Genomic DNA, 72,089 nt, shown 5'->3' on the forward strand with positions numbered 1-72,089 from the left:
GTCAAATGTTTGTCTAGATGCTTCTTAAATGTTGTGAGAGTATCTGCCTCCACCACATTTCAGATTCCAACCTCTCTGTGTGAAAAAGTTCCCCCTCAGAATCCCTCTTAACCTCCTACCTCACACCTTAAACCTGTATCTACTTAGACACCCCCACCATAGGAAAACCTCCTACTATCTACATTATCTACTGCCCTCATAATTTTGGACACCCCTCAGCCTCCTCCACTCAAGGAAAAACAAATCCAGCGTTTCAAATCTTTCCTTATAACTGCCCCAATCCAGACAACATCTTGGTAAATCTCCTCTGCACCCTCTCCAGTGCAAGCACATGCTTCCTATAATGTGGCAACCAGAATTGCACACAGTACTCTGTGGCCTAATTGACGTTTTATGAAGTTGTATTGTGATGTCCCAGCTTATGAACTGTGCCACAGCTAATGAAGGCAAGCGTCACATGTACCTTCTTCACCACCCTCTCCATCTGTGCTGCCACTTTCAGGGACTAATGGACTTGCCAGTTTTTATTTTATTATTTGTCTGCTGTCTTGAACATCAGCCCCTTCTAAATCGTGACTATCTCCATGGCTCCTGCACCAATACATCAATGTGTTTTTATTTTAAGAACTGTGCTTGGTAAATTTTTTAAAAATTTTATTTACAGCATGGTAACAGGCCCTTTCGGCCCAACGAGTCCGCGCCGCCCATTTTTTAAACCCCCAAATTAACCTACCCATACGTCTTTCAAATGTGGGAGAAAACCGGAGCACCCGGAGGAAACCCACGCAGACACGGGAGAACGTACAAACTCCTTAAAGACAGCGACGGGAATTGAACCCCGATCGTTGGCGCTGTAATAGCGTCACGCTAACCACTACGCTACCGTGCCATCTCTGATTTATCCGGTCCAGGCACTGACCTTTCTAGTGGATCACTTTCCAGTTTTATGTATGTTCAGTCTCACACCCTTTTATACAATTATTGCTTCAGCATAATAATTTACATTATTGTGGATACGTAGCAATACAAGTTCTTGGCCATTGTCTTCTTGGTGTCACCTGTATACATCAAACTGTTCATTTAAAACCCAATACAGAGGCTGATGACTCTTATCATCTATTACAGTCCCATCCAATCAACTCACAAGATCACTGGTGACATTCATAGCCTTTGACTATAATTGGCAACTGGACTCCTCTGTCCCTACTGAAAACCCACCCCCATAACTGAGAAGCTTCTTCCTGTTCAACTGGAAATGCTTAAGGTATCTCAATACATGCTTCTGATACTTGAGCAAAACTGTTTGCCCTCAGGAACATCTTCACTGATTCCACATACAGTACCAAAGGCTGAGTCCCCTTGTATCTTTCAAGTTCACCATGCATATGACACTTTCACTGTTGACTATACTCACTGCTCAATCTACGTTCTCTATTTCACATTAAGTCACTGTCCTTCTACTTCCTCAAGTAACAACATCCCACTCCCAGTACCACTCTTATATCTATAGGCTCTTTTGAATTCGAGTTGTTGCTTGCACAAACAAATTACAGAGGTGGATCTGTCAACAGGACCTCCTTTATTGAAGGTAGTAACTCTCAACAGAAATAGCTGGTACAACAATGCATCGAAAGGCATAGGGTCATACAGCACAGAAGCAGGCCCTTTACCCCATTATGTCTATGCTGGCCATCACGTACCTACCTATACTAATCCCACTTTCTTGGTACTTGGTCTATAGCCTTCTATGCCATGACATTTCGAGATGAGAATAACTGCTTCCATCTGAGTATTCTGCTCAGTCAGTGAGGTTCCAAGTTTCAACGACTCTCCAGATGAAAAAATTCTTGTTCACGTCTCCTCTAAACTTCTTACCTCTTCCCTTAAGCTTATGCCCTCTGGTCATTGACTCCTTTTCTTAGGGGAAAAAATTCTTAGTAGATCCTCCACCTATGCTTCTCATAATTGTGTATATCTCTGTCAGATCACCCTCAGCCATCTCACTTCCAAAGAAAATAAATTCAGTCCATCTAACTTCTCCTTATAGCTGAAATGCTCCATTCCAGGGAACATCCTGGTGAATCATACCTGTACTCTCTCCAGTACAATCAAGTCCTTCCTATAGTGTATTGACAGAACTACACACATTACTCCAGTTGTGGCCTAACTAATGTTTTACATAGTGGTGTCATATCCTCCCTGCTCCCTCCCTGCTTCAGCTAATCAAGGCAAGTATCTCATAAGCCTTCTTATTTACATTATTTACCTGTGCTGCCACCTTCAGGAATCCTTAGACTGTAGGCCAAGGTCCTTCTATTCCTCAGTACTTCCTATCCTAATGTCTTCCCAAAATATATCTGCTCAGATTTTTTTAGGATTAATTTGCATCTGCCATTTCTTTGACTATCTTATCAATTGATGAAGATTATCCCGATCCCTATCCACAGCATCACCAATTGTCACATAATCTGCGAATTTACTATTCATACCTCCTGCAATTACATTCAGATCATTAATGTATTTAACAAACAATAAGAGTCCAGTAGCAATCCCTGCAGTACACCACTGGTCACAGGCTTCCAATTATAAAGACACCCTGAACATTATCCTCTGCCTCCTGCCACCAAATCAATTTTTCAGATCAAATTTGCTAAATTGTGCCATGGGATTTTAACTTTTGGACAAATTTCCCATGTGGGACCTTGTCAAAGGCCTTATTGAAGTTCATGTAGGCTACAACTGCACTGCCCTTGTCGACGCTCTGAGTTATCTTCTTGGAAAAGTCAATCAAATTAGTCAGTCATGACTTTGCCTCAACAAAGCCAAGCTGACAATGTGTGACCATTACCCTTTTCTCCAAGTGCAGATTAATCAGAACTTTTTCCCATTCATTTCCCTGCCACAACATAGAACAGTACAGGAACAGGCCCATCAGCCCACAATGTTGTGCTAGACTAATTAAACATGTAATTAATTGCCTAATTAAACTAATCCCTTCTGCCTACATAATGTCCATATCCCTCCATTCTCTGCACATTCATTTGCCTATCTAAGAGCCTCTTAAATGCCTCTATTGTTTTTGCCTCCACTACCACCCCTGTTGACTCATTCCAGTCACCCACCACCATCTGCGTAAAAAGGTTATGATGTTGGATTACCTACGTTATGTCCAGTAAAGATGGCAGACAGGACCTTGGTTTTTTAACATCATCCAACAGGCTGACAACACAGCATCCACTCAGTACTGCACAGAAGTGCCAGCCAGGAACAAGAATTTGGCAGCAGGTGGCACTGTGGGATTTAAACCTCAACATTTTGACTCTGAGTTGAGCGTGTTCCTGACTGATCCATCCATGACAACTTTAATGAATACATTTTTTGAAGAAGAGTGGAAGGATTTACATTCAGCCTCAGAATCTTTGAGAAATTGGTTGAGACATCTGCAAAATGGCAAAGAATTCTTCATCTGGATGCTAATTGTTTTCCAGCATTTCCTCCCTGAGTTAAAAGGCCTGGGACCCTGAATGTTCTCACACATTGGGATCGTTGGGTGGAGGTACACCAATCCCTGGAAGTGTCCAGGCTTGTGCTGTACCTTTCATCCTTAGAGGAACTCCATCAACATTCTTGCGAGAAAAAAATCAAGTTCAATCCATTAGTCAAAGCCTTGAGAAAAATGTACCTAAGGCTAAAGCCTGGAGATGGGCAGCTCCCAACTGCCTCCACCACCTTCCATGAACAATGAAGGTAAGAGTTTCAGGAGGGTAGCCATAGCCAAACACCTGAGATGAAGCTGAAGATGTTCAAGCCCACAACTGCCACACTCGTCAGTCTCCTCCCAGTGATCATGCAAACTTGAGCCACATGGATATCTATAATACTAAGAGAACCAGTAAAGTCACATCACAAGACAATACAATCCTATTATGTTAAAATAATCACTGTTTTATACTGAGGTGACAGGTGATAGGTTCTGATACTGGAAGTGTTAGTAGTCAATGTGCATTCTTTTGGCAATCTATATCTACAATGATTATTCACCAAAAATTGTACCTGCCTAAAATACAAATATCCTCATTCCATGATGTCAATAACAACATTTCTTACTGACTTCAAACATACAGATTTAGTTAGAATCCAGTCAGACAGGAAAAGTGCCAACATTTTATGCAAATATTGTAACATTTTTAAGCCAGATCTTCCAAAGCTTTGCAGCAGAAGGAGTTGGAGATCGTGAGGTGAGTGTCAATTGATTCCCTTGTATTCGCTCTTCTTGTGGAAGACATGTACCTCATGACTTTTTGGAATAGTTGGAGGAGTAATCAAAATATTTAATAATTTCTGCTCAAACTCACTTTCAGTCAACATATGTGTTTTATGTTTTTTCTTTTTCTTCTTCTCCCCTCTTATTGTAGTTATGAAATAACTGTTCTTTCTTCTATTTAGTTTCTGGAATTGTGCTTTTTTTCTGGAATTGTGCATTTTGCCCTTCCAGTCACCCTTATAATGTATTTCTGTGTACTCTTCTCTGGGTTTGTCAAAGTGAACTTTGCCTTTTTTAGATTTCTTTTTCAGTTACTTCATCCAATTAGGACCACCTTGTTCATAATGAGCTTATTTACTTGAAGGCATTGATTGAGTAGTTCCCTGAATGTGTGGCATGATCAGAGAAAACCACCATGAATTTCTTCAATGTATTACATTGTTATGGGGCTTGCGAAGTTATATGAAGAGTTGTTGTTTCTCTTGACTGTGTTGTCTGGGATTTCAGTTTCAGAATTAGGATTTGATGATTCATGAGAGGCATGAGAAGAAATTCCTTCACCCAGAGGAAATTTTTGGGAATTTTTTTTTCAGAATTCTTCTTGGGAATTTATTAGTCTTGGGAATTTTCTACACAAGAGGGATGTAAGAGGTTCAGTTGCTGAGTATGCTTCAGATGGAGATTGATAGGTTTTTTAAATATTAAGGAAGGGATATAGAATTAGTGCAGGGTAAAAGAAGTGAGGTAAATTGATAGAGATTTTGATTAAATAACAAAAATGATCAATGAGAGAAATATATGGATGTGATATATATGGACTTCCAAAAGGCATTTGATAAAGAGCCACATATTAGACTTCTTAGCAAGGTTGAAGGACATGGAATAAAAGGGAGTGTGGCAACCTCAGCACAAAACTGGCTAAATGACAGGAAACAAAGAGAGGTAACGAGTGGTTGTTTTTCCGACCAGAGGGGAAACAATGCAGTACAATTAATTCTTCAATCCAGTACAACACATTGCCCAATCTTCATGTAGGAAGATCATATGAGAGCATATGAAATTGGAAGAAGAGCAAGTGAATGGCTGCTTCACCTCAACAGTAGGAAGGGAAGAAATAAAAGTATGTCCTGGGGTTGTTTGCGCAAGTGTTATGAAAATGCGAGTGAGTGGTGGAAATTGAAGAGTAGAACAGGGAGTTACAGAGGGAATATCATTTTGATTGATTTTAATTGGCCACTGTAAATTGCCCGTGGAGTGTAGGTGAGTGGTTGGGTCTGGGGAGAGTTGATAAGAACGGAGGACAAGTATAAATGGTGGTTGATTGTCAGTGTGGCTGTTTCTGTACTTTCTTTCTATGAACTATGAATACTGAAAGGAGATGGGAGAGGAAGACGAGTCCAGTGGTGAAGGTGGTGTAAATTACAGATGCATATGGAGTCTCATGGGTTGGAAGATGAGGATGAGCAGAATCGCTATCCCTGTTCTGGCTGGGAGGAGAGGGAATGAAACCAGCAGTGTAGGAATTAGAAGAGAAGTGGTTGGGAACTTCATCAACTATAGTAGATAGGAAGGCACAGTTAAGGAAAAAAAGACTGGTGTGTAAAGTCTCATCATGGAGATAGGGAAACTGAGAGAATAGAATTGAATGCTTACAATAAGTAAGGTGTAACAGAGACAGATGTGGAAATCAGTGGGCTTATAATGGATATTAGTCACTAACATATCCTCTGAGATGGAAATAGAGATGTCCAGGAAGGGAAGAGTTAGAAATGGACCATATACAATTGAGAGCAGTCTGAAAACTGGAAGGCTAGATAATGAAAATTTCGAATGCTGTAGAGACCAGGAAGCAGCACCAAGGCAGTCATCAATGTAACAGAAGAAATGTTGAAAGAGGGGTCCTGAAGAGAACTGAAAGAATGATGTTATCACACCAGCTCTGCAACAGCAATAACAAGGAAGAATTCTAACCAACAAAAAAAACAGGAAATAGAAGGAATAATTTTTAATAGGACAGATTCTCCACAGCCTTGAGATAATTGGCTGCCTGCCCCTATTTCTCGGTGTGGTCACTGGCTTAGTATTCCACTGGGTGCAACACTCCCAGTACATCAGTGTGGCACAGACCAGCACAGTGCAGAGTCAGGCCCCAACTAGCAAAAGTGGCAACTGGGCTGATTGGATATCTTTGACAGCAGAGTGTTCCTGCCTCCAGGTACAGTATGTAAAACCTATCACTGACAATGAATGTCTATGATGTTAAAAATATTTTAAAATTAAATTCATTTTTAAAGATAATAGAGTAAAAATAACACACCTAAAATGATTAAAGATGTTTAAATTGACTTAATTAAATCAAATAAAAAGATCTCCTTGCCTTTCTCTCATTCTTTTTAATGAGATTGATGCCAGCTTCAGCACAAGTAAGAGAGCTGGTAACTCTGTGCAAGATGGCTCTGTTCCACTGATGTACTGGAACCTGTGCCCAAGATGGAGCACTAATTTGCAGATAGATCTGAATTTATCTTTGTGGAATAATTTTAAACATTTACTCAATAGGCAGTAAAAGATAAAAATATGCAGGAGATTTAGTTAAAAGTATCACAATGAAATATCATTAGAATACCAAAAAAACCCTAAAAATTACCCTTTCTTTTTTTAACCTGTTGTGGAATTTTAAGTATTTATTCAAGGATATTACAATCCACTCAAATAATAATGTTTATAAAGCCAGTGCTTTTTCAGCAATAATTATGGCACGGTATACCATTAAATTTTAATTACACCTGCTGCAATAAAGCATAATATTTTCAGGGGGGTCTACATGGAAATAGTTTTTTTTAATACATTCAGTTGTGGTTGATCACTGATTTCTGCTGATTTTGTTGGAGTAGCTGAAACCGCACATGCCAAGGAAGGGCAGAGAGTCACTGACGGCTGCTTCTGGATTTCTATATTTCGATACTTAATTCTGCTTGTTCAAACTCAAAAAGGTGCCAAATTTCCTCTTTTCACATGCCACTGGCTCTGACACAGCACAGCTCATAGGTAACTCATAGGTATCATCATAATATGCATATCAGCAATGTTACAGGTTTCATACTGACTTTCAGTTCAATTCTGTGGACACATCTCCAATTATTGCATGAGTTCTTTTCCATCTATTCTATGGTCTTTAATTCTGCTCCTTGTCTGACCTCCACTGTTACAAATCTGTTTAAGGTGTCATGATTTGATAAGATCACAATGTTCCAGTTTCTATTTCTGGAGACGAAAACCTAAAAATGAAAGTTAGTACTTTGTACATCCTATTAGTACATGTCTGGGCTTGTATCTATCAGTTCTTGTCACTGTACACGTGAGTTTAAGTCATTGTATTTCTCTGTAGGGTCTGCTTGTATCTGCATGTGTGCAGATGTGCTTGTCTGTGATGGTTACCTGTTTAATTCTCCTGATTCTAATATGTCACTGACCTCTCAGTCCTGTACCTCACTCATATATTGGATGTGTTTCTTTCAGAATGGCAGTCGTGTGGTCCCTTAGTGTGATCCTTGCTGGACTTCTCCTGTTTTACACTAATGGAGTTCATGCAGGTAAGATATTGGGTCTCAGTCTCTGGATCTGCATTATATCATTTCAGTGAAGAGAAGCCACAGAGCCCAATGATCCAAAGCACTTTCATTAATCCTGTACAGAGGGAAGCATTGAGCTGGACTTCCCAGCTTGCTCTTGCTTTATCTCAGAGTGGACAATCCACACCCTGGTTCTTCTGATCTATTTTATTAAGTTGCAGGACATACTTTCTGTGATATGACATCCACAAGTGTTGTAATAGCAGAGGAGTAGATTTGGTTAACTGGCGAGTAAAAGCAAATTTGATTGTTCATTCCACCTGAGCATTAGTCTCATGGTGCAGGACGATATAGTCGGGCAAACAGAAAGAGAAGACCTTGTGAATGACAATGAAAAGCTTCTTAAAATCAAACATTTGCAATATGTGCAGTTTTGTTCAATGTAGAACACAAAAGTAAATTGCTTGCGATCAGGTGCTCTTCAAGGATTTTTAAAGCTAAATCGACATGATTGATATTTATTGAAAGATTCACATGTAATCATACTGTAAAAAATTAAAGTTACAATAAACACTGAAATAAATCAGAAGCTATGTACGGAATATTTAAGTGAAGGTTGATATCAGAGGTAGACAAACACATAGTTTATGCTGGCCATGCTATGCAACGTGTCCAAAATGTGCTGGATATTTTGCCAGTTTTACTGAGGTGAAATTATGCAAGAGTTTTCACAAATTTATCAGCACAATTCCGACAGTAAAACTGTCCATAAATCAACACATTCAAGCAGACTGGAAAAGAATATCCTCCCCCATCACTTACAGAAATAGAATCACCAGGAAATGAGTTTTTTCTTCACAATTAATTGATATGCTACAGAGCAGTGGCAAGAAAGTTGATGAACATAATGCTTTTGGTGTGAGTTTTTAACTGGCTTCAGTAGCAATGGGGAGAGGGGACTGTGGACTCATTTACAATGTGGAGAGAGAGGAACTATATTGTACAATGGAGAAGGGAGGAGTGAGAATTTATATAAGGAAGGAAGCAGTTGTAATTTGCAGTGGGGAATGGGAGCTGTGATTTCCAATACAAAAGGGGAGAAGATGTAACTGAATTCAAGAAAACCGAGGTTTTGATTGGTGTAGATGGTACTGGTCGAGCTACTTCTCCATTGGCAATTTTTATATTCCTGCATGGAGAACTAGCTTGAGTATGATGGTAGAGGAAGACAATATAGAAGGCATTCCCTCTTTTTCTTGTACTTCTTTATGACATAAGAGGACACCAGTCAGCCCATCAGGTCTACGCCAGCTCTCAGAGCACTCTCATCAGTCCCATTCCCCCACTTCCTTCCCTCTGCCATATTCTCTCATACATTAACACTTCCTGTTAATACTTCCCTGATTTTCAAACCACCCACCTCTGTGCGTGTGCTTCTGAGTTTCACCTTGCAAGAGTCTAAAAGCGGCACGTTTGCAAACTGTTACTACTTGATTAGCTAATTAACAGCAGCAAATAAAAGAAAGGTAGGTATAAGCGAAGCTGCCATTGTTGGAGTGGACCAGTGTTGGAGTGAAGCATTTGAGTCTTTGGTAAGAGGAGGCAGATGCAGAGGCGGAGGCAGAGCCTAAGGTAAGTCTCTGGTAAGTTTCTTTATTTCTTTCTTTGATTTTTCCTTTAGTGCCAGGCTAGAGTAGTTAGAATGGCTCTAGGGTCAGTGGTGTGTTCATCTTATGAGATGTAGGAGATGTGGGAGACCTCTAGTCTCCCTGATAGTGACATCTGCATGAGGTGCATTCAGCTGTAGCTCCATACAGACCATGTTAGGGAACTGGAGCTGCAGCTGGATGACCTTCGGCTCCTACAGGATAACGAGGAGTTCATAGATAAGAGCTACAGGGAGGCAGTCACTCCTAAACTGCAGGAGGCAGGTAACTGGGTGACTGTCAGGAGAAGGAAGGAGAATAGGCAGATAGTGCAGAGTACCCCTGTGGCCATTCCCCTCATTAACAGGTATACCGCTTTGGATACTGTTGGGGGGTGGTGGGGGTGGTGGGGAACCTACCAGGGGAAATCTGGCACTGAGCCTGGTTGTGTGGCGCAGAAGGGAAGGGGGGGGGGTGAAGCCGAGAGTGGTAGTGATCGGGTATTTGATATTAAGGGGGCAGACAGGAGATTCTGTGGACGTGAAAGAGACTCCCGGATGGTATGTTGCCTCCCAGTTGCCAGGGTCAGGGATATCTCAGCATTCCACAACATTAAGAAGGGGGAAGGTGAAGAGCCAGAGGTCATGGTACATATTGGTACCTATGACATAGGGGGGAAAAAGATGAGGTCCTGAAGAGGAAGTATAGGGAGCCAGGTAGGAAGTTGATAGGCAGGTCCTCAAGGGTAGTAATCTCTGGATTGCTGCCTATGCCACGTACCAGTGAGGGTAAGAATAGGTTGATTTGGCAGATGAATACTTGGCTGAGGAGTTGGTGTAGGGGGCAGGGTTTCAGATTTGTTGATCATTGTGATCTCTTCTGAGGAACATACAACCTGTACAAAAGGGATGGGTTACACTTGAACTGGAGAGGGACCAATATTCTTGCAGGCAAGTTTGCTAGAACTGTTGGGGAGGGTGTAAACTAGATTGGCAGGGGGATGGGAACCAGAGTGATAGGTCAGAGCTTGGTGCGTTTAGTGTACAAGTAGATGCAGCATGTAGAAAGACTTGTAAGGAAGGATAGGCAGTTGAAAGGGCAAAATTGCAGTCAGTTGTATGGGCTGAAGTGTGTCTACTTTAATGTGGTAAGTATCAGGAACAAGGGTAATGGACTTAGAGTGTGGGTAAGTACATGGAACTATGACATTGTAGCCATTACAGAGATTTGGCTGTCACAAGGGCAGGAATGGCTTTAGATGTCTCAAAAGGGACAGGGATGGAAGTAAAAGAGGTGGGGGAGTGGCTTTGCTGATCAGGGACAGTGTCACAGCTGCAGAAAGGGAGGATGTCCTGGAGGGATCGTCAACTGAGTCAGTGTGGGTGGAAGTCAGAAACAAGAAGGGAGCGATCACTCTATTGGGAGTATGCTACAGACCTCCTAATAACAGCAGAGACATTGAGGAGCAGATCGGGAGGCAGATTTTGGAGAAGTGCAAAAATAGCAGTGTTGCTGTCATAGGTGATTTCAACTTCCCTAATATTGATTGGCACCTCCTTAGTGTAAAGGGGATAGATGGGGCAGAGTTTGTTAGGTGTGTCCAGGAAGGATTCCTGACATAGTATGTGTACAAGCCAACTAGAAGAGAGGCCATACTGGACCTGGTATTAGGCAATGAGCCTGATCGGGCTTCAGATCTCTTGGTGGGAGAGTATTTTGGAGAGAGTGACCATAACTCCTTGACATTTACCATAGCCTTGGAGAGGGATAGGAGCAGACAATATGGAAAATTATTTAATTGAGGGAGGGAAAACTATGCTCCTTTTAGGCAGGAACTTAGGAGCGTAAATTGGGAACAGATGTTCTTGGGGAAGTGCACATGGAAATGTGGAGGTTGTTTAGAGAGTACTTGCATGGGGTTCTGGGTAGGTTTGTCCCATTGAGGCAGGGTAAGGATGGTAGAGTGAAGGAACCGTGGTTGACAAGGGATGTCGAACATCTTGTCAAGAGGAAGAAAGAAGCTTACCTAAAGTTTAGAAAGCAAGGTAGCCTGGAGGGAGCTTAAGAATGGACTTAGGAGAGCTAGCAGGGGGCATAAGAAGGCCTTGGTGAGTAGGATTAAGGAAAACCCTAAGGCATTCTACTCGTATGTGCAGAACAGGAGGATGACTAGAGTGAAGGTAGGACCGATTAGGGATAAAGGAGGAAACATATGCCTGGAGTCGGAAGAGGTGGGGAAGTCCTTAATGAATACTTTGCTTCAGTATTCACCAGTGAGAGAGGCCTTGACAATTGTGAGGACACCGTATAACAGGCTGATACCCTAGGGCATGTCGACGTGAGGAAAGAGGATGTGCTGGAACTTTTGAAAAACATTAGGATAGATGAGTCACTGGGGCTGGACAGGATATATCCAAGGTTATTACAGGAAGTGAGGGAAAAGATTGCTGGGCTTTTGGCGATGATCTTTGTGTCCTCGCTGGCCACAGGAGTAGTGCCAGATGATTGGAGGGTGGCAAATGTTGTTCCTTTGTTCAAGAAAGGGAGCAGGGACAACCCTGGGAATTATAGACCAGTGAGTCTTACTTCAGCGGTGGGCAAACTACTGGAGAAGATTCTTAGAGACAGGATTTATGGGCTTTTGGAGAAGCATAGGCTGATTAAGAACAGTCAACATGGCTTTGTGAGGGGCAGGTTATGCCTCACGAGCCTAATTGAATTCTTTGAGGATGTGACAAAGTACATTGATGAAGGTAGAGCAGTGGATGTGGTGTACATGGATTTAAGTAAGGCGTTTGATAAGGTTCCACATGAAAGGCTCATTCAGAAAGCCAGGAGGCATGGGATCCAGGGTAATTTGGCTGTGTGGATTCAGAATTGGATCACCCATAGAAGACAGAGGGTGGTTGTAGATGGAGCATATTCTGACCGGAGGTCAGTGACCAGTGGTGTACTGCAGGGATCTGTTCTGGGACCCCTGCTCTTTGTGATTTTTATAAATGTCTTGGATGAGGATGTGGAAGGGTTGGTTAGTAAGTTTGCAAATGACACAAAATTTGGTGGTGTTGTGGATAGTGCAGAAGGTTGTTGTAGGTTACAACAGGACATTGATAGGATGCAGAGCTGAGTTGAGAAGTGGCAGATGGAGATCAACTTGGAAAAGTGTGAAGTGATACACTTTGGATGATCGAATTTGAAGGCAGAATACAAGGTTAATGGCAGGACTCTTTGCAGTATGGAGGAACAGTGAGATCTTGGGGTCCACGTCCATAGATCCCTCAAGGTTGCTGCACAGGTCGATAGGGTTGTTAAGAAGGCGTATGGTGCGTTGGCCTTCATGAGTTGGGGTATTGAGTTCAAGATCCACTAAGAAATGTTGCAGCTCTATAAAACTCTGGTTAGACCACATGTAGAGCATTGTGTTCAGTTCTGGGTCACCTCATTATAGGAAGGATGTGAAAGTTTTGGAGAGGGTGCAGAGGAGATTTACCAGGATGCTTCCTGGATTGGAGAGCATGTCTTATGAGGAAAGGTTGAGTGAGCTCGGGCTTTTCTCTTTGGAGAGAAGGAGTATGAGGGGTGACTTAATAGAGGTGTACGAGATGATAAGAGGCATAGACTGAGTGGACAGTCACAGACTTTTTCCTAGGGCAAAAATGGCTCACACGAGGGGGCATAACTTTAAGGTGAGTGGAAGAAGGTACAGGGGGGATGTCAGAGGTCAGTTTTTTACAGAGTTGTGGGTGTGTGGAATGCACTGCGTAAGTGACTCTTAGATAGCCACATCAATGATAGAAAAATGGAGAGCTATGTGGGGGGGTGGGGGGGTGGGGGGAAGGAAGGGTTAGATACATCTTAGATCAAGATAAAATGTCAGCACAACATCATGGGCCAAAGGGCCTGTACTGTGCTGTAGTGTTCGATGTACACCAAGAGTAATTTAGCATTGCCGGTTAACCAACTAGCATGTCTTTTGGGATGTGGGAGGAAACTGCAGCACCCAGAGAATGTGCAGACTCCACACAGACTGCACCAGGAGTCAGAATCGATCCAGGCTGCTGAAACAGTGAGACCGCTGCACTACCCATGCACTAGAAGGTGGAGTTCACCCTGGAAGCTGATAGGAAAACATGCCTTCTAGCAACTGGAGACCTGAAGTTCATTTTCACAAGGAAGCAGCACTGTCTGTACCAACAAAATGATTTGTTTGAATTACTAAGCAGTTGGATGTTTCCAGGCAGAATCTTATAATCTGTCTCAATAGTAATATAGCTGTTTGTTATTCCATATGGAAAGACAACAAGGAGAGCACTACATGTTTTTTTGTAGGCACCAGATAATAGAGAACCATCTATTCCTATAAACCATCTATTCCTATAGTCTGGCTCCCCGGTCTTCCCAGCTATCAGTCCACCTTCCATCAAGGAACAATACCCTTACTAATTGATATTCTCATTCTAACTATTGGTTAATTGTTTACGCTGTATCATCTCCCACTAATTACCTCTTCCCAAGTGAGTAACTCCAGGCTAATATTTGCATGGGCTGGATGTCTTTATGAAGTTAATAAAAATAGCGGCAAAGTTTGATGGGCCTGAATGTACCTGCATGCCAGCAAGGTGTCTGGACCCTTACTGCTATTACAGAAAATACAAGAGGGCATGTTTAACCCTGCAAACTATTACATTTCCATTGAAGAAGTGGTTGGTTTCAAGGAATTACAATACACTGAGAAAGTACAGGAAGCTGAGCCAATCATTTTAAACTCCATGTTCTTGTCTTAATTAACTACTGCTGTATCTTACATCCAGTCACCCAATCTATAATGTCCTTTACAAGTTTCTTGAGAAGTGGCACCTGACCCCAACGTGCCTTGTTGTATGTTTCAACTCATCAGGAGAACAGCAAAAGCCAGTTAGTTCCTCTTCAACAGAACAGCTCTGTGTGCTCCTCATGTTACTGAATCTTTCGATCCATTCTATCTCTCACTATGTGTCTCATCTGACTCAAAGTAATGTAAGTTCCGAATTGAAGTTTGCTTGGCCCTCCTGAATTGTTGAGAATTATTGTGTTTCTATTTGTAGATCTTGAGGAATGGCTCGGGAGTCCGTTTGTACAAACTGCAGTAAATGAAGCCATTAAATCGGTGGACAAAGCATATGCAGAGACCAGAGGCTTGTAGGTTCTTTATCTCTATAATGTTGTCAATCAGGGTTCTCCATGGAGTGCTCAGCATTGCATTAGTGCAACTGAATAGATATTAGACTCAGAATGAGAAGAACAGTTTAGCTTTGCATTTGTTCAGCTGAACACTTGCTCAGGTGTGGTATCATTGATGTGTTATAGTACTGATGTGGTTAAACAAAAAAGGTGCATTATCACATGGATTGAAGATTTGCACGGAATTGGCTCCTGAGATTATTGTTGCACTGTACAGTTCAAAATCATTCAAAAAAATGTTCTCTATTTAATATAGTGATAGCTGAACTCCCACATGAAATGAATTTTCTGCCCCATACCTATGTCCTTTGATTTCTTTTGCGTTTTCAGACCTATCAGTCCCTCTTGGAGCTAAACAATATAGAAGCAGAGTCTAGGGTCCATCAAGGACCACTTGCTAATTCTACACTAATCCCATTCTGTTCACCACAATTCCCATCAACTCTCCCTGGATTCTAACACACACACACACACACACACACACACACACACACACACACACACACACACACACACACACACACACACACGCACACACACTGACCAATCTGCATATTTTTGAGATGTGGGAGGAAACTGGAGCACCCAGAGGAAACCCACATTCTCACAGGTAGGGAATGTACAAACTCCACACACAGCACTGAAGGCCAGGATTGAACCTGGAACTGTGAAGCAGCAACTCTGTTAGCTACACCACTGTGCCACCCGCCACCCTCTATCTCTGATTAGAACACACATATACACAGTGGTAGATGATTCCAGACAGACACAACTCTGAGTAAGGAAATTGCCTCTCACTTCAGTGTTAAATGGCTAGTTTCTTATCTCTTAAATCTGAGTCAATGACTCCTGGTTCAAAACTGTCCACCATGGGAAACAACATCTCAGCATCAAAGAAAATGGGATCAACTCTACTTTCAAAGAGCAGTATGTTATATTTAATCTCTCCTCATGGTGCCGGAGGATTGGAGGGTGGCGAATGTTGTCCCCTTGTTCAAAAAAGGTAGTAAGGATAGTCCAGGGAATTACAGACCGGTGAGTCTCACATCTGTGGTGGGTAAACTGTTAGAAAGGATTCTAAGGGATAGGATCTATGAACACCTAGACAATCATGGACTGATTAGGGACAGCCAGCATGGCTTTGTGACGGGAAGATCTTGCCTCACAAGCCTGATAGAGTTCTTTGAGGTGGTGACGAGGAAGATTGATGAGGGTAGTGCAGTGGATGTGGTCTACATGGATTTTAGTAAGGCGTTTGATAAGGTTCCTCATGGTAGGCTTCCTCAGAAGGCCAGAGGCCAAGGGATCCAGGGAAGCTTGGCTGTGTGGATTAGGAATTGGCTTACCTGTAGAAAGCAGAGGGTTGTGGTGGAGGAAGTGCCCTCAGATTGAAGGGCAGTGACTAGTGGTGTTCTGCAGGGATCGGTTCTGGGACCTCTACTTTTTGTGATATTTATAGATGACTTAGATGAGGAGGTCAAAGGCTGGGTTAGTAAGTTTGTGGACAACACTAAGATCGGTGGTGTTGTGGATAGTGTGGAGGGCTGTCGGAGCTTACAAGAGGGATATTGATAGGATGCAGAGCTAGGCTGACAAGTGGCAGATGGAGTTCAATCTGGAGAAGTGTGAGGTGGTACACTTTTGAAGGACAAACTCCAACGCAGAATACAAGGTAAATGGCAAAGTACTTGGCAGTGTAGAGGAGCAGAGGGATCTGGGGGTTCATATTCACAGTTCACTGAAAGTTGCCTCACAAGTGGATAGAGCAGTTAAGAAGGCCTATGGGATGTTAGCTTTCATAAGTCATGGGATTCAGTTTAAGAGCCGCGAAGTGATGATGCAGCTTTACAAAACTCTAGTTAGACCACACTGAGAGTACTGTGTTCAGTTCTGGTCGCCGCATTATAGGAAGGATGTGGAGGCGTTGGAGAGGGTGCAGAGGAGATTTACCAGGATGCTGCCTGGATTAGAGCATATGGAATATGAGGAGAGGCTTAAGGTGCTAGGGCTTTATTCACTGGAAAGGAGGAGGATGAGAGGAGACATGATAGAGGTATATAAAATATTGAGAGGAATAGATAGAGTAGACAGTCAGCGCCTCCTTCCCAGGGCACCAATGCTCAAGACAAGAGGGCATGGCTTTAAGTTATGGGTGGGAGGTTTAGGGGAGATTTCAGGGGGAGGTTTTTCACCCAGAGAGTGGTTGGTGCATGGAATGCACTGCCTGGGGTGGTGCTGGAGGCAGATACATTGGACAGGTTCAAGAGTTTGTTGGATAGGCATATAGATGAATGTGAGATAGAGGGATATGCGGGAGGAAAGGGTTAGATAGTGTGAGGGTGGTTTGATGGACGGCACAACATGGTGGACTGAAGGGCCTGTTTTGTGCTGTATGGTTCTATGGTTCTATGGTATCCCTGAAATCATTCCAATGCTACCTCATAAAGCAAGTAAATCAATCCTTGGGTAAGGAGTACAAGAGGTTTATATGATTCCAGAAAGACTTTTTATATCTTATGTGCTAATTCCTTTAGAGACAAACTATTTCCCTTTCCAAATGCTTCCTGTAACTGCATTTTAAATTTATGTTACCTTTGCACAAGGACACCTTGCGTCCACAAAACACCAAGATTTACTGGACTCCCACCTTTTAAAAATGCTCTTCTTAGCCATTTTTTCTTCAAAAGGTTAATAATGTCACATATTCCCACATTTTACTTCACCTTTACATTCTTGCTCAGTCTATTGCAGTCTCTCTCCAACCTCCACAACTTACTCTCCCACTTGCATTATATTATAAAGAAACTTGCGTACATTAAGGTCAATCTCCCCACCAGTGACCCATTGATCAATGGGATCCATGTTCAATTACAACACAGTGTCAGTATACCTTGAGTTTATATTTGTACACAGAATACTTCCAAATAATTTTTATTTTATCTACCTCTAGCCATAAAGAGCAGCTGCACACAAGATCCTTGACTCCAGGTGACCTACTGCGTTTCTTCAAGCAGCCTTTGGCAGAGACCAAGGTCGCAGTGAGAGCAGCAGAATACACGGAAAATGTAATGCAACAGGTCCAACAGCATATCCATCGAATACACAAACGCTCATTCAATGCATCAGGTTAGTTTAGAAACAGGTGAGGAATATCTAGAGGAAACATTCTTTGCCCATGACTCATTCACCCAGTTGCAACATCAATGGGGTTTTAATTCAATGATTCCTGCACAGGAATCATAAATAACTACATTCACACCAGCAGGTACAGCAGCTCAATACCCTGTGAGAGCCATTTCCGTCATTTGTGGTCAGCTCTTGCTGTCATCCAACGTGAGAATTAATGTAGTCACCAGGTCAGCAACCTGTTTGTTAATTGGTGTGTGGTGCTTTGCATGAGTAGTTGAGTGGAACAGAGATTAAATCAGCTAATTTCACTCAACAGAGGCAGAAGTGCAAAACAAACCCACATTCTCAGAGTGTGATGGGTGATAAGAATCTGCAGTGCTGCACTGTTAAGACAGGATGACAATTATTATTGCCATTTATAGATAACTAGGAAGTCTACTGATCCTGATGTAACTGAAAGTGAGATTGCTGGTTAGCTTGTGTGACTCCTTCACTAATTAGGACTAGTAATGAGTGTATGTATCCTGCAGATTTGTTATCACCGAATGACCTGGACATCATTGCAAAAGTCACAGGGTGTCAAGCCGTACGTCAACCTCCAGTCTGTGCTGATGACTGTTGGTCAAACCGATACAGGACCTTCACCTCCATATGCAACAACCGGTGAGACATAATGGGTTGGTGATGGCTACCTGTCCCATTTCAGTTATCAACTGCCAAACAATTATTGTCATTCACTAAAAGGTTTTATCTTCGTACTGATAAATACTTATAAACTGGACTTGCCTATGGGAGAATTCAGTCAATTTTGTTTGAGGAATCATGTGAAAAGTGCCCAAATATATACTTCTAAATAAGTAATAATAATGTGCTCCAGTTACTGTCACTTTAATTCTCCATCCCATTCTCACTCTGACCTATCTGTCTGTGACCTCCTGGCCCAATGTAAGCTTGAGGAACAGCACCTCATCTTACATCTGGAAACACCATAGTCTTCCAGACTCAGTACTGAGTTCAACAATTTCAGGTAACTCTCTTCCTCTGTGTATATTAGAACCGGCCAGTTCCGCTCTCAGTCATTTACTTGTGATATTGACTCAGATTTTCTCTCTCCAATAGGATGGTCTAACTTGTGGGGCTTATCCTACAGCTACAAACCATCTGCTGGAGGAACTCAACGGGTCGAGCAGCATTCGTGGGGTGGGGGTAGGGGAAGGAATTGTCGACATTTCGGGTTGAAATGCATCAGGCATGAGTCCTTTTCCCTCTCCAGATGCTGCTCGACCTGTTGAGTTCCTCTAGCAGATTGTCTGCTTGTTGCTCCAGGTTCCAGCACCTGCAGTCTCTTGTGTGTCCATGAACTTCTCTGCGAACCCTCTATTGTAATCACCTGTGCCTGTCAAAACACCCATGTCAGGGAGTAGCGAGGTGGTGCAAAGCTGTCAGGCCATGATAGATTCCTTTAGTATGAATAATTAGGATGCATTATTCCCTGTACCTTTTTAAAATAAAAGTATTCTGCAGCCATCAAAGACTGGCAGAATAGTAACAGGGGCCAGTAGAAATTGATCAGATAAAATCTTTAACATGGTTGGTGATCTCTTTTAAAAATATTGGTATCAGTCCCGATGAACATTTAGCTACATGAGGTTAAAGACGGTGTCAGCTGGTTCCTTAAGATCCAGTTTGGCACCGCGGGTTCCACATCAGTGCTACCTGTTGATTAACATCAGGATCTACCCACACCATATGATTCCAGTGGGTGGTAAAGCACATGTGCCCATGACTTCAAAATGTACCTGCTTCAGGCAGCACACAGGGGCTTATTTAGCCCTCTATACTCAAAATCCACACAAGAGAGACAAAAATCCCTTACTTTCTCCTTTGTGAAGAACATTCAAGCTTTTAAAATCCAGGTTTAGAATCAGGACTTAGAGTCAAAGAATCACAGAGCTGTGCACAAAGAAATGGGCCTTTTGACCCATCTCATCCATGCTGACCTTTTTGTCCATCTACATTAATCCCACTTACCTGCATTAAGACCGTATCCTTCTTTGCCTTGCCTATTTAGGTGTCTGTCTTAGATATAGCAATTGTATCTGTTTCCGCTACCTTCTCTGGGAGTGTTTTCCAGATGCCAACTGCACTCTCTATAAAAAAAACTTACCCCCTTTAAAATTGCTTCTTTTCACCTTAAACATGTCTTCTAGTTTTTTGTACCCCAGCCGTAGGAAAAAGAAAAAAAACAAACCCAGCCCTTCCAATATCTCCCATAACTAAAGGTGACAACTTCTTGATTTATCCCATCCTGTTTTCTATTCTTTTCACTCTGGCTCTGCCCTCTCTTGTGGGCCATAGACCATTGCTTGAATTCTCAATAACAAAATTACATAAACCAAAGAAGCTTTCTCCTTATTTGGTAATATAATTGCTCAGAGCTCCATCAAAAGTTGAGGTTTCCATGAGAGACCTGTCAATTGCCTCGATCATATCTTTATTAACCGTCAGTTTGGGGCATGGACAAAAGATGACCCATTATATATCAAGCTCTAAATGGAAAACATTCATGAGTCTCCAGTCCCTGTAAAGGAAGATTATATGGGTAGTTTAATGGAACCTGTGAAAATGACCTCATGGAATCACACAACACAGTAACAGTCTCCTTCCCTGAGTCCGTACTGACCACTAAGCATCCATTTACACTAATCCGACAATAGTCCCATTTTATATTCCCCACTTTCCGATCTATTCCCCCAAATGCTACCACTCACCGACTCACCAGGAACAATTTACAGGGCCCAATTATCCCACCAGACTCATGGTATTTTCATTGTTGTTGGTAATTGCTCTGGATTTTGGAATGCTACATCTGTAAATTATTAAACTAAATGGAGGGAAAGGTATTGCTGCCATTTGTGAGCCTGACATTCAAGTGTTCCCATCAGTGCTATGTTAACACAGTGCTGGCACTTGTAGGAGGTTTATTAAGACTGATTTACGTGCATGTGAAGAAATGAATGGTTGATTTTCCCAATTTTCAGGTTGAAGCCTCGTCTGGGAGCCTCCAACACAGCGCTCACCCGATGGCTCCCTGCTAAGTATGAGGATGGGATTTCACTTCCACTGGGTTGGACTCCAAACAAATTACATGCCGGATTTGCTGTGCCTTTGGTAACTATTTGCACATTAGACTGAAAGAATCAGATTCACTGTGGTATTGATCTGCTGGTCAATCTGACCACAAGATATAGGAGCAGAATTATGCCATTTGACCCATCGAGTCTGCTCCGCCATTCCATCATGGCTGATTTTTTCAACTCCATTCTCCTGCCTTCTCCCTATAACCCATAACCCCTTACCAATCACAGTACCGATGTCCTAACTCCTGTGTTTCTGGGGAAAGATAGGAGGTGCATTGTCCAACACTGTCCAAGCTTGTGCTTTAGCCATCCTCGTTAGCAGCCGCTGTCTCGCGCAAGTGCGGCTTGATGCCTGACTGCTGCAAGCAGTTTGTGACCAGCTGTCGTTTTTTTATGGATGGCACGGTAGCATAGTGGTTAGCACAATGCTTTACAGCACCAGCGACCCGAGTTCAAATCCGGCCACTGTCTGTAAGGAGTTTGTACGTTCTCCCCGTGTCTGTGTGGGTTTCCTCCGGGTGCTCCGGTTTCCTCCCACATTCCAAAGACGTACAGGTTAGGAAGTTATGGGCATGTTATGTTGGCGCTGGAAGCGTGGCGACACTTGGGGGCTGCCCCCCAAAATCACTATGCAAAAGATGTATTTCACTGTGTGTTTCGATGTACATGTGACTGATAAAGATCTTATCTTATCTTACAATGTCCATTCATGGGGCTAAGTCACAGTCAGATAGGAATAGAGTTAAGCTATCTCTTCATTGCTTCATGTTCCCTTAGCGTTATCTTTGTACACCATCAACCCAATTTATAATGGCAGACAGCCAGTTTAGGCTTATTTAGTTGAGAACCTCAGCTGAAAACATTTCAAATTTCATTCATTTAGTCAAGTTTATTGTCACATGCACTAGTATGTTGAGGAACAGGTACAATGAAAAACCTGCATGCAGCAGCATCACAGGCACGTAGATTCAGACAACACACAGAACATTAATTATATATAATTTATACAAGACGGTGAAGAAAAAAAGACTGCAAAACAAGACATTAGTGCAAAAATAAAACACGATCACAGACAAGTCCGTGGTCGTGCAAGAGGTAGTCCGTAGTGTTCTGTTGCTGAGGTAGGATTAGGGTTATGCAGGTTGGTTCGAGAACCTGATGGAAACCTGTATCCTGAAACAAGAACCTGTAAGAAAGTAGCTGTTCCCGAACCTGGTGGTGTGGGACTTCAAGCTTCTGTATCTCCTGCCTGATGATAGCAATGAGAAGAGGGTATGACCATTTCAGTGGGGATCCTTGATGATGGATGCTGCCTTCTTGAGGCAGCACCACATGTAGGTGCTTTCAATGGTGGGAAGGGCTCTGTCCATGATGGACTGGGCTGTGTCCACTACTCTCTGTTGCCTCTAGCATCCTTGTGCATTGAAATTGCTTTACCAGGCCATAGTGCAACCAGTCAGAATACTTTCAACATTGCATCTGTAGAAGTTTGTTAGAGCATTTGGTGACATGCCAAATCTCCTTAAAGCTTCAAAGAAAGCAGAGGCACTGATGTATCTATCTACTGTACCCAGGATAGGTCATCTGAGATGTTAATGCCCAGGAATTTGATGCTGAATTTATTTTATGATTTTGAATTTATGATTCAATGTAATGGGGAAGCATATTGAAAAAACTATCACACACTGGGCTTTTCACAGTAATGATGTCTTCCTCCTTACTTACTACTTACACGGTGCTTGTAAACATCAGGGGACAATCATAAAAAGGGTCCTACGTTAAAGAAGTCTTGACTTGCATTCATGTAACGATTGATTTACACATCTACTTTAGGTCCGAGAGGTGTCCAACAGAATTTTGAAAGTATCTAATAAGGATGTAGTCTCAGACGAAACAGTGACTGGTATGTTTATGCAGTGGGGACAGTGGATTGATCACGACATGAGTTTAAGTCCTGTGTCTGGCAGTATCCAAACCTTTAATGGAGGCATCAACTGTGAACGTACTTGTGTTCAGAGAAGTCCTTGTTTTCCAATTGAGGTGAGACTCCACTCTTTTCATTCTGAAGTTATGTTTGAGATTTGGTTTTGTGCCCTGGATTGAACAAAATAATTCCTGGATCAACAATCTGTCCACTCTGGCTCACACACAGGCTCCAGTCCAATCCAAGAAAGTGAAAATCTACAAGAATCAGATGATTGGTGGACACATTAATGCTTGCTATAAGCCAGCTAGCACCTTTCTCAAGTGTGGGCATGGGGGCACACTAAATTGTTTAACATTTACCAATATAACTTGCAGTACATGCACATCCTGCTCACCTTGTTGAGGGTCCAGTGCTCAAAACACTGGTGCTATGTGGTTAAATTTCTATAGCACTTCCATTAATTCAATTTACCATTATGCTCTGCCATCTATTCCCAAATTAGTCTAAGTTAAAGCAACTAACTTGACAATCAGCTAATGAATATAAACATCTTCATCTTCCTTCTTTTAATCTATGGAGAACTACTTGAGATTAATTATATCTAAAAGAGTTCTGAACCTTCACTGACAGATACCTCATGGTGACACCAGGATCAAAGACACTAAAACATGCATGCCCTTCTTCCGATCGGCTCCTGCTTGTGGCACTGGTGAGCTGGGTACAATGTTTGGAGATGTGAACACTCGTCAGCAGATTAATTCCCTCACAAGTTTCCTCGATGTCAATGAAGTCTACGGCAGCACAGATTGTCTGGCCAACAAGCTCAGAAACCTGACCAATGAACTTGGTCTGTTGGCTGTGAACCAGGAATTCTCTGACAATGGACGAGAATATCTACCATTCAACACCATTTCAAGTAATCTTTGTGGCGGCGGGGGAGAAGGCTGTGCCACTGGCCGAAACGCTACTCCGTGTTTTCTTGGTGGTGAGTATCAGCTGAATAGAACACTGCTTCACAAACCACCTTCACACGTGGCTTCCCCTTCATTTACACAGCTGTTCCCTGCAACAGGGAGAAAAAACAAAAAGGAGAGGAAATTTCCCAGTGGTAGGCAGACAGGTTTAAAATGGATGTCAAACTGACGGGCTCTGTGCACATTCATTTTGGAAGTGGCTAAAGCAGAGAAAGAATTGGAATTAGTTTCTTATTGTTGCATGTACTGAGATACAGTGAAGAACTGTGTTTTGCATTTTATCAAGACAAATCATAACAAATGTAAATAATCAAGGTAGTAGAAGGGAAAAGCAATAACAATGCAGAATATAGTGTCATAGTTATAGAGAAAGTGAAAGGCAGGTACACGATAAGGGACAAGGAACATGACGAGGTAGATTGAGAGATCAAGAGCCCATCTTTTTCGTACAAGAAGTTTGTTGAAGTCTTATAACAGTGGGATAGAAGCTATCCTTGCGCCTGATCGTCCATTTTTTCAAGCTTTTGTACCTTCTGCCTGATGGAAGGGGGGGGATGGGGGAAAGAGAGAAAGACTGGGGTGGGAGGGGTCTTAGGTTATGTTGGCTGCTTTCCTGAGGCAGCAGGAAGTGCAGACAGAGTCAATGTACAGGAGACTGGTTTCTGTGATAGATTGGGCTGTGTTCACGACTCCATTTCACTGAGAGATCTTTAGAACAGCTGGAAACTAAGGTATAGGATTCTATATTTTCTGCTGACCTTGGCTGACTGGATGTGTCATACCTTTGAATGGCAACTACGATTTCGTGCGGTCTTGGGCAGATCAGTTGCCATACCAAGGTATGACTCATCCAGTCAGTAGAGGTCATCAGGAAATATAGTCCTATACCTTAACTTCCAGCGGTTCTATCAATGTCCTCGTGACACTTCATAGAGAGGGAGTGATGTTGCAGTAGGAAATATGCAGCTTGGGATCTTGGCAGCCAAAAGCAATGGTGGAGCAAATAAATTTGGGAATGATCAAGAGGTAGAAATGAAGGATGGGGTTAGCTCAGAGAGTTAAAATGCGGCATGGTATTGAGAAGACAGCGATGGAGGTAGTAATGGAAGGAGTTGAAGGCTAATTTTAACTGGGAGCCAATATGGGTGACCATGCACATGGGTAATAGGTGAATAGGACAATATAAGTTGAGACATGGGCAGCAGAGGTTTAGGTAACAAGTTCTCAGAGAGTGGAATTAGGTAGGTTAGCCTGCTGCACATTGGATGAGTCCGTGGCTACCAATACAAAAATGAGAGTTTCAGCAGCGGGTGAGTGGAGGCAGGGGCAAACCAGATGACTGAAAATGTGGATATGAGCTGTCTTAATGATCCTTAGGATGTGGTGAAGGTTGATTAGTTATAGCGTAAAAATCTCTGACATGATTGATACTGAGTCTCAGACCTCATTTCCATAAGATCATTTGCAATGATGCAGCTTACTACCTAAATGGGGTTAAAGAAAAGCAATGCTCGTGGCAATTCTTAGGTAGATCACGGCCAATTTGACTCCCCAAACTGGCATTCAGTTGGTCCCTGGAATTCCAAGAGCCACCTGACAGTAGAAACACCAATGCATCGTATTGCCTTCCAACAATGCAAATAATAGTGATATGGAGAAGTGAGAGCAGGTATCCCTTTGAGGAAAATCATTAGTACATGATCGACATCATTAAGACTAATGCTTGTATTTCATTCAACTACTAAACTGCCTGAGCATACTGCACCCTGGAATCCTTGCTCAGAACTCGTTTACTGTTTTTTTTTCACTCTGTGTTGTCCTTTGTCATTAACCATACCAAGGTAACACTTGTCAACCTCACCATGTCCACCACAGGCGATGTACGTGTGAATGAACAGCTGGGACTGTTATCTTTCCACACAATATTTCTACGGGAGCACAATCGCATCGCGAGAGAGCTGAAGAGAATGAACCCACACTGGAGTGGGGATACAACATATCATGAAACAAGAAAAATTTTAGGAGCTTTTCAACAGGTAGAGAGAAAATATCACTGGTAACAAAAGATTATATTACTGACTGACTAACATATAAATCTCAGCACAGCAGGTGAACTTCAATTTGTTGAATAAATTAATTCTATTACATATATTGTTGCTTTCAATTTACTGAAAACTACTTTGCCTTTGTATTTAAAGGACCCTGTCACTATTCCCAGGCCTGCAGAGATGGTGATCCCCGATACACACTATGTAGCCGACTCATAAGAACATAAGAAATAGGGGCAGGAGTAGGCTATCTGTCCCTTCAGCCTACTCTGTCATTCATCAAGATCTTAGTTGATTTTCTACCCAGTACTATTTCCTGCCTTATCCCATATCACTTGATTCCTCCCCTATCCAGAAATCTATCTATCCTGGTTTTCAATAAACTCAACCACAGCCCTCCAGGGTAGACAATTCCAAAGATTCGCTAACTTCCATGTGAAGAAATTTTCCATCATCTCATTCCTAAACAACTAGCCCCTTATTTTGAGTCTGTGACCCTTGGTTCTGGATTATTCAACCAAGGGAAACATTGCCTCTACAACCAACCTGTAAAGCCTTGTAAACATCCTCTCTGTCTTCAAAAGTGTCTGTCCGCGGAAGAAGGTGCACACATGACAATAGCGTTCCATGGTGGCTTGAGAAAAATAAGTTAAGTATGTTGTTTATCATTATAGGCAGAGACTTAAATGAGGCTAAAGTAATCAAATCACTCACTCAGTTGAGAGTGCAGGAAGAGAAGTTGTGAGAAACATTTTCAATCAAAGGCTAAAGTAATTGTGAGAGAAAGCCACTGAGTAAGGACTAACTTGAACAATAGAGAGCCCCTGTTCAGAAGTTCAGTACCCCTGCTTTGAGAGACAGACAGCAGTGTGCCCCTCTTCTGGGGACAGACACTGGTCCTGTTCTAGAGTCATTCTGTGGGATTGTCCAATTGTGTTTGGATGATTGCTTCTGGCTGAGCATAAGGTTGGCCTAGAGGAAACCCATTTTCCAGGAGGGACATGAATGGAGAGAAGTCATTAATTGCGATTTGTGTTACCTCATACTTGCTTTCTGAACCCTATTGCTACCACTGGACCACAGAGTGCCATAGTCACTCCCAGACAAGGCAGTGGTAAAACCTTGAAACTCTCATTCTGGGCCAGACCCATAGTGAGTATATCAAGGTGACCAATCGAAAAGTTTAAAACTTTACTTTGACTTTACTGTTTCAAATGAAACTCCACTTTTCATTGCAGATAATAAACCACAGAGACTATGCTCCCCAGGTAATTGGAACAGAAGCAACAGAGAAATATCTCTCAGAATACGAAGGTTACAATGAGTCTGTGAATCCCAGTATCGCCAATGTTTTCTCAACAGCGGCTTTCCGTTTTGGACACCTCAGCATTCAGCCAATTTTGGTCCGCATGGCTGAAAACTTCCAGGAGCACCCGGAGTTTCCAAATCTGCCTCTCCACGAGACTTTCTTCACTCCCTGGAGAATAATAAAGCAAGGTAGGAACACCCTCTAATATTACTGGGCTCAGCCTGAACCATTGCATGACACCTGACTTCATTGATGGTTGTAACTGGATTCTGGCTGCGATTAAATCATGCAAAGTAGAGCTGAATATTGAAGGACCAAATTAATGTTGCCTTCTCTGTCCCTGCAGTTGGCAAGGGATAGGGAGCACTCCTTGTTCAACCTCCCTTGGTCTTGGGGAGAGGGGAGGTTGGGGTGGTGCAGCAACAAAACCCAAAGGCAACCTGACTCAGGCCTACTCCAGAAATGTCTGCTGCCAGGACAGGCGAAGAAACATTCATTGCATTTGCAAACCTCAACATTGTAACCTTCTGAGTGCTGTTCTTACAGAAGGGCCCAGTGTCCTGAGATCATCACAAGGCAAGGCAGAAGAGATGGAAGAGGAAACAACACTTCTCTTCTGGTTTCTTTAAACTTCCTTCAAGATGTACTGCCAAAATTTAGCTACCTTTCCAAACCAGTGGACTGAAATTAAGTGAGAGGAAAGGAATAGTCGATGTTTCGGGTTGAAACCCTGCATCAGTACCCTGCATCAAATGAGTCCTGATGCAGAGTTTTGACCCAAAACGTCAACAATACCTTTTCTCCCTCAGATGCTGCTCAATCTGCCGAGTTCTTCCAGCAGATTATTTGTTGCTCCAGATTCCAGCATCTGCAGTCTTTTGTGTCTCCACTGAGATTAAGTAATGTGAGCACACAGGGCAAGAACACAGCCTGCCAATCATTTACCTGGGTTCAGTCAGGACCAGCTTTGTATCCCACCTCCCTGTCAGAAACCCCCTTGAAGGGGGCAGACAATGGAGTAGCCAGGTTTTGGAGCACTATATTGTACAATTCAAATCATACAGAAAATATTACACACACTTCTATCATTGATCTTACATTATCACTCTGAAATCTCAAATTAAGTCCATTATGGGATCACCATCACAGCCACAGGTCAAGGAGACCCACCATCTCCACTATTTCAAGGCAACTAGGGTCAAATAATGGGACATACTTTATCACAATCTCCTTAATCCCAGACATCTGTTTCATAAAACAGCTTTGTGTTTTGTACAGGTGGAGCAGATCCCATTGTACGAGGACTGTTGGGTTTTCCTGCAAAACTGCAGAAATCAGGCAAGATGTTGCCAGATGAGCTGCGAGAGAAGTTGTTTAAGCTGAGCACCCACTTAGCGCTGGACCTGGGTGCTCTGAATATGCAGCGCTCTCGTGATCACGGACTCCAAGGTAAGAGGATGGCAAACAAAGTGTTGCGTATAACTCAGAAAAATACATTGTCAGCTTATCCAAAAATGATCTCGAATCGTATTATCAAGAAGTCAACAAGAAAATGTTGGGTTTACTGTCAGAGAGCAGCTGCTGATTGGAAATAATGCAGAAAGGTTGCTGTGAATATTGTTGTGCATTAGAGGGTAACAGTGGCTGAGAAGTGCCTGCAATGTATTATTAATCAACAGAGTATGCAGAATTGGGATTAGAATCACATCTCTGGGTATCTCGTTCTACTGTCTTTAATCACATCGTTGAATTATCAATTTCAAACATGGAAAACATTTACTGGAAATGTATAGCAAGAAGTTATCATCAGAGAATGCTGAACTGGGATTATTAACTATGTATTAGGGAGTAGTCCTCGGGCAAATGAAACAAGAAATAACTGCCAGGGATTACTTACTAAGAAGTAATTTAAGATGAGGAATTAATTAACTCCAAATAAACACACTTAGGATATCAGATCAAAAAATATTCAATGAGACTTATTTGTCTGGGAAATAGGGCAGGCACGGTAATGTAGCGATTAGCGTAACGCTATTACAGCGCCAGCGACCCAGGTTCAATTCTGGCCGGTGTCTGTAAGGAGTCTGTACATTCTCCCCGTGTCTACATGGGTTTCCTCCAGGTGCTCCATTTTCTTCCCACATTCCAAAGATGTACAGGTTAGGAAGTTGTGGTCATGCTATGTTGGCACCGGAAGCGTGGCGACACTTGTGGGCTGCCCCAGAACACTCTACGCAAAAAGATGCACTTCAGTGTGTGTTTTGATGTACATGTGACAAATAAAGATATCTTATTTACTTGACACATGGAGACTATTTTGTTATGAAGTATTTACCAAAATATTTATCTGGAGTAAATTAAAAGTGAGGATTTGCTAATGAGCACATGACAGCATTATATTCAAGTAAAATACATCTTTACCAATAGTTTTGAATGGGGGCATTATTTATCAGGTTTACATTTAGAGAAGTATATTTCAAGAGTAGTTAATGAGATAATATGTACCAGACCCATATGCCATAAATTACGTACTAGGCAACATTTGACTGCCTGGATTTTGCAGTCAGTGCTATAATGACATTTATCAGTGACTTTGTAGAAAGAAGCCCACAGAGGACGAGTGTAGTCATTGGCATAGATTCTTCTCTCCCAATGATGTCAGCCATTAGCTGTAAGGGATCCATGATGCCCCAAAACAGTGATGTCATCAAGCAGGCTATGTGAGAAATTACATTGAAGAATTCTCATAATAGCAAGAGAATTCCAACTAATGACTTCTTAAATATTTTACAGAGAAATATTTACATATGTGTAAGGTAAAATCTGAAACGTAAACAAACTTTAGGAAGGAAAACAAATTTCAAATTTTATTACTTTTAAAATGGTGTTTTTTAAAAAATAATTATCAGATGAAATTAGGCTCCGCACATAAAATGAGTGTACTAAGGCCAAAGAGTTTGTGAAGGGTAATTAAAAGCTGAGTTGCCATTAAACCTCTCCGTTACACTTCATGCAAAACTATTTCAAATTTCAGGATATTTTACTGTTAAATAGTTCATAAAGAGTTCTCGTCAATTCACAGATTTGTGATGATTACAGCAGGGCAGGATGCAACACTGTTCCCTGTGGGGAAGTAGTGAATCACTGAAAGCAAATTCTGCATTTAACTGCACCTCTGGAAGCTCTGAAGTTATTGTCAAATTTGCTCTGTGGTAATAGTGATAGCTTTGCTGTCATCTTCATCATGAGTATTTGCCATTCTGCCATCAACAAGCCACAAATCAGGAATAACATCACACTTTCCAGTTGTCTAGATAAGTGCAGCTCCTGTGGCACTCGGGGTCCTTTATACTGTCCAGGGTAAAGCAACCCACTTGATGGCACCTCATCAGCCACCATAAATATTCATTCCCTCCACCACTAGTGCACACTGGCTGCAGCGTGTACTGTCTACACAACACACTGTAGACTGGTAGCTCTTCCCAAACCTACAACTTCTGTCACCAAGAAGGACAATAGGTTACCATCAGCTGCAGGTTACCTTCCAAGTCCCACACCAACTTGACTTGGAAATACATATCTGTTCCTTCATGATCACTGCAGCTAAATCCCGGATCTACCTTCTTAGCAACATTGTGCAAAATCCTTCATCTGAAGAACTGCAGTGGGTCAGGAAGGTGGCTCATCATTACCTCCTGAGGGCACCTCAGATGTGTAATAAATGTTGGACGTGTCCACCTCACCCGTGTCCAAAAAAACAATAAATGTCTCACAATGTGCCTAATGAGGGGATGGTCTTGATCAAATTAGGTAGAATTTAAAAGACTGAAGCTTACTCAAGGATTGCTGCTGAGTTGGGATGGCTTGTGCTGTGCAAAGTTCACAACTGGACTCAGGCAAAGCCTCCAGACAGAGAAACAAAGAACTAATTCATCCTCGACCATGAGTTTCACAAGCTAAAGAAGATAAAATAAAAAGGAGCATTCCTATTGACCACTCCAGAAAGTTCTGCTTGATTAGTTTGCAAAGACTCTGCCAAAGTCCAGCAGCAGATTGCCCACCAATGTCTCTAAGCTCAGGATGTTTTGTGCTAATATTGTTCTTGTTAAAGTGCAACTGCCACAAATGAGCTAACAGACTTTTTACTGTCTTTGAATTTCACAGGTTACAATGCATGGCGCAAATTCTGTGGACTTTCACAACCAAACGGTCATTTCCAACTTTCTCAAGTCCTCCAAAATTCAGATCTAGCAGAGAAATTCCTCAAGCTATACGGAACTGTAGAAAATATTGATGTGTGGATAGGGGCAATCTCTGAGCCCTTCGTAAAAGGTGGAAAGATTGGCCCTTTGTTAGCCTGCTTAATAGGACAGCAGTTCAAGAACCTAAGAGATGGGGACAGGTAATGGCAATATCAGCACAATCAAAGCAACTCAAAGCTTTGACTTTCCACTTCACAAACCAGACACCAGCAATCTAACAACCCAAACTGCCTTTCAACAATCCAGTCTACCAATTTTGGGTGTGATAATTCAGGGAAGAAGAATTGTTTATTTGAGAAGAAGATGTTGAGATTGGGTTTCTTTTATAGTTGTACAGGAAACTAGGAAGACTCATTGGCACATTCCTCTCCAAAAACAGACCCCTCTCTATGTGTTGTATCAGCCAAACCCTCCCTCAGTCACTCTCTCACTCAAGGAAACTCGAAGGTGGTGATCCTAAAATCATTATACTATAGTTACCACATATTTGCACTCACATGTTACATATTCTCTTGCAGGAGTGTTAATGATGTCAGCAACTCGTTTAATTCAGCCAGCAGCCTCACAACCAGATATGTATCAAAGCTCTAGTGTACAGAGGGCTCCAATGCAATTTCCAGCATGATGCAAAATCCACCAAATTGTACATACTGATGCAAAAATGTTAAAACAAATTCATGGGGCAATAATCTGTGATCTTTGTGAAGAAAAAGACAATATTGGACAATTAAATATTACATTGTCTTACAACATTGAAGGAGTCATTGAGTCTATGTTGGATCCTAAAACAATCCTGGCAATCCCATTGCCCACCTATTTTCCTCTAGCCTATCTCTCCACCCTGATTCTCCTACATCCCGCAACAAAAGGGATAACTTACAGCAGCCAAACCCACCAACCAGCATACCTTTGAGATGTGGGAGGAGACCAGAACACCCCAGGGGAAACCCACTGAGTCACAGAGAGCATTTGCCAATTCCACATTGACATAACCTGAGCTCAGCACTGAACTGAGGTCACTGTAGCTGTGAGGCAGCATCTCTACCAGGTGTGCCTTTGACCCCTTCACTTTGTCTCCCCCACCTCTCTGCCTCCCTCCTCTCTCTGTCTTGACTACTGACAGGAGTGTTAATGATGTAAGACAAAATAGAGAAGAATGCTGTCCAGGCCTGTGCAGTGAACACGGGCAGATCTTCAAACTGAAAAACTGCAGAAAGGTCAAGTCTCTCGTTCCATCACATACCAACTTTATCCAAGTTCCGTGAGATGGATTCAAAGACAGGAGACTCAAGTGCTCTGCCTCAAAAGGGCAATGGAAGCAGAAATCTTCATCACATTTAAAAAGTCATGGGGTGAGCACAAAGTGTTGCAGCCTGTAAAGTCCTGGGTCAAAAGCTGAGAAGAGACATTGGCCTAAATAGTCTTCTTTTCGGATGATGTAAATGCATTGGGCTGAATGGCCTGCTTCTGGGTATAAGTTAACAGAAATTGTATGATCCCACCTCCTCTGACCTTTTCCTTTGTGCTGCTGTTATACTTGGGTTCAATGAATCTGGATATACTGGAATCTCTGTTGCCAACTAGTTCAGTCTGATCTGTGTACTTCAGAGATTTAACAATGACATTTCCCCTCTGTTCTTCAGATTCTGGTGGGAAAATCCAGGAGTGTTTACTCATGGCCAGCGCCAGGCTCTTACTCAAATCTCCATGTCCAGGATAATCTGTGATAACACTGGGATACAGTTTCTTCCTCAGGATGCCTTTAAATTCCATCACTTTCCACAAGGATATGTAAACTGCACCAAGATACCACAGGTCGACCTGAGTGCCTGGAGAGAGGATACACAAGGTACAGTGTCTGAGGGCAGAGCACAGCTTTCACAAAGCTAACATTTCCTGTACATCTGGGTATAAAACCAACCAAATCTGTTGCAGTAAAAGAATACGAAGCAGGAGCTGTGATCAAACACTGAATGTTGAATTGCTGTGATTCAAAAGATTTTATTTTCTGCTGTAAATTGTTCTTTTTGCTCTTGTTATTTTGGGACAGCAAAAAGAAGAATTTAATAAATGTTTTACAGCACAACATGAAATCACTCAAGATAGAATTACATAAAGTATCACACAACCCAGCTCAGCACAATTCAATAATACAAGGCAGAGTACAATACAACACATGTGGTATACTACAGCCAAAAACTAAACAGTGCAAAACAACACAACTCACTACAGAGCAGAATATAGCACAGCACTGCAAGACATAATGCAATATTGTGTACAATGAGACGGTCACTGAACCCAAATGAATCAAGACTGTTTACGTTGTTTAGGTTGAGATTCTCTGCAGATTTTATCAAATTTCTTTCAATCTTCAGATGTACCAGATTGGTAAGGATTACAACCAAATGGAGGCAAAAGAGACCACAGATACTGGAACCTAGAATAAAAACGGGATGCTGGAAGAACTCAGTGGATCGAGCAGCAACTGTGGAGGTAAAAAGGTGTAAGTCGACATTTCAGATTGAGACCCTGCATCAGGACTGAGAGTGAACAGGAAAGATTGCCAGTATATAGCAGAATGTAGGGGAGTGGAATGGAAGCTGGTAGGTGATAGGTGGAATCAGATTGGGAGGGGATGATGGGCAGATGGAACCCATTGGGGGAGGGGTTGGGACAGAGGCTGGTAGATGATAATCCATTTACACATCAAACCCTCCACATCTGGTTCCACCTATCACCAGCCAGCATCTATTCCACCCCCCTATGTGCTGCTATATCCTGGCAATATTACCTGTTCCCTCTCAATCCTGATGCAGGGTCTTGACCCAAAACATCGACTTACACTTTTTGCCTCCACGGATGCTGCTTGACCCACTGAGTTCTTCCAGTATTCTGTCTTTGTTCTACAATCAAATAGATCAGGGTTCCGATGAAAGGTCATCAACCTGAAATGTTCACTTTGTTTTTCTCTCTCCACGGATGCTGGCTGACCTGCTGAGTATTTTCAGCATTTTCTGTTTTTATTTCAGATTTCCGCCATCTATTTCCACCACTATTTTGCATTTTGATTGAGCCAAAATTGAACTGTGATATGTCCAAAACACAGGCAATCCATGCTGTTGGCAATAAAGAATATTGGATGTCCATGTAATACATATGGGTGTAGTTGTTTCCATCAGTCCTTTCGAGAGATTATAAATGAGAGAATAGATTACAGGGAAATAAGTGGAAGAATGGGACAGATGGGAATGGACTGGCATCTGGCATAGACTGTATGGGCCGAATGGCCTCCTTGTATATCACAAGAAAAATGAGAAATAGGTTTTAGTTACTTATTTATAGAAATTTATAGAAATTTATAGCAATTCCTTCTTATTTTGCATGTAACTAGCAATTGCCCATGTGCTTTCTTCAAGAGCTGTTTCAGTCCATGTATTGAAGGAATTCACACTATTCTGTTGGGTTGGGTGTTCCAGGATTTTGATCCAAAAGTGAAGAAAAACCACTGAAATATACCTAAGTCTGCATGGTGTCATGGGCTTGGGACATACTCGTGTAGAAGCCTTGGAGAGTTTCTCTGGTGCATCTTGCCAAAGGTATACTCTAAAGTCACAGTACCCCAGAGGTGGAGGGAGAGATTATTTCAGGTGATAGATATGATGGCACTCAAGAAATTGCTTTGTCCTGGATAATGTGAAGTTTCTTGAAGGTAGCTGGAGCTGCATTTACCAAGGCAACAAGAGAGAATTCAATCACACTCCTGACGTGATTTGAGAAGACTTTTAGGAATGAGGAGGTTAGTCATCAGCTGCACCCTCCCACCGTCACACATGATTCCAACCCCCACTGCCACACTAACCAGCCTGAAAAAGAAAAAAATGAGCATGGGTGTTTTAAGTGCAGTAAACCTTCACAAACACCTGCTAGAAAATGTCAATTTTATTGAGTGGAGCAAAAAGGTGCAGACGCTGGAAATCCAGAACCAGAGCAGAAAATGTTGGAAGTACTTATCATGTCCAGCAGCAACCATGGGGGAGGGGGATTGTGTAAACTAACCTAGGACCCTTCAAGAGGACTGGTAAACATGAGAAAATATGTAAATGTATTATGAACTGCAGAGAGGCAGTGAGTGGAGAGAACAAAGGGGATGGCTATGATATGGTGCAGAGCAAGGTAAGAATAACCTTGAAAACTGGCAGTCAGAAATTGAAGTAAAAAAAAAGAAATTGAAAATAGAATTGAAACATCTGTGGGGAGGGAGGGAGGGAGGGAGGGAGACAGAGACAGAGAAAGAGAGATAGTTACCTGCATTTGTTAAACTCAATATTACTGAGGGGTTGTAACATGCCCAGATGGAAGATCAGGTACTGTTACTGGGGCTTAAATAAGCATATTTTTCTCTCTCGCTCTCTTCACAAACGTGGCAATATCTTTTATTTCAATTTGATTTTTCCCTGTTGACTCTCTTTCTCTCCCCATTGATGCTGCTTGACCTGCAAAATGCTTTGCACATTTCTGGATTTTGTACCCATTTTATTGATGTTGAATGAGGAATAAGTATTGGCCAGAACATTAAGCTCAACACTCTGTTCCTCTGTGATACAGCTATAGGAATTTTATCCTTCATTTGAAAGAGCAGATAGGATAAAGGCTTGTTATGTCTTACAAAAAATGGCACTTACAAGATCACAACACTGCACTGGGTGTATAACTATTGACATCTGATTCATAGGTGAGAATGATCCCCACAGGATCACATCCAACACATGATGAAATGGACATTGTCCAGAGTTAAAATATTAATGTTTGCAAAGCTCTCTCTGAATAGGTAGAATCGTCACTTGACATTCATCTCTCTAGGAATATCTAAAGGAAGTACCAATGGAGATATACATCATATCTCAAGCATGGACATGTTGAATGTCATACCGTAGCAGTACAATATTCTGCTAGAACCCAGGATGAATCATCTATAAAATGCAAGCATTGAAAGTTGCTAATGTGGAGTATACAGGCATTCTGGTAATTAACGTCATGAGTCGTTAAGAAATGTTGCAGTTCCCTGTGGTTGATTGTGTGTTGGGGAATTGAATGGCTGTGCACCTGCTCCACAACAGAATAAATCTTCCTTCTCTGTATCAAGTCTTTACTCCTTTCACATTACTTCTATTCCTACATGTTTAATATTCTGTGGAATTGAAGCTGTTGCCATATCCCACACATTCTCCACCAGTGTTTGCCTTTACCAGCTTTAGTAGTCTGAGCATTTTGCTGTGATCTACACATTTCTTCAAATACGACATGGCCTTGATTCATCTAACCAGTTACTACTTGTTCCATTTACAGTGACCCCATGTGGCTCTGTCCCCGCTGTGGCTAATGCCCATTTCTCCATCTGTGAATCCTCGGTCAGGTACACCTGTCAGCCTGGATTCACACTGGAGGGAGGGGATACATTAACGTGTCTGAGTAACGGAAATTGGGAACCTGAACCACCCGGCTGTGTAGGTAAGGTCTGGAATCCAATATCTCGTGAGTTAAATTGGTTGACATTGGGTATAAAAGTGTTAAGTATAAACACTAGTCCATTAATTTCCATCTTCACCATTTGTGTGCAAATCTGGGTGAGAGGTTCACTCGCCCAGCCTTCATCTTATTGAAATCAACAACATGACAAGTGCATTCCAGGCATCCACCACTCTTTGTGAAAAAAAAACTTGCCCCACATATCTCTGAACCTACCTCCTCTCACCTTAAATACATGCCCTCTCGCATTAGATATTTCAACCCTGGGAAAAAGATACCAGCTCTCTACTCTATCTTTGCCTCTCATAATTTTATAAACCTCTATCAGATCTCCCCTCAGCCTCCGACACTCCAGGGAAAATGACCCAAGTTTGTCCAACCTCTCCTCATAACACATGCCCTCTAATCCAGGACCATGCCTCAACATCAATTTCTCTAACTTCCAATAAACCCACCCCTTCTTTATCTTCCCCCCCCCAACTCCTTTGTCTTCCCTTATTCCTGCGGCTCCTTTCCCCCGCCTTGATGATCTGCCCATCTCCTCCCCTCCCCCATCCTTTATTCCATGGGCCACTGCCCTCTCCGACTGGATTCCTTCTTCTTCAGCCCTTTGCCTCTTCTACTTATCACCTCTCAGCTTATTACATCTTACCCCCCCCACCCACCTGCCTTCCCCCCTTCACCTGAATTCACCTATCACCTACCTGCATGTGCCCCCCCCCTTCCCCCCCACCTTTTTCTGGCTTCTGCCCTCTTCCTTTCCAGTCCTGCTGAAGGGTCTTGGCCCGAAACGTTGACTGTTTATTTCCCTCCATGGATGTTGCCTACACTTCTTGTGTATTGGTCTAGATTCCAGCATCTGCAGAATTTCGTGTGTCTCTGTTAAAATTGGCCCTGTTCTTTTTCATTGTTGTGCTGTAAAGATTTTAACATTGTTAAATGATTCATGAATCTTACAATGTCTGGGTAAATATGATGATCCACTCTTGCAGCTGTAGGTGAAGAAACTCCAAATGGCACTGGACCATCAAGTATTAAAGGAGAAAAAGGTGACACCGGCTCAGTCGGACCTAAAGGAGAGTGTGTTGGATCTCTGCAACAAACAAAGATATCGGCCTTTTCCGTAAGACTTACATCAAGAAATTTGAGGGCAGGACGTCCATTTCCATGTTCCACTGAGATCTATAATGGCCAGAAAGATTACGATTGTCAAACAGGAATATTTACTTCTCGTATACATGGGGTATATCAGTTTTCATATAATTGTGAAACGAGAAACCAAGCAATTGTGTTTTTAAAGAAAAATAGAGTTTCAGTGATTACTTCAAGGATTTTTGATAGGAAGTCACAAAATATTTTATCAGGCAGTACCATCCTTGAACTAAATGCTGGTGATCATGTTTGGTTAGAACCTCACCAAAAACTAAATGGATTTTCTGATTCCTGTTATTTTCAGGGGCATTTAATCTTTGCAGTTTAATGACTTGCCTTTATTTCCAAACACATAATGACTTTTATCAGCCAAATGTCAAAAGTATTTTTTTTAATTTGTTTCTTGAACCGGGATACCCTGAGCCACAATCGGAATCTTTTCAACACAAAGCTGGGTGCCACTGACAAATTGATTAATTTATGGGTCTGATCTAAACACATGGCTTCCTCTCTCTTATAGAGTGTGTTATCCTTTTCTAACTTTTGTCTCACTGGAGGAATGCTAAAGCCCAAATTGGCGTTCCAAGCAAGATACTAAACTGTTTTATTTTAATCAAATCATACAAAATGTTAGAAGTCAAACCAATGAAGCAGAGAGCATTGACATCCAACCTTTTAATACTTTCCCAATTAATCCCAGTCCTTTAAGTACAAATGCTGTCACAGCTAATTTTCATTTGCCATTTGTATGTTCCGGTGAAAGTGTCAATCCTCTACCTGAACTGCTAGAAGAACTCTGTTGTAGAAAACTGCTGGTTTTTGTTCCTGATAATATTACACCAAAGCTTTTTCCTGGGTGAAACCAAGGCTTTTGGTAGATTGAACCAAAAATGTTAAATTTCCTCAAAGTCAGTGGGGGGGGGGGGGGGGAGGGAGGAGAGAAAGGGAGTGATTAATAAAAAACAACACCTTTCATACCTGAGATAAGAGGTACTCCTTAGCTAACAATAGTCCAATCAGGAAACCTATTAGATACCTGCAGCCAAACCAACCAATGAGAAAACACGTATTCACCTGATGGACGAACCAATAAGCTAGGAAGTGGCCATTCCTTGTGCAGCCACTTGAAGTGTATTAAACACTATACATGTTAAAAAAACTAATTAAAACAGTCGAATCCAACAATAGCTAGCAGCTATTAGTAATCATCAAGTAGCAGTCAAAATGGTTGGTTATGATTTTGTTTAGGATGCAAACCCAATATTCACATAAGCACACAGTGGTCAGTACTAGTACCTGCTGCAAGCAGAGTTTGTGCATTCATAGGGCATCCAGCCTCAACAGTAAATAGAAACAGAAAATACAGGAAAAGCCCAAGGTATCATTTGTTTTTCTCTCTGCCTGACCAACAAATTTTTTGAGCGTTTTCTGCTTTTTATTTCAGACCCATAACAGCTGTAGTATTTTCCTTTCAGCCTCAATAATGTACAGCCAGTCAGTGAACGTTGTTAGGAGATAATAAATCCAAGGCATTTCCTGTTTAACAGAGAAAGCTTTTCATTAACCCCATGAATTATGAATCTGTTCTCATGTATTGTCCACTTTCATGTTTGTTCTGTTGTCACTGACTGAGCTTCACAGCAGCTGCTTTGATAAGGATTGAATGACACCATCTCACTGTGGACATGAGTACCCTCTCTTATCTACTAATAATCCAGGGGTTACGGTCTAATAGTTATCTTATCATCAAAGTATGAGCATAATAAATAGGAGCAGGTATAAACCATTCAGCCTTTCAAGCCTGCTCTGCCATTGAACAAGATCTTCTACCTTCTGTCTTCTGATCTTCTACCTCAGCACCACTTTCAATATGTAGCAACATATCCCTTGATTCCTGTAATATCCAGGTATCTCATTCTCTGTACTCCCACAATTAATAGGTCCTGACCCTTTACCTCAATTATTATCCCTTCATGTAACAATTATCATCCTTTTTGCCCAACTTTCAGTTCCTGACCCTCATTCTCTCACCACCCCTCCCCCCCGCTAACAGTATCTGCCTCTCACTCTCTGTAACCCCAACTTTCAGTTCTTAGCCCTCACTTTCTGCTATTGTGGTAATAGTTTCAGGCCTATTCTCTCCATGCTCCCAAATAACAGTTCCTACCCCTCTCTCTTAACAAGTTCTGCCCCACATTCTCTGTAACCCCTAAGCCTGCCATTGGCAGGTTCTGGGCATCTCTCTGTATCCATAACAGCTCACGCTCCTCTCTTTGCCACCCTTAACTGTTTCTATCCCTCTCTCTCTGCAATGCTCCCCCACAGCTCCCCAAGTAAATGTCCCTGCCCCTTCCTCTCTGGAAACTACACTAACAGTTCTTGTTTCCTCATTCTCCAAGTTACCCATTGGTAGATCCTGCATCTCACTGCTGCTATCATTAGCTGCAAGATTTTGCTAGCTTCTTAGCGACCAATCCTTCGCTAACTCTCTATTTCCTTTTTTCCCTAAGATCCACAATGCTTTTGTTACTTGCAATATTTACCAGCTCTAATTGATTGAAGCCAATTATTAATATAGGAGTAAATGGATGTGGGTTAAACTAGAAAGTATGTCTAATTCATATTCTGAATGAATGATTGTAAAGAATCAGCCCTATATTGATGGATGCTCAGGTATGTAAAATAATATGAACTGTAATTTCAGTATGTTTATTCTTGTAACAATCAATTGTTGATAATTTAAAACTTTGTTTCAATTATAGTAAAGCAATATGAACTTGAAAAGATGAACTGGTGTTGGAAATTTATTTTATTTTAACTTGTTTTTCCAGAAGACAAAGTCTGTAGGGAAAAGCCCAACCAATTCCATATATTGTGACACCATATCCAAATCCATTAAGTTGCCATTTCCTCAAAATGTATGTTTAGTCTACTGGAGTGAGAAGTCAGAGAGATGGGGCAGCACAGTGGTGCTGCAGCAAGTGTTGCTGTCTCACAGCTCCATTGACCTGGTTCAGATCCTGACCTCCAGTACTGTCTGTGTGAAGTTTGCATGTAGTTCCTGTGATCACATAGGTTCCCCCAAAACATTCCATTTTCAACCCACATCCCAAGGATGTACTAGCTAGTAGTTTAATTGGATACTGTAAATTGCCCTTAGCACAGGTGGGTGGTCAGAGAATTGGTGAGTGTTAGTAGGCATGTGAGAGAAAAAAGATTGCAGAGAAATAAAGAGGTAGTCAAAGAGATCAACAGTTCATCTTTAACGTGTAAGAGATCCATTTAAGAGTCTTATAACTGGGATAGAAGCTGTCCTTGAGCCTGGTGGTAAATGTTCTCAAGCTTTTTTATCTTCTGCCCAATGGAAGGAGATAGAAGAGAGAATGACCAGGATGGGAGGGGTCTTTGATTATGCTGGTTGCTTTCCCGAGGCAGCACCAGACAATTCCATGAACAGCACTTCACCATATTAACCCTGGCCTCGTCCTGTCAAGAATATCCCCTTTACCCTATCCATCCCTCTCCCACCCTCCCTGCAACTTAAAACTGACTTGTTTTCTCTCTTTCCCAACTCTGATAAAGGGTCTTTGACCTGAAATGTTGATTCATTCCATAGATGCTGCCTGACCCGCTGTCTCCAGCAAATTTTGATTACTTTTCAGATTTCTAACATCAGCAAATTTTTTTGATGTTCAGTAATAACCTCTTGCCTATCACTTGCCAGCTCCTGCCTCACCTCTGACCTCTTTATACTGGATATCACCCCTCTACACTCTCAGTCCTGATGCAGGGTCTCAACCCAAAACATCATCCATCCCTTTGCCAGATGCTGCCTGACCCACTGTGTTCCTCCAGCAGGTTGTTCTTTTCTCCAGATTCCGGCATTTGCAGTCTCTTGTGTGTGTGTCTCTCTCAACCTTTTTGTTCTCAGGAGAACAAGCCCTATTCTTCAGTCCTTGTGACTGAAATCCTGCATCTCTGAAACTATTCTATTAAGTTTCTTCTGCACATTCCTTAAGAAAGTCATATCCTTCCTGAAGTTAAGTACATAGAATTGAATGCAATATGAAATACCATCAGTCAGGTCAGTTCTGCCATTTAATAAGGTCATGGCTGATCTTTTTTTCTATTTTCCCACTCTGTCCTTATTTCTCTTCTTGTTCAAAAATATCTATCAATCTCAGTTTTGATTATATTCACCAAACTGTCCTTCCCAAATTGATAACTGCAACAATCCACAAGTGTTACAGCCACAGTATTTATGTGATTGGTCCAGTTAAGTAAGTAACTAGTGACACCTCCAAGGTTTGATGATGGTGATGTCATCAAATGACAAAGGAAGGGCATTAGTTAGACACTGATGCTGGAGATGGTCAATGTCTAGCATTGCGTGTAACCGTTTCTCAGCACAGGCCTGGATGTTTCCAGGTCCTTAAAATGGTGACATGGACTGCTTCATTATCTGAGGAATTGTGAATGGAACTGTGAAAACCATCAACAAACACTTATGCTTCCAACCTAATGCTGGGAAGGTTATTGTTGAAGCAGATGAGAACAGTTGGGTCTTGAACAATGCCATAGTTATCCTGCAGCAATGTCCTGGGTCAGAGATGAATGGTTTCCAACAAATACAACCATCTTTCTTTATGTCAACTGGAGTGCTTTCTACACAGTTCCCAGGAGCTTCAAGTCCACACTTACCTCATCTCTGGAATCAGCTCATTGGTCAACATGTGGGCATTTACCATAATAAGGTCTGTAACCAAATTGCACTGGCAAATTCCAACCTGATCAATTGTGATCAGACTTGTTGCTAAATTCTTCTAGTTAGCATTTGTTACACACTTCCCATCACTTTGATGATTGAAGTAGGCTGAAGAAGTGATAATTGTGAGATTGCTTTTTGAGGACAGCACTGGGCAACTTTCCACTAAGCTGGAAGGTGTTCTGGAATAGATCCCCAGTACAATCTTCAGAATTACTAGTTCATTAATATAAATATACAATGCAGAAGATGGTTTCAGACCACTCAGTGAAGAGCAAGTCTTCTGTCATTTTGGTCCTTCAAATATTAATCATCCATTTATATTACTTCATGCTTTTCGTATTATTAATCCTTGATATTAGCATTAATAGCCAACATTCATTATGCTGACAAATCCAGATCATCCTTGAGTTACAAATGCCTGACTTATGGACACCTCATACATGCGAGCGAGCTCCCATAAAATTATTAAATTCAAAAGTCCAACATACATACCTATGAATGGTAGAACTAACTTCCTCTCTCCCTCTCCACTTTTAGTACTTGTTCTTTCTTTTCAGCCTTGTGTGCCTTTGATGCCATTCATTACAATACTGTGGAGGTATGGTTACAATATCGAGTGACTTTGTGTATTTTCCAACTTAACGGACAAAATCAACTTATGAACATCTGTAAAAATGGAACCCCCTTTGTTACCTGAGCACAGCTTATAGCTTTTGTGGTCCTTTCAAAGTTCAGGGGTGGGTGGTGGGACGATAATAGTCAACCACATTAATGTGGGATATTAGTGGGGATTAAAGTCACGTCGAGGTGGGATCAGGTGGGAATGGGATTCCTTCCTCAAGGACATGAGTAAGCCAGTTGACTTCTGATAACAAATTCACAATTATTTTATATACTGTACATGAGACAGATGTGCATACTCATATTGCAGGAAGAGGCACCTCTGACCTAAGGTGACAAAATTATACACTAATGAATAAATAACAGCTTTCAGTTATGATGCAGATGAAGAATTTATGTTTATAAAGCAGCTTTCAGTACCTATTTGAAATACAATCATTGCTGGACAGTAGGAAATGAGACAACTAATTTGTACAAAACAAGGTATCATAAATTTTATGAGCCATTGACCTGTTAATGTGTTTTATTCATGTTAGTAGATGGATACTGGGCTTAAGTGTTGCTACCTTTCTTCAAAATAGAATTTTTATATCCACCATAGCGGGTGGATGGCTCTTGAAGTGATATCCCAACCAAACAAGGCAACTAGGGATTGTTGCACACCCTCAGTGCTGCACAGAGTTTGACTGATTTCACACCTACATTGGAGTCAAATCACTAACAACTGATGTATGATATACTTAGCTTTCTTCAAACTCTTATTTTCAAAGATAATGGACAAACACTCACAGCTTACATGGTATATTACCTGTCAAGTCATGAGTTGGCCAGACTAAGTCAGAATTGTGGCTCCCTTTGTTTTCCAGTCACAGGGCCTCTCCTTGCAAGGGTTGTTCCTTTGGTCTCTCTGTGATCCCAGGTTTTCATACTGTTCCAGGTTTTGGTAAGTAGTTGATTCCTGTTTCCAAGACGCATCTCCAGGAAAGATCCTGAGGGGGATTAGTGGCCAATTAACCTACAAACTCACACATTTTTGGGATGTAGAGGAAATCTGGAACAGCCAGAGGAAACCCATGTGGTCAGAGGGGAAACATGGAAACACAAACAGCACTGAAGGTCAGGATTGAAAAGCAGTGCCATCTCAGGAATGATATTCTGTCAAAATGTTATGTTAATTTGAGCTTCCTTGCTTCTACTTTCTCAACAGTCCATTAATACTTCAGAGACTATTAACCACCGCTATGTGTGGATGATCTCCAAACTGATTGGTTCAAACTGAAAATGTTCTGTTCTGGGATGGGTGGGTTCAGCCCTTTGGCTACCACAACCTGTGTATCAGTCGGGAGCAACAAATGGGCAACAGGTGATACCGGGGGATTTGAATTCACAGTCTTTTGACTCAAGGTACTTGCATTACTGACTGATCACATTTATTAAGAAACAACCCTTTGGTGTTCTGTCACCGTATCTCCAGCAGACAGCAGAAGCTTCCAAAAAATAGTGGAGACTCTTTGTTCCAGGTTTCCAAGTCTTCAATAATTGCCTTGTAAGGTATGAAACATTGACTCTGTGGGTTGGGTCTCCAATGGAGGTACCTGTGTGGATGAGTGGAGGTAATCTGATCTCCACAGGAGATAGTTTCACCAATGGGAATATCCAAGCCTGAGCATTGATCTTGATCTCAGAAGAACCTAATAAGATTTTTATTAATAAATGATAATCTAATTTTTGAGGCAATGGATGGAATTTTGGAGGAATCCTTGTCTGAGCCACCCACCTCCCCACATCCCATAACAGGCAAAGACTCCAAATTTCAGGTGGTTCAGTCCCACCATTCTGTATTAGTAGGTGCTTTCCAAATGCCCTCTCAGAATTGAGGACAGTGATTCCCAGTGCCATGATACTCAGAAAACCAGCAAGATTGCATTCCTAATCTAAGACTCCATAAATCTATGAAATGCAAAGACAGCTATAGTTTTACTCTGAGGTGACAGATGCTGGGTTCAGGTGCTGAAAGTGTTAACCAGTTTCTGAGTTCTTGCCGGAATTTGCCTTCACAAAATTTCTTCTCAACAATTCGATCTGCCTCAATTGGGACATTTTTCTTCATTTATGTCATTTCTATATCGACTAAGATTCCACTCAGGTTAAAAGTTGCAAAATTCTGCGCACAGATTAGAACTGGGTACAATTTGTTGCCTGACTTTCCCCTTCTGCCAGAAGAAACTCAATTCTTGAGGTGAATTCTGTCAGCTAGTTCTGGCCGTGGAGGTTTGCATTTGTCTTCCCTCTGGAATATTCAGAGGAATGAGTTTCCAAAATGTTTATAATTTTGCATTCTTTCTCAGTTTCTAGCTGTTTGATCTTTGGATGTATTTTTATTTCCTTTTTTCTCTTGTTCTATTATTCTATTGGAAGTACACATCATTATTCTCTTCAGTCGCTGCCCCTTATTTTCCTGGCAACTCTTTCAATATGTTCTGTGTAATCTTGCCTACGGAATGACATTCTATTTGTTTTGTCTCAATTTTCAAAGGTTAAGCTTTGTTTTTTTTTAATTCCTTCATCAGTTCAGGATTATATTGTTTGCATTTACCCATTTAGTGATATATTTATGCTTCATCCTCAGCATTTTTGCCCTGGTTTTGCAGTCACTTACCTTGTCATGACAGATTGCAAAGAACATAGTTATCTCTCTGGTGTGTATTTCCCCTTTTGTAATACTGTCTGGCAATAATTCTACTTGATCCCTGCCATCTAGTAACAAGTGATGTGATCAAATCAACTGAGCAGACAATCACAATGATCAATTCTCACAGATAACAGACATGGAAATATAAAGTAAACAGCATTTTAAGAATTTACTATAAGATTAAACAAAGATTGGGACATAAATGTAATGTCAGGGTAGAAGCAGAAATACCATAACAATATATGTTGTTTTAAAGCCAATCAAATATTGAAATATTTATTTGAGGGAATTAAAATTTGCATGTTTAATCCCAGATTCCTAGGGCCAAGGAGATTGTGGCTCAGTAATTATGGCTCAGCACTCTTAAAATCTCAGTTCATCACGCAGAGTAAAGCATAACATTGTTAGAGTTTACTGCAGAAAGGAAATGTTTTTTTATTGATTTTTCAGTATGTGTGTGCCATCAGCATGACCAGCAATTTTTTACACATTGGCCCTGAGAAGATGATAGTCAGCTACCTTTTTGAACTGCTGCAGGTCTTCTGGTGATGTAAATTCCTCAGTCCTGGTAGGTCAGGAGTGATGGGGAAAATGTTCCAGGTGGTCATAGAGTCACAGAGTTACACAGCATGGAAACAGGCCCTTCAGCCCAACTCATCCATGCCAATCAAGATGTCCATCTGCGGCAGTCACATTTCCCGCATTTGGCCCATATCCTTCTAAACCTTTTCTATCCATGTACCTGTCCAAATGTCCTTTAAACACTGTAATTGTACCACTTCCTCTGGCAGCTTGTTCCATATACCCATAACCCTCTGTGAAAAAGTTGCCTCTCAGGTCCCTTCTAAATCTTTCCCCTTTCACCTTAAATCTATGTCCTCTAGTTTCAGATTCCCCCACCTGGGAAAAAAGACTGTGACCCTCCACCATATCAGCTCCCCTAATGATTTTAAATACATCTATAAGGTCACTCCTCAGCCTCCTACTCTCCAGGGAAAAATATCCCAGCCTTTCCAGCCCCTCCTTACAACTCAAGCCTTCCAATCCCAGGAACATCCTCGTCATTTTCGGTTTTTTGGCAAATGAAGTACCAACGCAGTGAGGTGTAGACTTCCTTGAACGCTATTGGAACTATATTCATCTAGGCAAGATATTATAGAGTCATACAGCAGTACAGCGCAGAAACAGGCCTTTTGGCCCATCCAGTCCATGCCAGCCTGGTTTACTGCCTAGTCCCATCTACCTGCACCTGGATCATAGCCTTCCATACCTCTCTCATCCATGCACTTATCCAAACTTCTCTTAAATGTTACAATTGAACCTGCATCTACCACTTCCACTGGCAGCTCGTTCAACATTCTCACTACCCCCTGAATGCAGTAGCTTCCCCTCAGATCCCCCTTAAATATTTCACCTTTCATCCTAAATCTATAACCTCTAGTTCCAGACTCACCCAACCTGAGGGGAAAAAGCCTGCATGCATTCACCCGACCTATACCCCTCATAATTTTGTATATTTCTATAAGATCTCCCCTCATTCTCCTGCACTCCAGGAAATAAAGTCCTGACCTATTCAATCTTTCCTGTAACTCAGATCCTCAGGTCCCGGCAACATCCGTGTAAATTTTCTCTGCACTCTATTAAGCTTATTGATAGCTTTACTGTAGGTAGGTGACCAGAACTGCACAAAATACTCTAAGTTTGGCCTCACCAATGTCTTATACAACTTCAATATAGTATCCCAACTCCTGTATTCAGTGTCCTGATTTATGAAGACCAATGTGCCAAAAGCTCTCTTTACGACCTTATCTACCTGTGATGCCATCTTCAAGGAATTATGGATCTGTATTCCCAGGTCCCTTTGTTCTACCACACATCTCAGTGCCCTACCATTCACTGTGTAAGTCTTACCCTGATTTGTCCTCCCAAAGTGCATCACCTCACACTTGTCTGCATTAAATTCCATCTGCCGTTTTTCAGCCCATTTTCCCAGCTGGTCCAGATCACTTTGCATGCTTTGATGCCTTCCTCACTGTCCACTATGCTGCCAATCTTGGTGTCATCCACAAATTTGCTGATCCAGTTTACTACATTATCGCCTAAATCATTAACATAGATGATAAACAACAACAGGCCCAGCACCGATCCCTGCGGCACACCACTAGTCACAGGCCTCCAATCAGAGAGACAACCATCTACTACCACTCTCTGGCTTCTCCCATTAAGCCAACGTTAAATCCAATTGACTACTTCATCCTGAATGCCAAGTGACTTAACCTTCTGGACCAGCCTCCCATTGCAGGACTTTGTCAAAGGCCTTGCTAGAGTCAATGTGGACAACGTCCACCGCCTTTCCTTGATCAACCTTCCTGGTAACCTCCTCGAAAAACTCTGTAAGATTGGTTAGACATAACCTGCCACACACAAAGCCATGTTGACTATCTGAATCAGGCTCTGTCTATCCAAATCCTGTCCCTCAGAATACCTTCCAATAATTTACTCACAACTGAGGTCACGCTCACTGGCCTATAATTTCCTGCTTATTCTTAGAACCTTTCTTAATCAACACAACAACATTAGCTATCCTCCAGTCCTCCAGCACCTCACCCTTGGCTAAGGATGTCCTAAATATCTCTGCCAGGGCCCCTGCAATTTCTGCACCAGCCTCCCACAAGGTCCGAGGGGACACCTCATCAGGCCCTGGGGATTTATCCACCCTAGTTCACCTCAAAACAGCCAGCACCTCCTCTTTTATAATCTGGATACGGTCCATGACCTCACTGCTCTTTTTCCTCAGTTCTATAGACTCTGTGTCCGTCTCTTGAGTAAATATAGATGTAAAAAATTCAGTTAAGATCTCCCCATCTCTTTCGGCTCCACTTAGAGATGTCCATGCTGACCTTGTCCCTCTTGTTCCTTGTTATCCTTTTGCTCTTAAAATAGCTATAGAAACACTTGGGATTTTCTTTCACCTTGTCTGCCAGAGCAACCTCACGTCCTCTTTCATCCCACCTGATTTCTCTCTTAACTGTTCTCTTGCATTTCTTGTACTCCTCAAGAGCCTCATTTCATCCTAACCACCTATACCTAATATGCACCCCCTTCTTTTTCTTTACCAGGACCTCAATAACCCTCAATAACCAAGGTTCCCTAAACCTGTTAGCCTTGCCTTTTATTCTAACAGGAACACCCAGTTTCTGGACTCTCAATATTTCACTTTTGAAGGCCTCCCACTTACCAAGCATTTCTTTGCTGGAAAACAACTTATCCCAACGCACTCCTGCCAGATCCCTTCTGATGCCCTCAAAATTGGCCTTCCTCCAGTTTAGAATCTTAACCCTAGGACCAGTCCTATCCTTCTCCATAATTATCTTGAAACTAATGGAATTACGATCACTAGATCCAAAGTGTTCCTCTACATTCACTTCTGTCACCTGTCCTGCCTCATTCCCTAACAGGAGATCCAGTATCGCACTCTCTCTAGTTGGAACCTCTACATATTGATTAAGGGAACTTTCCTGAACACATTTGACAAACTCAATCCCATCCAATCCTTTTACAGTATGGGAGTCCCAGTCAATATGTGGAAAGTTAAAATCACCTACTATCACAACTTTATATTTCCTACAACTGTCTGCTATCTGTCTACAGATTTGTTCCTCTAAATCCCACTGACTACTGGGAGGTCTATAATATACTCCCATTAACGTGGTCATCCCTTTTTTATTCCTCAGTTCCACCCAAGTTGCCTTGGTAGTCGAGCCCTCCAGTATGCTATCTTTGAGCATTGCCATGACATTTTCCGTGATGAGTAACGCCACCCCTCCCCCTTTAATACCACCCCCTCCATCATGTCTAAAACAACGGAACCCCGGAATATTGAGCTGCCAGTCCTGTCCCTCCTGCGGCCAGTCTCACTTATGGCTACAACATCATAATTCCACGTACAGATCCATGCTCCAAGTTCATCTGCCTTACCTACAATACTCCTTGCATTGAAGTAGATGCAACTCAGAAGATTAGTGCCACCACGCTCAACCTTTCGGTTTCCATCTTTGCTTGTAGTCTTAACATCTACTTTCCCCACAGCCTCTCCACTTGCTGCCCTGCCTCTGGTTCCCACCCCCTGCAACTGGAGTATAACCCCCAGCCGAGCAGCACTAGCAAACCTTCCTGCAAGGATATTGGTCCTCCTCCAGTTCAGGTGCAAACCGTCCCATTTGTACAAATCCCACCGGCCCTGGAAGACAGCTCAATGATCTAAAAATCTGAAGCCCTCCTTCCTGCACCATCTGCTTAGCCACATGTTAAACTATGTTATCTTCCTATTTCTTGCCTCACTAGCACATGGCACGGGTAGCAATCCTAAGATCACCACCCTGGCGGTCCTGTCTTTTAACTTAGCACCTAACTCCCTGAAATCACTTTGCAGGATCTTGTCACTTTTCCTGCCTATGTCGTTGGTATCAATGTGTACCACGACCTCTGGCTGCTCCCCCTCCCCCTTAAGAATGCTATGGATTCGATCCAAGACATCACTGACCCTGGGACCTGGGAGGCCACAAACCATCCGGGAGTCTCGTTCTTGTCCACAGAACCGCCCATCTGCTCCCCTAACCTCATCACTACTGCTTGCCTCTTCTCCCTCCTTCCCTTCTGAGCCAAAGAACCAGACTCAGTGGCCAAGACCTGACCGCTGTGGCTTTCCCCTGGTGGGTCACCACCCCCCCCCCAACATTATCTAAAACTATATACTTGCTATTGAGGGGAACGACCACAGGGGAACCCTGCACTGACTGCCTACTCCATTTCCCACTCCTGACGTTCACCCAGCTACCTGCCTCCTGCGCATTAGGTGTGACTGCTTCCCTGGAATTCCTATCAACCCTTCAGTCTCCCTAATGGTCCGAAGGTCATCCAGCTCCAGCTCCAGTTCCCTAACATGATCTGTAAGGAGCACTTCTCACAGGTGTAGTCGTCAGGGACAATGGAGGTCTAACTAACTTCCCACATCATGCAAGCAGAGTATACTATTGCCCTGATGGTGTACTCAGAATTTACTGACATTGAACCCTAACAGTTTCACCTTTGTTACAATATTCATACGAACATAAGTACACAAGGAAATAGAAGCAGGAATAGGTTACTTTGCCTCTCAAGGTTGCAGACTATTTAATTTTGACCATGGCTGATCTGCCCCAGGCCTCATCTCCTCTCCTGTGTCAGCTTCTCTTCGCCCTCAATCCCTTGATCTTTCAAAAATATATCTACTTCCTCTTTAAGTACCCCAATGATCTCACCCCACAACCCTCTTGGGTAGAGAATTCCAGAGATTTACTACTCTTTGTGAGAATTTCTAACACATCTCAGTTTTAAATGACCATCCCCTAAACTTTTAATGATGTTCCCTCATTCAAGGTTCTCCTATTAGTGGAAACATCTCGACATCTACCCCCCTCTGGATTTTGCGCGTTTCAATAAGATAACATCTCATACTAAACTCCCAAATATATAGATCTAATTTCTTTAGCTGCTCGTGATAGGACAGCCCTCTCACCCATGAATTATCCTAATGATTCTCTTTTGGACATCTGGAAATATTCATGACTGTATCTAGCCTGCCTAACGTTAAACCTTACCTCCATTTCTTTTCTTAATAGATCCTTCATTTCTCTGAATTTAGCCCTTTTAAAGTTTACACCTAACTCTTGGTCTCGGGCACTTTGACTCTCAGATCCTGTTGAACTTGATCATTCTGTCTTAAAGTAATATTCTGTAAATCTAAATGGGGAAAGGGATGACAAGAAGCAATGTAAGAATATGTGGTAACTTGTTTAAAGTGATTCAAATAACAAATATCCTTAAAAGCCAAGTGAAAACTGTAAATTTAGATGTAAACTATGCAGTAAAAATTTGCCTGAGCTGAGTTCTCGTTTCAATAATTTGGTTGATATGACAGGTATCCATGTATTTACTGATGAGACAGTCACGTACACTACGTTATTTAATCATGCTATCGCTGACAGCATGATTTATTATGTTGATCATGAAATTAAGAGGAAAGGCTTTGGGTAAGGATACAAAACAAGTTAAGAATATATCTGTCACCTATTATACTACCCCCAAACCTTAGCCAAAATTCCATTTCAATTACCAAAGTGGAGAGAAAATTCAAATGAAATGTATACTATTGTTATTTTCCTCATTTATGGCTAAATCACACTGTCATGGGCAATTAACAGAGCTAATATGCGTCACATTAACATATTTAGTGCTCAGTATAATAGTAATTAAAATAGTAATTAAAAATTGTGCAACCTGTTTTGGAGTTTATGAGACTTCTCCAATGTAATTGATAGCTCAGCCTGATTGATGACATTCCTTTTGCTGGCTGCCAATGTTCCCTTTTGAACAGACAAGTGGCAGTACCTGAGATTGGGAAAGGGGTTCCCGAGCCTTGGAGAAAATGCAAAGCTTTCCTCACAGTCAGTGCTGTGACTTTTTTGCTGACCGCAAAATCCAGAGTATTATTTCCGACCACTGGCACAATTTGTATAGCTCCATTGGTTTCTACAGCATGGATTTCCCCTTTCCTGGTGCGTAAGGTGCCTCTTACAGTCAGGTAACAGATCTTGGGGATTTTCACCCTGATGTCAGCAACATCAATGTCATCAAACAGGTGAAGCAAGTGATAAAATTTAAGAAATGCCCCAGGCCATGAACCAGGAAGCTATTTTTAACCAGCTTTTTAAGCATTTGCAGATTGCAAAATAAAGTCTTGTCCTCAGTCTACCTGGCATTACATTACCACCACTGAATCATGCACTATCAACATTCTGGGGCTTATCATTGACCAGAAACTGAACTGGAGTTGCCACACAATGTGGCTACAAAAGTAGGTCAGAGGCTGGGAATCCTGCAGCAAGTAACTCACCTCCTAACTCCCAAAGCCTATCCACCACCTACAAGGCTCAAGTCAGGAGTGTAATGGAATACTCTCCACTTACCTCGATGAGAGCAGCTTCAACAACACTCAAGAAGCTCAACACCTTACAGAACATAGCAGCCACTTGATAGACACCCCATCCGCAACCGTTCACTCACTCCACCACCGACTCACAGTAGCAGCAGTTTGTACCATCTACAGGATGCACTGCAGCAACTCACTCAGACTTCTTAGACAGCACCTTCCAAATCCTTGACCTCTACCAGCTACAAGGACAAAGTCAGCAAAAGCATGAGAACAAAATAGGATACACAACAAACCAATGTGGTTAAAAATGATTGCTGGTTACAGCTCTGATGTACAAAGGGCAAGTGAATTAACTGAAATTAACTTGTGGAATGGGACCAGATGGATTGTAACTACAGTGAGAGGAGTGGGGAGGGGTTCTAAATAACAACGGGGAGGGAACAATTGCAACAAAATTCCAGGGAGTCGTGCCTTTGATTGGTATATACGGTCCTGTTCTCATCTTGGAGAGGTGGATTTCCCAATGGGAATTTTTCTATTTGTGTAATTTGAAGAAGATGATGAGGAAACTGTGAGCTTGATTACACAATCTTAGTCTGAGGCATCATAAAATGTATCAAATCCCTTCACAACCTTTAGCTGATCTAACCCTAATGTCTAAAGAAGATGCTTCTTATCTACTGACTTGTTACCTCAAGGCTGGGACTCAGTTCCTTTCATGGCAGTCAAAGCCACCAATCAGTTAAATTACTTTGCAGCTTATCTGTTAACCAGCTTTGTTAGTTGCATAGGTGTTCACTGGCCCATCAAGAAGAAAAGGAGGCCTGCATAAATCATATCTACAAAAACTTGCAGGGTTCCTGCATTTCCAAGGAACAATTAGCAGCCTTTGTATATCCCTGAGATTGAGGCTTCTAGCTCTGCAGCATGCATGGATATTACTGCACACAACACAGGAACAATACTTTTCCGTCCCCAGATTCCGAGACCTTGATTCATCCCTTTCCCTCAACTGGATAATTGCAAGCTGATTCTTGCACAGGTGAGATTTCATGACAAAGTTGAGCTGGTGAGCAGTGGCAAAAGTTCAAGGAAATCAACACTGCTGAAAATCTGAAATAAAAGCAGAAAAAGCAGGAAACTCTCAGCTGGTCAAGAAGCATCTGTGGAGAGAGTAACAAAGGTAACATTTCAGGTTACCTTCATAAGAAGGGAACAAGAGATAAAAAAGATCATCTTAAGCTATATAGAAAGTGGCAGGAGGGATCTGTGATCGCAGTGAGACCAGGTCAAATAAATTAATGGGGAATATAGATAGTGATTTAGCTTCTCTTTTTGTGTTATGTGTTGCTAATAGCAGGGCTATAGGTCATTCCCAGCAAATCAATCTGTACTAATGAAGAGAGAATAACAGATGGATAACTGACTCCAGAAATGATCAATTCTGATACAGATAGAAGAAGTGAATTACCTAAAGTCACTGATGCTTTTTCAACTGCACCTAAACATCCATAAACTCTACCAGAATCAGAATCAGAATCAAGTTACTATCACTGTCTTTGTGTCACAATCTTAATCTTAGTCTACCACAAAACAACAAATTTCACATGTGTCACTACAATCTTAGTCTGAGGCATCTTTGTGACAAGGACTAAGATTTTATATGACATACGTGAAATTTGTTATTTTGTGGCAGCAGTACAGTGCAAAGACATAAAATTGCAATAAATTACAAAATAAATAAATAGTGCAGAAGAAAGGAATAACGAGTTAATGTTCATGGGTTCATGGACCATTCAGAAACCTGATAGCAGAGGAGAAGAAGCTGTTTCTGAATCATTGAGTGTGGGTCTTCAGGCTCCTGTACCACCTCCCTAAGAGTAACAAGACAAGGGCAAGTCCCCGATGGTGAAGGCAGGACAACATATCAGCATCTGCCTCACCATCTACAAGATGATCTTCAACACACGTACCATCTTGGCCTTTAAATATGTTGCCGTCTGTCAATCGTCACTGAACTGAAATTCTGGAACTCCTTATCTAATAGCACTTTGGGACACCATCACTCCAGCAATACAAGACAGCACCTTCTCAGGGCCCTTGCAAAAGTTGACATGCCAGCAAAGTCCTTATCTCATGAGTAAATAAAAAGGACTAAAGTCTCCAATGCATCGCACCTTTCATGTTACCTTCCCTCTTCTATTCATCTAAGCACAAAGGGAGGTCACCCTGGTTACCCTGTCAGAGACATCTCCCTCCCCCATACACCCTGCGGCTTGACAAGCTTTTTTTGTCTCCTTCTCACTTCTGATGACTGGTCTTCAACCTGAAATATTAACTCTGTTTTTCTTCCCACGGCTGCAGCCTGACCTGCTGAGTATGTCCAGCATCTTCTGTTTTTATTTTGAATTCTCCAACTTTAGGTCACTTGCTCCTTCTTTCTATCCATTTCAGAATGAGCTATTTCTGCCAGTGATCCATCCGTGATTTTGGCTCCATTTTTCTTTCTCTATTACTACAGTCTAACCTGTTGGACATGTCCCATAGCCCTGCTGTTAGCACCACTTATTAGACAAATAAAAAGAAGCATAATCTGTGTCTAAATGTCACATTTACCCATTTGGTCTCACCCTGTCAGAGATATTGCCTTTGATTTCTGCAACTTAAAACTAACTTGTTTTCTCTCTTTCCCAGTTCTGACAGAGTCTCAGACTTGAAACAATAACTCTGTTTCACATTCCACAGATGCTGCCTGGACTGCTAAGTGTTTCCAGAATTTTCTGTTTTTATCTCAGTTCTTTGTCATCCTTGCTGCTAGTTTCTCACACACCATTACTGCCCCATTGTTTCCGCGCAGTGCTCCCACAACAGCTGCAGCCAGATCAGTGCAAAGTTGCTCACCTGGGGTACAAAAGAATGCAATGGCCATAAAGGGTGACCTTGAGCAGCTCCGAACTTGGACAGACTGGCTCCAGATAGCAGTGCCTTGCTGTACCTAATAGTAGCCTGGGCTAGCTGGCTGATAGACAATTGTTCCTTATTTCAAAAATAAACTTTATTCATGTAAAATATGTGCAATTACAGAAAACACAAAGCATGGCCGTCTTTGCATTCACAGTACCATTTAGTCTATACATTCAGAGTGTTATTGTTTCTCTACATTTGTAGTGTCAGCACAGTGTGTGTACATGACACCATTACCAAGCATGTAGCCTCCTGGGATGATACCAACTTCAAGTGTTTGAGTGGTCTGATGGCAAAAGGACCTTAGACCTCAGTCCTTCCCCACAAAGCCTTTGGGTTGGCTGCACTGAGCTTCAGTGCGTTCCTCAGCACATACTCCTGCAGCCTGGAATGTGGCAGTTGGCAGTATTCCCTTACAGACATCTCATTGCAATGGAAGACCAACAAATTTTAGGCAGACCAAAGTTTGTTTTTCACTGAATTGATAATCTTCCAGCAGCACTGATACCTGTCTTGGTGTGTGTCCCTGGGAAAAGCCTGTAGATAGGGAATCCTCTGTTGCTCAGCTGTACCTTGACAAGGGCCTTATCTCCTTCTCCAGACCTTCTTTGCAGCTACAGAATCCGCAAAGAGTTGGGCGTCCATCTCATCCTCACCAAGGGCAGCGTGCATTGGGAGTGTGATTCTGACTGTACAGGAAGGATCTGACAGGGATGGCCCCTCTCACTGCCACCCAAGTGAGGTTGTTGACCTTGTTAGTGAGTTCTGGCAATGAGACATTCTTCCGGATGATTTGGACGGTCTTCTCAGAGAACCACCACACAGAATCCATTATGTTTTTGTCTCATAGAACATTCTGATTCTGTGCTGACCATGGCCTGATGGATCGTGGTCTACGTTGTTTTCCTGAAAGAACTATTCCAAGGATAGGAAGTGTGGTATTGTCCAACTAACTGGGACATTGCATGGCAACAGGGCCAGGCTCATCCTTCGCAACACCGGGGACAGGTAGAACCTCAGCACAGAGCAACACTTGGTGCCTGCTTACTTTGGTTAGCCAGGCCACCAATGCCAAGCCAATTGATGTTCCACAGATGCACTGTCACTCCCTAGGTCACCGCCTCAGCAATCCCAGTGAAGTGCTGCTGAATGGTTTGAGAGAGACTTGTGAAACCCACAAAACCCCCTTGAAACAAAGTATCCAGAGCCAGGTTGGTAGCAACTTCAGTTTGCATGGCAGGAGTCTGAGTATCCGCTTCAATACTCAGATATTAGATGGCTACAATGCACACTCGGACTACAAGTGTAAAAATTTCTTTGCAGACAATGATAGGCAACAGACTCTATGCAATGTCGTGTGCAGGTTGGAACTAGACTCTATCTTGCTCCAGCATTGCATGCAGGCTTTCTGCCAGGCATAACAATGCCAGAAGTATCCTATTCTGCATTCCCCTCAGTCGTCATCTGCAGGCTGCACACTGACACCCTTATCTGAGGCCTCCAGAGGAGAACTCAAGCGTTACCCGGTTCTCTTGAGGTTTGCACCCAAGCTATCCTGTCTCCCCTCTGCTCTGGCTGCAGCCCTCTTACTCCCAGGAACTTGGCATCAGCAGTTCCTTCCTCTAAACCTAAGTTTACAGTAACAACAGCAGTAAATGGAAGATGTTGCAAAAAACTAAGCAGGTCCGGTTTACCTATTTCAGTATTTTCCATTCTCTGCTTTTTCCTTATTCTACACACAAAAGTCTGACCTACAGGGCAAGTCCCACCTCCATGTGATAAAATGGATTTACGATAAAATGGACTCTTGACCTCACAATCTACCTCGTTATAACCTTGTACCTTATTGTCTACCTGCACTGCACTTTCTCCGTAACTGTAAAACTTTATTCTGCATTCTGTTATTGTTTCCCCTTGTTCTCCCTCAATGCACTGTTATAGTGAAATGATCTGTATGGACAGCATGCAAAACAAATTTTTCAGTGTACTTTGGTACATCTGACAATTATAAACCAATTTGCCAATTTACCAGTTTACCATACCATTAACAACTCATTATGCAGGCCTAGTAGCTTAACGTGCTAATAACTGTCCCCATTAACCCATTTTGACTCGTCCTACAGACACTTGCTTTGTTCTATACATCCCTACTCTACCTTCCCTCCGACTGAAGACTTACTTGATTCTGTCTTCTCGAGTTCTGACAAAGGGTTGCAGACCCAAACATAGATCGTTTCTCTTTCCACAGATGCTGCCTGATTTTCATCAGTTGGAAACTGATGGTAGTCCTCGGGTATATAATTGGAAAAAGGCCCGCATATAATGTTATGGTGAATGGAGAGGCCATGTATAAGGTGTAAAAGATGCATGCTTAGACCAGAGACCAGGATTACAGTGAAATCAGAGGAGTACATAAAACTTGCACTGTGCCTCAGCCAACCAAATGTCCACTGATCCATAGGTGATCACTCAGTGTATCAAATCAGTTTAGAAACAGATGGGGTAAACCAAGAGGAAATATTTAATCAATTGAGTTTTCTTATCTCAGGGCCAATGAGCTCTCTTAGATGGGTGGGTCCAATGCAATCAATCTGCTGCTGATATCAGTCCTGACCGTTCATCAGCAGCAGAAGGTGAGGGTAGGTACTCTGTGAGGGATCCTTTACTATCAGGCAGTGTGTCAGCTCAAGCTATCCTTCCAATGTGAGGCCCTGTGTGATAACCAAGAACCTCTTCAGATCTGACCCGAATTGAATGGTAATTTGAGAAAATTGAAAGGTTACAGGAGGTGTTGCTGTGGATTCTGGGTGTTTCAGATAAAAGGGTGCATGCTGCAGATCATGCATGCACAATTGTGTTTGTCCTGCATGAGTTTCAGTTGGAGCCTTTCACTTGCAGCTTGCAGTTCCAAGAATCTGCAAGAGATCCCAGCTATGACATGAGTATGTTGGGTGGGGCAGAGTTAAACCAGTTGTATCACTTCGGGCAAGAAATACAACAGCACAAACCCACACCCTCAGCACGTGTGTGGGAGTATGTACCTACACTGTCACATCACTTCAAGTGAAGTACTCAGTAGTTTTCATTGACAGATAATTGTGCAATAATTTACTAACTGTAGTTGTCATTGCTTGAACAAATACAAATTTCTTGTACAACCAGTGTGAATTCATCACTGATCAGGACAGACTATAAAAGTACATGTCAACATAGAATATAGAACAGTACAGCACAGGAACAGGTCCTTTTAGTAATTAAATGTCTAATGAACTAATCCCTTCTGCCTACACAACGTCCATATCCCTCCATTCTCTGCATATCCATGTGCCTATCTCAGAGCCTCTTAAATGCCTCTATCATATTTGCATCCACCACCACCCCAGGCAGTGCATTTCAGGCACCCACCACTCTCTGTGTGAAAACCTTGCCCCACACATCTCTGTTGAACTTACCCCTCTCACATTTAAATGTACGCCCTCTAGTATTAGACATTTCGACCCTGGGAGAAAGATACCAGCTGTCTACTCTGTCCATGCCTCCCATAATCTTACAAACCTCTATCAGGTCTCCCCTCAGCCTCCACCGCTCCAGAGAAAACAACCCAAGTTTGTCCAACCTCTCCTCATACCACATGCCCTGTAATTCAGGCAGGATCCTGGCAAACCTCTTGTGCATCTTCTCCAAAGCCTCCACCTCCTACCTATAATAGGGCGACCAGAATTGAATGCAGTACTCCAGATGCAGCCCAACTCGAGTTTTATAAATGTCCTTTAGATTTTCTTATCTGCAAGTGACCTGAATACTATTGCCTGGGTCACAGTCTCTCTAACCATACATCAGACTCCTGTCTGTAAAGATGACATTTGCTCAAACTGATACAGTTCTTTAAATGCAACAGGTAGGAACTGACAGCATTACTCCTCTTCAGCAAGCTTCTGCTAAATACATGATACCATTCTCTAAAAGTTTATACAGGGATAGAAATTGTATTACATAATACAACATTTTCTTTGGAAAACACTTTTAACCTGAAAACTGATTGTACATACTTTGGGAAATTGTTGCATGGCCCTTTATACTAATGACATTCATGATTGACTTCACTGTTATAACATTCTAGGTTGAAAACTTGTTTCAGAAACTGGAGGGTGTAGACCTGCCACAGACTCTTACCCCTACCTGAGCCACTTTATAGGGGTCTACCAATGAATCAAGAACTGGAATCTCTGAAGTGAAGCCGATGTTTTCTATCACCAAGTCCTTTGTTCTGGATAAAGAATCCACATGGTGACTATCCGAGTTCCCAGTGCCCACTTCTACAGTGTCGAATCAGCATTCTCTGTGCTTCTGGTCCAATCAAGTAACTGCTAAATAAGGGCAAATCTGCCCCAAAGCCACCCCACTACATGAAGGGGCAGTTGGCAACTGGATTCTCAATGGATATTGAGGAGAAAAAGAGAATGCTAGTTATTTGTTTAAAATTATCTCTTTATGCTTTAATTCATTTACTGTTTTTTTTTAATTACTCACTTTAATTTTTTAATTATTTAAGACAATGTTAGTATTTTCCAACAGGCATGACATGCTTTGAGAAGGCACCAGATGCCACTCCCAACATTTTCTTCTGCTAAAGACAGTCAAGGCAATCTGGGGTGATGGTCTCAGGGGCACACTGGCTGAGGCCTTGCTTTGTCTTGGCGACTGACCCTGGGTTTGGGAGGTCTGGGACAATTGGACCCATGTTTCTGTACCAGGTTAGTATGGGGCTAGGGGAAATGCGTGGGTGAATCCAGGCATTGGGATGCCTGTTGGTTCAGGGCACCATAAATGTTGAGGATCCAGAAACCAGCCATGGACTGAAGGTGTCAAGGTTCACATCTGTAGTAACCACTAGGTCAGGATGCAAGTGAGAAAAGACTCTCCAGTCTATTGAAGAAACTGTAAAGAAAGTTTAGGTGAACATATCAACATATAGATTAGGCATAGGAGTAGGGCACTCTTTCCCTCAAACCTACTCTGCCATTTATAAAGGTCATGGTTGATCTGATTATAACACCAACCTTGCATTCCGATGCACCCACAGGAACTTTTCACTGTAATACTTATCAAAAATCTTTCTGCCTCTCCATTAAAAATTTTTAGACTCCACTTCCAATTTAAAGAGAGTTTCCAAAGACTCACAATTCCCTGAGGAATCGTAGCAGAAGGGCCTGTTACCACGCTGTAAATAAAACTTAAATTTAAATTTAAATTTTAAAAAAATGCCTTGTCTCTGTCCTAAACTAGCAACCCTTTATTCTTAACCATTGAGCCTTAGTTCTTGATTTGTCCACAAGAGGAAATATTCTCTTCACATCCACCCTCTCAGGACTTTCCAGGACTTTGTCATGGATCCTAAATGAAAATCATTACACTAAGGAAAATAATTAATTAAGAATGTTTAACTAAAATCATGCACGTAAATCATTAAATTAAATGGAATGCAAATTTGCCGCAGAAAATTTCCACTTGCCATTTAGAAGCTTGAAGCTTAAAAGTACCTGTCAGTGCTGGCTTATGGAAATGCTTCAGGGGAGCTTTATTCAAACTGATTTAAGGGCCCCAACTCAGTTCCAGCACTGAATGCCCACAGTCACCGCTAACCTATAAAACTGGCCAAACTCATCTTTTGCTTGGAAACACAGAGACTGCAGATGCTGGAATCTGGAGCAAAAAAACAAAATGCTGGAGGAACTTAACGAGTCGGGCAGCATCTGTGGATGGAAATGGACAGTTGATATTTCAGGTCGAGGCCCTTCATTTGGACTGAAAAATTAGTGGGGAGATAGCCGGTATAAAGTGGTGAGAGGACATGATCCCCCTGTCAACTTGATTCCCAACACTGACATGACTCATAGGGAACTTTCACAGGGTTTGGGAAGGGGTTAGTGAGAGATTATGATGGGGGGGTGATGAGGGGTGGAGGTAGGAAATGTGGGGTTTGGTAGGACTAGTCACCATGAAATGATGAAGGTGTTATCACTTTTTATGCAGCGATTCTCAGTAGTTGTGTAATCCATGAGAATATGACACAATCAGCAGACTCATTGAAAACATTTAAAATTAGATAAGGTAGAAATATTTGAAGCAATGAAATGCATAGGTTGACTTTACACTATAATGGCAGACACCCACTCTTTTGTTTTATTTTATGCTGAGTTAGTCTGCATTTTCCAATGAAGTGAAATAAGCTCTTATCTTGATGAAACCTGGCATACTTCTGTTCCCATGAACCTTTTCTAAGGGGAGTTCAGGCGTCAGGCCTTGAAAATGATATTGAATCATAGGCTTTCGGGTTGGGGAGAATTCATGGTGACAGGATCAAGTTAGTAGAAAATTATTCCAAATGTAATGTGGACCTGCATTTTCCTTAAAATAAAATCACTCACTTTAAGGCAGTCTAGCAAGTAACAAAGAGAATTTTGACCGGAACACTGTCTTTTGGAATACCTATCAGTCTCCTCTCATACCTCCCTGTCTCCGCCATCTCCTGGCACTGCTGCCGCTGCAGGTTGGCTTTCTTTCAAGGTTTGAGCTTGACTCTGATCTGCCTTGTTTGAACTGCAGTAGGTGTTGGATATCATCAATCCATAAATCATTCACTTCTCCACACAGCGAAAGAGAGGATCCATTTCAGGTTAAATTGTACAGGGTACTTCTGCTGCAAGTTATTGTTAGTTGTTTATATATAGCACAGTCAAAATTTGGGAGCTAATTTCAAGTGCACTCCCAGCCCCTTCTCTCAGATTCATCTCAGATTTTGAGCCAGAACATGACCAGGCAAAACAACGAGCAACAGTTCAAGGCAAGGGGCTGCTCTGGGTTACTGTTAGTTTGGATACACCAGAACTTATACCATTGTTGCCTTAGATACAGCAGAAGTCAACACATCTTGGGTTGCTTGATTCAGTGCTGTTTTAATTGGGTAATCACACTGTTACAGATATTTCTGTGCTGCTGGGTGAAAGATCTTTAATTATCGGTTGATCTGTCACCAACTGCAGCTTAGGGTTTGGTCAAGGATTGCCAAGGAAGGTACTGAATGGATGTGGAGAGGATGTTTCCATTAGTAGGAGAGTCAAGGATCTGAGGGCACAGCCTCAGAATAAATGGACTTTCCTTTAAAACTGAGATGAGGAGGATTTTCTTCAGCCAGACAGTGGTGAATCCGTGGAATTTGTTGCCACAAAGAGCTGTAGAGGCCAAGTCATTGTGTTTATTTAAAGCAGAGATTGATAGGTTCTTGACAGGTAGGGGGGTTAAGGATTATGGGGAGAAGGTGCGAGAATGGGGTTCAAAAAATTCACCCTAGATTGAATGGGGGAACAGACTCGATGGGCTGAATAGCCTAATTCTGCTCCTATATCTTATAGTCTTATGATTGCTCTATACTTTGTGTTTGTGGAGTCAATCCCAAAAGTCAGGATGGTTAGGCAGATGTAACAAACTGCCCATTTGGGATAAGATAATGAGAGATGTAATGGGCAAGAAATTGTTTAATTTGACTGCTCATTGAAAGCTTCTCCAAATAAACAAAGTGCTGGGATCACAGGCTGTAGATACAGTGTGCTCCAGAAAAGCACAATGTTAAATTTTGAGTTAGTCCAAAAATTTCCTTTCTTGAGCCATGTTGTCGAAAAACTGGACAGAAATAATAGGTTCACACATGGAGAACCAATGCTCCTGATAGGAATAATGCAGGTCGGTTCTTGTAAATATTGCTGGCCAGAGCAGTTGCAGAAGAAGATAGTGGCTGAGGAGTTGGAAAATATCCCCTGGGATCACATTTAAAACATCAGTGACTGAAGAAATGGATTCAGTTCACATCAACGATACATCACATTGGTCTCTAGGGAGCATGCTTCAGGAGGTGGTTAGCAAGGAGTCTTTACAAGTGTGCATTTAATAGGCAAATATTTATAAGGAAGAACTTGCTGATGTATTACAACTTTACCAAATCTACAGGTTTATTTACCAAAGAGATTTATTAAGGGGTTTCTATGGGCAAATTCTTAGAGATAATTATTTTGCGAAGAATATTTACGGGCAAAAATTACTGGGAAGTATTCCCAAGGTATAATAAGAACAGAAGTTAGCGGAATATTCAACAGGTCAGCAGCACCTGTGGAAAGGGAAACAGTTAATGTTCTAGATTTTTCATTCAGAACAAATGATACAAGTTACAGAGAAAGAGAAAGAGATGGTGTGAGCAAAAGGGTGGGGACCAGGAGAGATTGAATAACACAAGCTAAAGTTGAGTGGTGAAGGCATGTCTGGAGGAATGTAAGTAGGAACTGAGAAAAAGCCTGAAATACCATAGCAGGAGAAATAATTAAAGAAAATGTTAGAAATGTGAAATAGAAACTGGAACATCTGGTTATCTGAAATTGTTGAAATACCCTGAAAGGTTCTGAGGCTACAATGCGTCATATCGGATAGTGAAATATTGTTCCTGGGGTTTGCCTTGAGCTTTGTTCAAATAACATAGGAGATCAAAAATAGAGAGGTGAGACTGGGACTAATTGAAGTAACAGGCAACTGAAAGTTCAGGTTCAATGTTGTGGGCTGCAAAGCAGCCATCCAATCTGGTTTCTCCAATGTGGAGGAGACAACATCGTGAACAAGGAATGCAGTACCCGAAGTTGGAAGAAGCACTACTAAATTGTTCTTTAACATGGATGGATTGCTTGGATCCTGGATGAAGGAAGAGGGTTAAAGGGCACATGTGGCATTTTTACCAAGGTATGTCTGCCAGAGAATATTTATTGGTGTATAGATACTGAGTATATAAACAGAGGACACTGGAAATGCCTAGCAGGTCAGGCAGCAACTGTGGGCAATGAAACTAAATTATGTTTTAGTTTGATGAACTTGCATTAGAATTGCTATTAAAATGTCATCTAATGAAAAGTCACACACAAAATATTAACCGTGTTTCTCCCTCCACATATGCCAACTGGTCAGCTGGGTACTTGCAGCATTTTCATATAATTATACAATACAATTGATACGATAACTACAGGAATATTATTGAAAATTACTTAATATGTTTTGTTTATTGGTTATCATGTTTTCTTCTTCTTAGGCAGTCCCCTGGGTAGAGGATGACCCACTTCCACTGAGGAGTGGAAGATGCTTGTGAGTGAATTTTCTTAGTGGGTGGCTGTTGCATATCAACTACAACATGGACCTGACAGAGCAAGGTCCTGGTCAAATGGCAAGAAGGTTCAAGGTGTGTGAAGACCAGGTTCTGATGCCACATTAATTTAGTACAAACACATACATAGACATGCACGCGTGCACACACACACACACACACACACACACACACACACACACACACACACACACACACAATTTTGCACACACCTTTTCCTAAGCCCCCATTCTGATTCCAACCCTCAGTCTCCTCCCTTTGCTCAGTCGTCTTTTCTCACAGCTCCTTCCTCCTTGGCCCCTTCCCTCTTATTTCCCACACTCACTATCCACAGACTCACCCCTCAAATGTCTGTCGGCCACTTGCTCACTGTAGAGTGAGACCGGCCCCACCCCTTCCTCCACAGCCATCGTCACTTGTTCCTTTCTGGTCTGACCCACCAATTGACAATCATACCCCCCTCTCTATAACCCCAGCAGCTCTGCTTATGTAACTCCTTTCTATAATTGAATCTGATCCTATCACTCTTTTTGATGGGGAATTTCAAATCATTGTGACAGCTTGAGTTAATGTAAATATTGTCTCTGGAGTACCTGCCATCAGCAAGTTAGGTCTGATCAATATTGTCTCTTGACAATAACATTTCCTCTTTGCTCCCTCATGTTCTGGTGAGAAAATGGAGTATCTACTCTGGGCCAACGCCAGGCTCTCATTCAAATCTCCATGTCCAAGAAAATCAGTGATAACACCAGCATTTAGTTTCTTCCTCCGGGTGCATTTCGATTCCAGCTGTTTCCATGAGGATATGTAAACTGCACCAGGATAACGGAGGTAGACCTGAGTAGCTGGAGATACAGAGGGCATGGCACAGCCTTCGCAAGACTAACATTACAGCTCCTGTACATCTGGGTATAAATCCAACAAATCTGCCTACAGTAATGAGAAGCTTACTCTTTATTCCATTAACATTTCTATTAGCGATTTAGATGTTTCCTTTTGCAACATTTTCAATCAGATTTTTATGATTTAAAGATAATAAAATGAGGGATTGGGACAGTTAGGAACAGAGGAAGGAAAATTGGAAAATCCTGGAAAATGGACATAGGGTTTGCTGTGTACGATAAAACTATTCCAGGATACGCTGAGGCAGAGAGGAGGAAACCCCTATTGACTCATTCATTAACATGGTTTTAGAGCACCCAGCCAGAGCTAAACCAAGTGGGCCTGATCTGGGGAGTTGCTCGTACCAGTTGAGGCTTGCATGGCTATACTTAAAGCCAGCATACATCAGTGAAGGTGCATTGTAATTTCAGTACAGGTTTGAATGAGAATAATCACAACAGTGACTTATAACATCAAGTGGGAGTGCACATGCTTCTTGTTTTCCAATGTTACGTTGGCAGCATTGGTTGAGAAGGTGAGAAGGAGAAGTCCTTGCTGGACACAAATTGCAAAGGTACAGAAGGTGAACACCCAGAGTCAGGGAGCTGAATGCATGCCTGTAAAAAGTTTGTAAGTTCACCTGTATTGTCGATGCTTTCTCCCTCAATAATTACCACCAACAGTCACTTAGGCCATAAACAGTGACATGCTGGCATTGGTATAGGTATCCATAGTGGTCAGCAGGGACGCATTGGCAAGAGAGGCCTGTTTCTCTGCTGCATAACTCGTTATATTCCTTTGTTTGTTTTCCCTCTTTCTCATTGAGCTATCAACCAGATGGCTTTGTCAACAGCTTATCACCATGGGAACCCAGGTCTCACCCTGTCACAGATACTCCTGTGCTCCTATCTAACCTTCTATGCCTTCTCTACAACTTAAATTAACTGTGTTCCCTCCTTCCCAGTCCTGACGAAGGGTATCAGACCTGAAATGTTAACTTAGTTTCTCTTTCCACAGACACGGCCCAATCTGCTGAGTGTTTCCAGCATTTTCTGTTTTCGTTTTAGATTCCAGCGTCTGCAGTTTTTTTGAATTTCAAGGCTATGAGTGAGGTCTGAAGTGAAAATTGGGAATGTGCATCAAATATATTCCATTAGATTGTCACCCAGACTGGGAGAAGCTGAAAGCCAACTCCAAACCTTTCAACAATGATTCAGCTTCACAGAAAGCCTGCATATCTGGAAGTTTTTCCATAGACCTGAGCAGAAGACCTTTCAGTCTACAGATTCCAATCAGTAAAGGGCAGCCCTGATTTGGCTTGGTACCCACATGTTGCATTCTGCTGGAAAACCCTGAGTACAGATGTGCTTAGATTGTGTCTTCAGTTGCACAAGCAGGCGTGGGCCCCAATCTGAAAGCCCATCCCCAGCAGTTGTGTGACCTGGACTTAATTACAGGATCCTGGGAGACCCGGTGACTTCTATGAATTTACAGAGATTCCAAGCCAAACCCAGAGATTTTGCAGGTGTGGAAACCTGTAATTCCTCTATCGCATTTTAGAGCATGAATATTCATTGTACCTACTCCCTGTATTTCATACAACCTGAATGTGAAAAGCTGTGATCCACAATAATTGACTTACACCACTGGGTATAATTCATCATTAATTTATATCTCTAATCCATTCCATCAAGTAATAATATTTAGCTTCTTTTCTCTCTGCTGCAGTATATTTCTTTTCAAGGCCAAAATAGTTAGCTCAAAATCCAAGACTGACCCATCCACTGCCCTTCGTACCCTGACATTCTGCTTGAGAAGGTGCCTCACCATCATCGTAGCAAGGGCAATTAGGAATGGGCAATAAATGCTGTCCCTTTCTGTTACACCCCAATCCCAAACCACGATTATTTTTGTAAGAATGTCACTGTTAAACTGCTCTTGCTATTCTGTTTCATTCTTGTTATTATTACATAACTTGCTATTATGTCACATGATCTTGACATTGCCTTTTAAGTCTATAACCCAACACCTTTCTGAATCCTGATTCTCCCCTCCCCCCTTTTATGAATTTAAAACACCAATGCAGATATAACTTTCCAAAGAGATGTTGGTTCAAAGTTTTCACCTGACCTTGATACAGTAGATTCCTCCAAGATCAATCCAATTTTCTATTTTAAGTATTTTTCAATGCTCTTAAAAACATAAGACTTGTCTTACATGAAGATAATATTATACATTTTTGGTATATTTTGGTACCTTAAGTAAAAGAGTTGGATGGAAGTTATAAACTCTCTGTGTGACCTAGACCCATCGTTATACTATTTATAATGTATGGAAGATAGCAGGAAGCTCACAGAGAGCTTCTGGAGCCAAAAGTAACAATTTTCTCAAAAATATTTAAGCAGATATTCACCTGAAGGCAAAGAAGGAGCAAGGTTTTGTGGTTGAGAAGAATGAGTTTCCCTCAGGTGCTGCCAAATATAATTCCAAGATTGAATAATATATTTTAACTCTCTTCTGTCTCTAGGCAGCTAGATTGATCAGCTAATTTTTTTTAAGTAGTCAGACCTTCAGCAGTAGTTCCTGGGAATGGTGGATACTTGTGGAAGAATTAGCGAGGCTGGGTTGTATTGATGTGGGACTTGGTGGAGGGGGAAGGAAGACTAGCATCCAATTAGGGGAGAGCTCATGGAGGGAGGGACAGACAGTGTGGAGAACATTGGAGATGGGAGCCAGAAAACAGTGAAGGCTGGAAGCCACAAAGTAATTGGACTGGATGCTAAAACAGGCACAAAATCAGCAAGAAAGAAGGTCTCTTGAATCATTGCCTACATGCAAGCAAAAAAGTATTTAGCTAACATGCAAGCAGAAAAGTATTTAGCCACCTGCTAGCTCCATTCCAGGGTGTGGTATATTAGGCAAGGGCTTATCTCAGTACATTTTAAATGCCATGAGTACTTCTGCCTCCACAATCCTTCCAAGCAGTAAGGTGCCAGAATCTCATCAATCTTTGGGTGAAAATTCTTTCCTCTGGTTCCTTCTAAACATTCTTCCAATTATCTTAACTCTAGACTTCCTGGTTAATTGTCTCTCTGCTGAAGGAAACAAGACCTTTTGCTCATTCTGATTGTGCCCCTCACATCTTTGCACACATTGATTAAATCTCCCCTTAGCCTAACTTGTTTCAAAGAAAACATCCCCTACCTTCTAACCAATCTCTCCTTCTAACAAATATTCTGCAACTGTGGAAACATGCTTGTATATCTCCCCTGCATCCTCTGGCATGCTTTAAATAGTCTTTTAAACAGCCTTCAGCAACACTATAACCAATATGTTGCACTGCCATTAAATAACTTCTCTGCTCTTTTATTCCGTGCTTTGGCCATTGAAGGCAAATCTCCTGTACATCTCCATAACCATCTTTTCCATCTACCCTGTTACTGTCAGTGATCTACAGACATGCACTTCAATATCCCTCCACTCTGCTCCCATTTAGTGTGCATTTCCTTGCCTTGTTTGGCTCCACAATTGCATCGGCTCATGCAACTCCAGACAGATTTCCATTTCCCTGCATGACCAATCCATTGATGTCTTCTTATGGCTTAAAACATTCTTCCTCACTATCAACCACTCATCTAGTTTTGGCATCATCTGCAAAATTAGACTCCTACATATATGTCCAAATCATTGATTACATACCAGGAGAAGGAAGGGGACTTCCACCGACACCTGTAAAGCTCTCTGCAAACACACTTCCAGTCAGTAAAACTGAAGGCCCAGAGGGAATTTATCAGTCTGGCATCAGGGATTCTGGAATTTTAGCCTTGTGTAGAATCTAGAGAAGGTGAAGGGGCTGTTCAAGATCATGAAGGCTGCTGGCAGGACAAATACGGAGAGATGTTTCCCATGCCAGAAGGTTTGGTAGTCAGAAGTGATAAATCATCTAAAGTAATTGGCAAAGGAACCAAGGGAAAGAGGAGGGAAAGTTTGTTACATTACAGGCTGCAATGATCTGGATTACACTTCCTGAAAGTTATGGTGTAAGGAATTGTAACAATAGTAAGAGATTAATTTTAAGCCTTGTCTAATATGCTCATGTTCCAACTCATGTCTGTTTAATTATAATCAAAATGCTTTCCTTTCTGTTGCCTTTCTGAATGAGATTATAAAACTTAACAACAATATAAGGAAAATTAACTTGAATCGGCTTGATGGGAAACCCCTTTACTGTATCTGCATCATTACAGTCAGGTAGGTTCTTTATTGTCATTTAGAAGGTCATTAGCTCATGTGTCAATAGTGAGAAGAACGTAATAATAAACTGCCTTTAAATCTTCTGATTGCGCTATGTTCAGTAGACGGGAAGAACTGAAAAATCTGGAGACAAACTATTTGCTTAAATTAGCATTTTTCATTTTGTGCATGGACAAGTATTCATCCCATCCAGTTGTTGATTGTCACAATAACCCAAAGTTAACCAGCAGTTGATCAAAACGATAAGTGCACACTGGACTCTGTAACAGATTAAGGGGTCCTTAATCAGTTCTTGACCTATTGGAACCAACTCGGTACCTATAGTCCCCAAATAACAGATACTGCTGACCCAAAATTGTAGGTCAATCTCACTAATTTGTTTCCAGGCATTGTCCTGCATCAGAGAAGGTAGTAAGCTCCCATAAGGTATGTTATTTATAAAGCCGGAAGAACAGCCTGGACAATTACCTTTTGCTTTCCCCCACAGAGCTTATTATTAATCTAACTTGCTCCTTTTCCTGGATTCTATCCATTTATATTTTTCTGACCATGTTGATCCTTCTCAAAAACTTTGCTCAAATTCATATAGATGACATCAAATGCAATACTCTGCTTGTTACCTCACCAGACAGAAACTTTCCTTAAAGAATCCTGTGAATGTTCATGATTAAATTGTGTTCTTTAAAATATGTCTTGAATAGATGGTACATGATTATTCATAATTGCATACTTTCATGCACAAAGAAATGAGCATTCCTATACACCAATGTTAATGTGTAATTTAAGTGCCCATTAGAATGTGATTAGATTAGTTTTAATTATTTTCAACAACTCAACAAATATAGAAGGTGCAAATTAATGGCCATCAGAACTTTTACAAAGATCATCTGTGGAGGAGAAAGTGCTGAACCAAAGGACCAACAAAGGAGACAGAGGAAATTGTCCCAGGAACCAAATGGGGCAAGATTTTGTAGTCACATAAAAGGTTTTTGGGAAGGAAAAGAATGATCTTGCTCCAGCTGCAAAACTAATGATGTGCTAGTAATGTGTGTCATTATTAATGTGAAGATCATTCAGTATGCTCAGAGATAAGGATCCCAGCCTGTCACTGAATGGTGTCCCTTATTATGTTCTATAGGGTCTTTTAAGAAACCTTTGGATAGGTACATGGAGCTTAGAAAAGTAGAGGGCTACGGGTAAGCCTAGTAATTTCTAAGGTAGGGACATGTTTGGCACAACTTTGTGGGCCGAAGGGCCTGTATTGTGCTGTAGGTTTTCTATGTTTCTTTGTTTCTATTCCTCGGCTGAACTCCTATGTTCCTTTGGTTACTGTGCTTTACCCTTTTACTGTACTGGTTCTTCTCCATTTGGCTGACGTGCTGGAGAAAGATTCAGATGACAGCTGGTTCCCCGGAAAACTCTTTCCTTTTCTTCTGTCTCTTCTGCTGGTCCTTTGGTTCAGCATTTGCTCCTCCACTGATGACATTTTTTCAAAGGTATGATATCAATTAGTTTGCAATTTCAGAATTTGTTGTTCTACTGGAAATACTTAAAGCTAGTATAACCACAT

The 72,089-nt window shown here is 41.9% G+C and overlaps 1 protein-coding gene across 2 annotated transcripts; it reads left to right on the forward strand.

Moving 5' to 3' along the window:
- Positions 1-6,384: 6,384 nt before the first annotated feature.
- On the forward strand, positions 6,385-40,930 carry LOC127581348 (eosinophil peroxidase-like). Of its 2 annotated transcripts, XM_052035680.1 has the most exons (15): positions 6,385-6,479; positions 7,784-7,857; positions 14,567-14,660; positions 17,653-17,828; positions 18,362-18,494; positions 20,873-21,002; positions 22,805-23,011; positions 23,529-23,883; positions 25,748-25,908; positions 27,159-27,417; positions 28,508-28,678; positions 31,394-31,631; positions 33,135-33,340; positions 36,838-36,999; positions 38,010-40,930. In XM_052035680.1, the coding sequence occupies exons 2-15, from the start codon at positions 7,785-7,787 to the stop codon at positions 38,495-38,497; spliced, it is 2,853 nt and encodes a 950-aa protein (XP_051891640.1). In that variant the 5' UTR covers positions 6,385-6,479; position 7,784; the 3' UTR covers positions 38,498-40,930. The 2 variants fall into 2 exon arrangements, with proteins under 2 accessions (XP_051891640.1, XP_051891641.1); XM_052035681.1 differs by lacking the exon at positions 36,838-36,999.
- The last annotated feature ends 31,159 nt before the right edge of the window (positions 40,931-72,089 follow it).

This window comes from Pristis pectinata, chromosome 21, assembly GCF_009764475.1.
Source record: "Pristis pectinata isolate sPriPec2 chromosome 21, sPriPec2.1.pri, whole genome shotgun sequence".
Classification (NCBI taxonomy): domain Eukaryota; kingdom Metazoa; phylum Chordata; class Chondrichthyes; order Rhinopristiformes; family Pristidae; genus Pristis; species Pristis pectinata.

Bases quoted from the DNA above. Each gene is read 5' to 3' on its own strand.
- LOC127581348 (XM_052035680.1), top strand. From the start codon at position 7,785: ATGGCAGTCGTGTGGTCCCTTAGTGTGATCCTTGCTGGACTTCTCCTG. The intron at 21,003-22,804 runs GTAACTATTTGC...CATCTACTTTAG, and splicing joins CCGGATTTGCTGTGCCTTTG to GTCCGAGAGGTGTCCAACAG. The intron at 27,418-28,507 runs GTAGGAACACCC...TGTTTTGTACAG, and splicing joins CTGGAGAATAATAAAGCAAG to GTGGAGCAGATCCCATTGTA.